At 43.6% G+C, this 72,089-nt stretch overlaps 4 protein-coding genes across 6 annotated transcripts in view; 1 reads left to right on the top strand and 3 right to left on the bottom strand.

Moving 5' to 3' along the window:
- fbxo25 (F-box protein 25) overlaps window positions 1-5,193 on the bottom strand; it is a 13,294-nt gene extending 8,101 nt beyond the window's left edge. For both annotated transcript variants that reach the window (XM_066671303.1, XM_066671304.1), the window contains exons 1-6: window positions 5,051-5,193; window positions 4,612-4,748; window positions 1,796-1,899; window positions 1,173-1,222; window positions 193-285; window positions 3-96 (exon numbers count right to left, since the gene is read on the bottom strand). In XM_066671303.1, the coding sequence (XP_066527400.1) occupies window positions 3-96; window positions 193-285; window positions 1,173-1,222; window positions 1,796-1,899; window positions 4,612-4,739 (469 nt within the window). In that variant the 5' untranslated portion in view covers window positions 4,740-4,748; window positions 5,051-5,193. The remainder of the gene's footprint in view (window positions 1-2; window positions 97-192; window positions 286-1,172; window positions 1,223-1,795; window positions 1,900-4,611; window positions 4,749-5,050) is intronic.
- Window positions 5,194-13,861: 8,668 nt separating this feature from the next.
- fam110c (family with sequence similarity 110 member C) lies at window positions 13,862-15,028 on the bottom strand. Its single transcript, XM_066670309.1, has one exon. The coding sequence runs from the start codon at window positions 15,026-15,028 to the stop codon at window positions 13,862-13,864; it is 1,167 nt and encodes a 388-aa protein (XP_066526406.1).
- Window positions 15,029-32,060: 17,032 nt separating this feature from the next.
- Window positions 32,061-45,548, top strand: acp1 (acid phosphatase 1). Of its 2 annotated transcripts, none has more exons than XM_066671852.1 (6): window positions 32,061-32,175; window positions 33,643-33,716; window positions 35,638-35,751; window positions 37,951-38,012; window positions 39,453-39,558; window positions 45,259-45,548. In XM_066671852.1, exons 1-6 carry the CDS (start codon window positions 32,133-32,135, stop codon window positions 45,334-45,336), a joined length of 477 nt encoding a protein of 158 aa, XP_066527949.1. In that variant the 5' UTR covers window positions 32,061-32,132; the 3' UTR covers window positions 45,337-45,548. The 2 variants fall into 2 exon arrangements, with proteins under 2 accessions (XP_066527949.1, XP_066527950.1); XM_066671853.1 differs by lacking the exon at window positions 35,638-35,751 and adding an exon at window positions 35,456-35,569.
- A 5,128-nt stretch (window positions 45,549-50,676) lies between these two features.
- LOC136697451 (ALK and LTK ligand 2b-like) lies at window positions 50,677-62,132 on the bottom strand. Its single transcript, XM_066672571.1, has 6 exons — window positions 61,945-62,132; window positions 58,407-58,668; window positions 56,263-56,316; window positions 54,999-55,079; window positions 54,320-54,393; window positions 50,677-52,851 (listed from the first exon to the last, which is right to left on the bottom strand). Exons 2-5 carry the CDS (start codon window positions 58,606-58,608, stop codon window positions 54,329-54,331), a joined length of 402 nt encoding a protein of 133 aa, XP_066528668.1. The 5' UTR covers window positions 58,609-58,668; window positions 61,945-62,132; the 3' UTR covers window positions 50,677-52,851; window positions 54,320-54,328.
- Between the last annotated feature and the right edge of the window lie 9,957 nt (window positions 62,133-72,089).

The raw sequence follows: 72,089 nt of genomic DNA, 5'->3' as shown, positions 1-72,089 counted from the left end.
ACCCTTTCTTACAATCTTCTCCAGCACATTAAAGTAGTTCTTCTGAGCAGCGCCGCTCAGAGACGTCAGCTGAGACTTTGCGATAAGATGCAGAAGCTGCACAAACAGAGAGGGGAGAGAGAGAATGTAACTGACTTCTGATATTCACTGAGAAAACCATTTTATTTGTTCAGCAAAACAGAAACATCTTACTTTGACCACGTAGTTGAACCTGCGTATATCCTGAATGGCACTGGAGAAGTCCAACCTGTTAAAGGCCTCGCCCAGCGTGCAGTACCCATGTCTCTGTAAGGATGCACAAAAAGTAGTGTGTGACACAGTGAAAAAACTGATGCCAGTGATTTAGCTGTAAGCATGAGTCAAAGTTGTGTTCAGTAGATCAGCAAATCTGTGATGTCATATGCCTTAGCGCACAACCGTTAGTGTTTTATTGCTTTTATTCAGCAGCTCTTTAAACTGCCACTCCTTTCTACCTAAAACTGTTGTGCTGTTATAAAAAGCCTGTAGTAAAATAAGCAGCACCATTTACGCTGGAGCAGACAATTTGAACAAGCTGCTTCACTTGAAAAAACTCACTTAACAAACTGATTATTATTTGGTTCTGTGTGTAAAATTACTTTGCAGTAAACAGTATGTATGTGCGAAAGCAATTATCTGTAACCCTTATCTAGTTCAGGGTCGCGGTGGGTCCAGAGCCTACCTGGAATCATTGGGCGCAAGGCGGGAATACACCCTGGAGGGGGCGCCAGTCCTTCACAGGGCGACACACACACACACATTCACACCTACGGACACTTTTGAGTCGCCAATTGTGTGGGAGGAAACCGGAGCACCCGGAGGAAACCCACGCAGACACAAGGAGAACACACCACACTCCTCACAGACAGTCACCCGGAGGAAACCCACGCAGACACAGGGAGAACACACCACACTCCTCACAGACAGTCACCCGGAGGAAACCCACGCAGACACAGAGAGAACACACCACACTCCTCACAGACAGTCACCCGGAGCGGGAATCAAACCCACAACCTCCAGGTCCCTAGACTGCGACACTACCTGCTGCACCACCGTGCCACCCTGATTGTAATTAACTGCTGTATAAAACCAAACTAGATGGGTTTATGACAGGTTTATGGCTGCTACAAGTTTTGAATCTCTTGATTTCTCACCTCTCGTGTGCTCTCCTTCTGAACGAAGATCCACTTCTCCTTGTACAGAACTAGGGACACATTTTCATTTTGTGTTTATTATTATAAAGCAAAGCAAATCTTTCATGCAACAACGTGAACACATTGCTAACAGACACTACCTTATAAATGCTACATGATAAAATAAGGCTGCATGGTTCTGACAGGAAGGAAATGGTATAATGCTGAGAGCTGTGATACAGAGCAGACGTTACACTTGAGAACAGCCACTGTGCTTACATTTAGCATTAGTGCTCTAACTTGCTGAAAAACGTCTATGACCAGAAGAACAGTTACAGTCATATGCTAAAGTTTGAACACCCCTGATGGTTCACTAAGTGAAATGAAGTTTAAATTAAGATACATAGATGGCTCCTTTTGTAATCAAACAAAAAACAGTCATGTCATATCTCAGGGTGGGAGTAGAACATTTGAATATGTCTTCATGCCCTTTTAGAGGGAATGGATCACGTACTGCCACCTTAAATGGCAATCCTACCTCCCACTACAGCTATATAAATTTATGGCATGTTCCACATTAGGTTTGGGTTAGTTAGTTCATCATTAACTATGCTGTGTGGAATGTCTTGTAGGACAATATTTACACTGTGACTTGGTGTTGTTGTTGACGTAATCTTTTTTCCTCTTCTTGGCCGCTACTTCACATACATCTCCTGCGTACATGTTCTCTTTGTTTTCATTAACCAGCCTGTAACAGAGAACGCACAAGTTATACACGTGGCAATAGACATATACATGAATGTAAAATAAACCTTATTTTAACTGTGAAATAACCCATAACCCTTCTATGGTTGTATACATCTATCAGCGTAACTCCTCGAAGGGTGTTGAATTATTTGTGATATTTTACGTACGATAGTATACCATTCTGATGGAGCACAATCCAATACCTTTGGGACGAGTTGAATTGAAGCCTGTGATTCAGAAGTAATCATCAAGAATCAGTACCTAACCTCACTAACATTCCAGTGGCTGAATGCCACTAAACCCTCACAGAAATGTTCCAATATCCTGTGTATAGACTTTACATAAGAGTACAAACTTTTTCTGCACAAAGAGAGGCTCACTGTGATATGATATGCTGTGATAAAATATGATATTATGATATTACAGATATGATATCTGTAAGCGCTTATCCAGTTCAGGGTCGCAGTGGGTCCAGGGCCTACTTCGAATCATTGGGCGCAAGGCGGGAATACACCCTGGAGTGGGCGCCAGTCCTTCACAGGGCAAAACAGACACACACACACTCACACCTACGGACACTTTTGAGTCGCCAATCCACCTACCAACCTGTGTTTTTGGACTGTGGGAGGAAACCAGAGCACCCGGAGGAAACCCACACAGACACAGAGAGAACACACCACACTCCTCACAAACAGTCACCCGGAGGAAACCCACGCAGACACAGGGAGAACACACCACACTCCTCACCGAGAGTCACCCGGAGGAAACCCACGAAGACACAGAGAGAACACACCACACTCCTCACAAACAGTCACCCGGAGGAAACCCACGCAGACACAGGGAGAACACACCACACTCCTCACAGAGAGTCACCCGGAGGAAACCCACGCAGACACAGGGAGAACACACCACACTCCTCACAGAGAGTCACCCGGAGGAAACCCACGCAGACACAGAGAGAACACACCACACTCCTCACAGACAGTCACCCGGAGGAAACGCACACAGACACAGGGAGAACACACCACACTCCTCACAGACAGTCACCCAGAGCGGGAATCGAACCCACAACCTCCAGGAATGAAAAATGCACTTGTTTTGACTTGACCAAGACTTGAACATGCAAGGGCAAAAGTGCTAACACGCTTAACACCTGTCTCCTCTACTTCTATTGGCTTTAACCATTAACAGACAGGTCACACAGAAAGGGAAGAGTGCATTTTTATGTAGAAGGAGGAAGTAGAAGAAATAAAAGAAGGTCCAACAGTGCTCTGTGGATGCAGTCACCAATGTGCTCCTCTGTAAAACTTACTTCCTCCATGTGAGCGTGTGTGTGTGTGTGTGTGTGTACACTCCTACTTGTAGCCCAGACCCACTCTTACATCCGTTTCCATGACAGCATGGCCAAAATGAGCTATAATTATGGGGTGTTACTCAAAAGCCTACAGTCTCCATATACATGAAAAACTAGTTTCACTTCTAAATACCCACCCAAACATGTCACCGATGCTTTCGACAATTACAGTATACACGCTTAGGTCAGGAGACAAGTAACTGCAGTTGTTAAGTTACTTCTGAAGTTACAGTCCACATAGAGAGAGACAGGAGGAGTGCCAGAAGAGATAACATAACTGCACAGATTTTTCCAGTTCTCTTCCAGTTAAGGTTTAACCAAGCCCAGTAAACATTTAGCCGTTGATTCAACGTTGAAATAACGTAATGACTGCCGTCTAATCAACGCTCTCTTAAGATTGAAAATGAAAGTTGAAAAGACGTCCAAACACAGACATTGAAAAGACGACTCTTAGACGTATTTTGGACGTCCATTGACGTTATTAATTGGTCCCGAAATAAATTACTTGTATAAAACGTGTTTTGGACGTCCACTGAAGTTATCGATTGTTCACCACTTAACTAACTTATTACGATGGAATTTGGACGTCCATTGACGTTTAAAATATGTCCTTGACGGACAGACTACTTTTAGACCTATTTTGAACGTCCAGGGACGTTCCTTGTTTACTGGGAGTTACCCAGAGAGCACTAGGGTCGGTTCTACAAAGCTGGATTTAAGAGGTGGCTGGATAACTTGTGCAGAGAGCTTAGGACTGTCCAAAAGGAATGTCTCTTACCTGTTTTCCTATTGGATAAATGGGACTTCATTCTTAAGGTATTTGGCTAAACTGAGAAATCCTGCTTTTATCTAAATAGTCCACAAGGAAAGTTTTGTTTTTCTTCAGATGTACTGTATTCCTCCAGAGTTAATGATTTCACTTCACATCTCAGTCTTAGAATTACAGAAATGATGGAAAATATATATATGTTAAGGAATATTAAGAGATATTTCTACACTGTCACTCTAGTGGCACCTGACACTGTTGGTAGCCTACCCTTCAGTGTCACTGTGGTGGCCCCTTTAACCGTCACTATGGTGGTGTCTTTCCCTGTCATTGTGGTGGACTTGCACCCTCACCATTGGTGGTTTAAGTTGCACTGAATTCTTAAATCCCGTCATCCCCAGGTTTTTATACGACTTTTTTCTTTTTTTCAGCCAGCAACTGTAAGGTATTTAAGGTACACAACCGGATTTTAAGACCATTGTTGTATCTTTAAAGGCAGGTCTGTATTCACACGGTGTATAATGAACCTAACAGGACCTTGTTTTCTGAGAGTGTGTAGAGATTTAAAGAAAACACAAAGTTAGAGCCCTTACACTTCCAGCTGGAATTCATTGTTGTTATCCCTCAAATCATTGCCAAAAAACTCAAAAGGTTTCCATCCATCGTCGGTCTTAATCCAGCTCCAACCAGGAGACCTCCAGTCCTGCCCCAAGAATGGCATCTTCTGGATCTTGCGTAGAGAAAAAACAGAGAAAACAAATACAGAGTGACAAAGCTGCTTATGAAAATAAAACTAGGATTAACTAGGAGGCTGTGGAAAAGCAATAGTTTTTGGAGTTTATTCTCAATGACAGTTGAATCTCTTGGTATCTCCAGTGAATTCTGCTTTCTGTCTTTTACTCTTTAATATCTAACACCAGTTCTGCTATGAATCTTTAAAACTGGGCTGCTGTCTGTCGAGCTCCATCACCTTTCCCTGCAAACACAGGCTGTAACCGCTCTACAAGCGAAGACAGGCTGAAAGACCTCTACCTGCAGACGTTCTCCGAGTCCAGGGACGGTCTCCTCTGGTCCAGCTCGGTTCCCCGGGAGTTCTTTGTTGTGCGAAGGAAAAAAAAATTTCTTTAATATTGACGGAAGTAAACAGCCAGTCCAACGGCACGTGTCCCCGCCCCCTCCGCGCTTCGATTGGCTGTCGCGCTAGTGTTTATTTTGTTGCTACCCGAAATCCCGTCGCTAATTGGCTGCCGCGCTTGTCGATCGCTGGCGCTTTTCTCCTGCGTGTTTTACTCTGGCTGCTTCCTACACGTGATGGAGGCGCTGCACATGTTCGTGTTTTGGTTTCGCAGGGAAAAAGATGGGGATGGAAAGTGGAAAGAAGGGAGAACGGGTAAAAGCCGAGGAAATTCTGAATACGTGGGAAAGAAAGCGCTGTTAGTCCCCAGATTTTTGACCTGCTATCAGGAGAGCAGAGAACGCTATTAAGTGAGGACGCGGTTATATAGAGCACCTTCGAGATGAATTAAAGCGTGCGAACGGTTAATTAAAGCATGGAAATTACTTGATAAAGTGGATGAGTAAGACATCAAATGCGTGGGAATCAATTAATAAGACGTGTGCAATATAACGAATGGGATTGCCTTCCCGGTAAACATTTAGCCGTTGATTCAACGTTGAAATAACGTAATGATTGCCGTCTAATCAACGTTCTCTTAAGGTTGAAAATGAAAATTGAAAAGACGTCCAAACACAGACATTGAAAAGACGACTATTAGACGTATTTTGGACGTCCATTGACGTTATTAATTGGTCCCGAAATAAATTACTTGTATAAAACGCATTTTGGACGTCCACTGACGTTATCGATTGGTCACCACTTAACTAACTTATTAAGATGGATTTTGGACGTCTACTGACGTTATCGATTGGTCACCACTTAACTTATTAAGATTTTGGATTTTGGACGTCCATCGACGTGTAAAATATGTCCTTCACGGACAGACTACTTTTAGACCTATTTTGAACGTCCAGGGACGTTCCTTGTTTACTGGGTTAGGACTATGAACGAACTAATTAAGCATGGGAAAAAGGTCATTAAATATCTCGTTCCTAAATATTATTATGTTATTCCCACATCTTATTAAGTCGTTTTATGTGGATTTGATGTCGCCAACAAGGCTTTGTATGCACAAACTATTCTTAAGTTATATTTAGTTGCTGTCCACAGAAAAACATGTCGTCTTTGTGGATTTTTAGTTTACTGCATCATTTGAACACAGCAGCAGTCCTGAACATTGTGTGAACATTTCAAGAAAAATGGCCCAATAGGAATAATTGATATATTCCAATAACTTGGAATATTATTTTTTTGTTTATATTGACTTCCATTGAAAGTAAAGGCTTTTATTTTTCTACTAATTTTTATTTTCTACTTATTTTTCTATTTTTTCTAAGTTACTATTTTGAAGATACACGTTTTTCTTTGGATAGCCGTTATATGTAATAATATATGTTGCTCACATATTCTTATTTTCCTAAAAATGCCTCATTAGCTTAGAGGTTACCTGGAGGTTGTGGGTTCGATTCCCGCTCCAGGTGACTGTCTGTGAGGAGTGTGGTGTGTTCTCCCTGTGTCTGTGTGGGTTTCCTCCGGGTGACTGTCTGTGAGGAGTGTGGTGTGTTCTCCCTGTGTCTGCGTGGGTTTCCTCTGGGTGACTGTCTGTGAGGAGTGTGGTGTGTTCTCCCCGTGTCTGCGTGGGTTTCCTCCGGGTGACTGTCTGTGAGGAGTGTGGTGTGTTCTCCCTGTGTCTGCGTGGGTTTCCTCCGGGTGACTGTCTGTGAGGAGTGTGGTGTGTTCTCCCCGTGTCTGCGTGGGTTTCCTCAGTCCAAAAACACACGTTGGTAGGTGGATTGGCGACACGCCTCCAGGGTGTATTCCCACCTTGCATCCAATGATTCCAGGTAGGCTCTGGACCCACTGTGACACTGAACTAGATAAGGGTTACAGATAATGAATGAATGTTGTGGGTGCATATCCCAAATGAATATTTTTTGGCTCCTTCATCCAAGAATTAGCTATGACTTAATTCCAAAATATTTTTTTCTTTGACATATTCTGCACCATTGTACAAGAGCCTTTATTTTATTCTGTAGTGCCCTGTTTAGAGAGATTTAACCTGTGTGTCCATGCTCCTACTCCAGCTACTAACATGGGATAAAGTCTAAGGGCTGCAGTTTCCGTTTACTCTCACTCTTCCTTGTGACCAGCCTGTTTTCTAACTTGAAGTGGGTTACTGGTTAAATTTTAATACCAATAAGACATTTAGATCCCAGGCTCGTATGATCAGCCTGGTCAAAAGGCACAGAGACGCTGTCAGACCATATGAGGACAGTTGTACTAAAGGGTTGTAAACAGTCAACAGTTGAAAATCTCCATGTATGGAAGTCTCAGTAAATATCTCATTTAACCTTTTGTGCTTCACCTGGTGTGAGGTGATAAGTGTAAGCCTTCAGCAGCAAGACTTGACCTTCACAAGTAGTCTCTATATATGGTCAGATATGTTCTGGTGTGTGTGGTTTGATCATGTGATTTGTGATTTGAAAGATTAGCATCAAGTGTTTAATTTTCCTAAAGCTTTTTGTTTCTCTTTTTTTTTTTTTGAGGTCCACTTATATATGTGCTTTTAATGATATCAAAAAGAGTTGTTAATTTTAACAAACCTGCTTTCCAACCTCAGTTTTTGTTTTAAAAAATTATGTAAGCATGCTATTATGCTAAGCTATTGGGGATAGCTAAGCTAATGTGTGACATGCATATATATTATACAATGTCAATCTTGGTTAGAATCAGTATGTTTGAAATTGTTAGATTTGTACTAAAATAAAATGTAATTAAATATTATTTTAGCGGCACGGTGGCGCAGCAGGAAGTGTCACAATCACACAGCTCCAGGGACCTGGAGGTTGTGGGCTCGATTACCGCTCCGGGTGACTGTCTGTGAGGAGTGTGGTGTGTTCTCTCTGTGTCTGCGTGGGTTTCCTCCGGGTGACTGTCTGTGAGGAGTGTGGTGTGTTCTCCCTGTGTCTGCGTGGGTTTCCTCCAGGTGACTGTCTGTGAGGAGTGTGGCGTGTTCTCCCTGTGTCTGTGTGGGTTTCCTCCGGGTGACTGTCTGTGAGGAGTGTGGTGTGTTCTCCCTGTGTCTGCGTGGGTTTCCTCCGGGTGACTGTCTGTGAGGAGTGTGGTGAGTTCTCCCTGTGTCTGCGTGGGTTTCCTCCTGGTGCTCTGGTTTCCTCCCACAGTCCAAAAACACACGTTGGTAGGTGGATTGGCGACCATAGTGTCCGTAGGTGTGAGTGAATGTGTGTGTGTGTCTCTGTTGCCCTGTGAAGGACTGGAGCCCCCTCCAGGGTGTATTCCCGCCTTGCGCCCAATGATTCCAGGTAGGCTCTGGACCCACCGCGACCCTGAACTGGATAAGGGTTACAGATAATGAATGAATGAATAAATATAATTTCAATATTAAATATATTATTAACTGAATATAATTAATATTAATATAATATGTATAATTAAAAAATAATTGTTGCAATAGTGTGTTTTTTTCATATCGCCAAAAATATCGTTATCTCCAAAATACCCTGAAATATCGTCAAATATCGTGATGTTATTTTAGGGCCATATCACCCACCCCTAGTTTGGAGCTGGGTGGCTACTCACTGGTTTGATAGACGAGGTCCTGCTGCTTGTTCTGTGTGTGGAATATGTTTGTAAATAAATTATGTCCTTAATTTTAATGTCTAATAATCTTAGCTGAATTCTAAACTGTCCTCAAAGATACTGGTTCCGATGTTATTTGTTGTTTTGTGATTGGACAGATGAGGTCCTGAAGATAGTTGTAATACGTGGACCATGTCTGTCAGTTAAAAACGTTCCAGAGCTATACCATCAAACCCGTATTTGCAGGCTTAAGGTTCATTGAGTTAAAAAAAAGGAGCCCAGTTCCTTTCCAGTTTATTATTTGGGAAAATAATATCTCTCCTGCCCTTATCCTCCCCAAGTGAAATGATTATTTCTGCAAACATAGATGGGGCTTTATAACGAGTTATACTCATTTTAAACAAGATGGTGAAATCTCTGAATACAGACGTAAAACATTTAAACACAGCTTTCACTTTTACATAAAAGAAAAGTCAGTCAAAACCAACAGCAGCATAGTAAGGTGAGTTTGCGTTTTAAAAATCAAACAGTATAGTGACAGATTTATCAGTGCATTCCAGAGGAGCTAGTGACCGTTGTACTGACTTTGAGGAACCACATGGGTGTGAACTAATATGAGCCGGTCGGTCTCTCCCTCTTCAGTCGTTACGCAATGAAAAAGCAAACACTGATTGTTCTGGGCCATATTTTTCCATAGCCCAGAGGTAGGCTGGTATGACCCCTTGGATTCCACAGCTGCCAGACACATAGCCCTGTCTGCTGGGCCTCGGTTTGTTAGATGCCCAGCTCTGAACTACAGCTATCATCACAATACAACATGGACTTCATTCTGGTGTATACAGACCAAGATTACAATGTAGGCTCTTGAAAAGGCCTCTATAATACATTACAATACTGAGAGAAACGACATATGGCAGTTACAAACACACTGGAGTACTAACACAGCTCTTCAGATAACAGGAGGTACGTAGTGATGATATGCTTTTGTCTCATTAATGTCCATCTTTTGATTCATGTGTTTTCTAAGATTTTTGTATACAAACAGCTCATGGAACTGGCTTGTAAATCAGTCACTCACGCACCTACCCATTCACTCACTCATACATACACGTTCCTTTCACATAAATGCTCACAGATAGCAATTCGGACACAAGGGGGCACTATTTCTCACATACTCACTCAAACATAAAGCCTGTTCCACAAGGAGGTGCTATTGTGCTTCACATAAATGACATTATTCTGTCCTTATTTCTAAACTGAACAATCCATAGTGAGCTTTTCACAAAACATTCATGACATTAAGTCATTTAATGTGGGATTATGATTTCGAAAAATGGGATTGTAAACAAAAGCATGAAAAATAATTGAAACAAATGAAATGCACAAAATCCAAATCTTTTCTATTAGATTTGACTTCATTCATTCATTCATTGTCTGTAACCGCTTATCCAGTTCAGGGTCGCGATGGTTGCCTACACGGAATCACTGGGCACAAGGTGGGAACACACCCTGGAGGGGGCGCCAGTCCTTCACAAGGCGACACACACTCACACATTCACAATTCACATACCAACGTGTGTTTTTGGACCGTGGGAGGAAACTGGAGCACCCGGAGGAAGCCCACGCAGACATAGAGAGAACACATCACACTCCTCACAGACAGTCACCCGGAGGAAACCCACGCAGACGCAGGGAGAACGCACCACACTCCTCACAGACAGTCACCCGGAGGAAACCCACGCAGACATAGAGAGAACACACCACACTCCTCACAGACAGTCACCCGGAGGAAGCCCACGCAGACACAGGGAGAATACACCACACTCCTCACAGACAGTCACCCAGAGGAAACCCACGCAGACATAGAGAGAACACATCACACTCCTCACAGACAGTCACCCGGAGGAAACCCACGCAGACGCAGGGAAAACGCACCACACTCCTCACAGACAGTCACCCGGAGGAAACCCACGCAGACACAGAGAGAACACACCACACTCCTCACAGACAGTCACCCGGAGGAAACCCATGCAGACACAGGGAGAACACACCACACTCCTCACAGACAGTCACCCGGAGGAAACCCATGCAGTCACAGGGAGAACACACCACACTCCTCACAGACAGTCACCCGGAGGAAACCCACGCAGACACAGGGAGAACACACCACACTCCTCACAGACAGTCACCCGGAGGAAACCCACGCAGACACAGGGAGAACACACCACACTCCTCACAGACAGTCACCCAGAGGAAACCCACGCAGACACAGAGAGAACACACCACACTCCTCACAGACAGTCACCCGGAGGAAACCCACGCAGACACAGAGAGAACACACCACACTCCTCACAGACAGTCACCCGGAGGAAACCCACGCAGACACAGGGAGAACACACCACACTCCTCACAGACAGTCACCCGGAGGAAACCCACGCAGACACAGGGAGAACACACCACACTCCTCACAGACAGTCACCCAGAGGAAACCCACGCAGACACAGAGAGAACACACCACACTCCTCACAGACAGTCACCCGGAGGAAACCCACGCAGACACAGAGAGAACACACCACACTCCTCACAGACAGTCACCCGGAGGAAACCCACGCAGACACAGGGAGAACACACCACACTCCTCACAGGCAGTCACCCGGAGTGGGGCCCAAACCCACAACCTCCAGGTCCCTGGAGCTGTGTGACAGCACAGAGGTATATATATATATATATATGTGTGTGTGTGTGTGTATTTATGTATGTATTTAAAACATTTACATATAAAACCCCAATAAGTTACACATCATTTGAAACTGGGTTGTTCTTTCACTGGATGAGGGGGTGGATATAGAAGAATTTTCTGGCAGACCAAATCAAAAGTCCACACACACACCACACTTTGAGCAGCCCGGCTGTAGATCAATCAGAGCATATCCTGTGGCATTTTTTCTTTTTCACAGGAAATGCAGCTGTGTATATAAATGGATTAATCTGAGAGCTTCTCTCTCATTTCTTTGCCAAGGCATAACAGGCACAGTTTCATCCGTTTTGATCAAGAAGTCAGGGTTTTAGGAACAGCCAATTCTCAAATGACCTGGATCAGAAAACCAGACGCTGTGCAGGAGGTAAAACTGCTGCGAGGTTCATCAGAGCAGACTTGAATAAAATCCAGCAAGTTTGACCTAGCGTATCCCAGAACCCACTGTTTATCCACACATTGCCTTATTTGATATGGTGGTGATGTCATAGATAAAAACAGGCTCTCTGTAGCATGACAATGATGTCAGTAATATATTTCTCTATATTATCTGTGTCTGAAACAGAAAGTAGCAACCTCGATACCTTGCTGCCATATTGTCTCATGAGTCAGTGAAGGCAATGTTTTAACATGCACTTGTCACTAATTCACAATTGAATCAATAGACCACAACATTGCCCATTGCCAAGAACGTGAAACGTTAAGACTTGCTAGCAAAAACAATTAAAAATTTTGGAGGTAACAGACCACAAAGTCTGTGATGATTTTCATCTGACAAGCGCTGTTGACCACCTTCTCACACAGGATTATGGGAAATGTAAGGCAGCGAAGGATACATCTACACTGCTTTTCAGAAATCTGCCAAAGACAGGAACCTCAGCAGGAAACATCTTATAGAGACGTTCAGGTCAGACTCGTTTCAGTGCTTTTCTCCCAAAGAGTAGACAGCATTTAGGACATTTCAGACACTGAGGGTGATGGAATATAGAGAGAACACTTCCTATAACATGACACTGGTATCACAAAGAGGATATCTTCTCTGTAATGACATGATGTTATAGAAAAAAGATATTTTGTTTAAAATAATATCATGAAACCATCTAACATATTCAAAATGGTGTCATAAAAATAAGACACTTTGTATAAAATGGGAACAAACTCTGACAGAAGACACCTCCTGTGAGATAACAGTGATACCAGTGGGTTAAACACAAACACAAACAGAAAATCTAACCATTTCCCTTTCCTATGAATTAGCATGGTAGCATGCTATAAGTTTGCAAATGCTAAGCTAACAAAGTTATTTAAAAACCTTTGTCCTAATCCAAAATAGACCTGTCACTAGTCTTTCTTAAGATCAATATTTTGGCCCTGAAAGAGCGGTAATAAATGATATTATTCTAATTTTAAGACCACTTTATGCCACTTATGTAATGATTAATAGAATAGCATAATGATGCTATTAGCTAAACAAATTTATTAAAACTATTCAGACACCAGAACTGGAAATTAAAAAAACAATGTTTAACTATACGACATAAATAAAACATAAGTAAAGTAAAACCACAGTTTTCAAACAAATTGACATAACACCCAAGAAAACAGACCAGAGAACAGAACAGAGCGAGCAGCTAAAATATTGGTGATGTTAATTCTTATGTAAACAAACACGCCAGTAAACACAGTGGGCCATACGGAGGTCAGCAAAAATGAATGAAGAAATGTCTATGTATTGTACAATAAGTCAAAAATGTCATTAATCCCTGATAGCAAAGAGACGGCGGGCCACTGAGGGCAAAGTTGGAGGTCCACTAGTGTTTTGCACAGCGTTTTCTGGGCGGACCACTGCTAATAAAACAGAATTTTTAGACAAAACGCCACATTTGAGCACTTTTCCATTCACAGTCCAATTTACATTTTTTTCTTTCATTAGGTTCTTTTTGTAATTCTTTATAAATTAGATTAGTAAATAATTTAAATCAGCACAGTGTCAACATTTTTATCATTTAATCATTTTATATCAGGCTTATACTCATTGTTATATCTCTCAGAGCTGTTGGTAATATGTGTGAGGAGATTATAAATGAGTTATATTGTGTACAGGACTGTAATCTGAGTGGTCCGATGGTGGTCTACAGTCAGTGGTGTGCCAGCCTTTTTATGCCAGTGGACCGATAGATGCTCACTGTCAGGGATGTGACAGGCTTAATTTATAAAAATTGATGTGGTAATTCACTACCTAGGAACTAGAGGCTGACTTGAGACACAGGTAAATAAACATGAACAATATAGTAGCACTGGTCTAAAAAAAAATACCATTTGGTCAAAGGTCAGCATATATATTGAAAATCATATTTCATTCCGAGAGTAACTAATCCAGATCCCGTAGAGTTTTTCCCGACTCTGTGGCATTTCTGCAGCTGTACAGCCATTTGATAATCCGAGCGTTACGCTCTATGACCGACAGGCCTTGTCCAGCTTTCTTGTCCGGTAGCTCATCCTCCTGAAGCCCATCACTGCGGTAACTGCTGCCTTGTGAAAAGCCATCGTCCGATGCGATCACACTCACACTCCTGACCTTACCGGAGATGATTGGCTCCTCCTCTGAAGATTCTGAACATGAGCCAAAATGGCCCCGGCCAATCAACTCGATGATGTCATCGTCAAGGCCACAATATGTAAAAAACCTGTCAAAGTTAGCAAAATTTCTGGAGTAGCGTGAGCTACTATCAGAGTGCGAGCGCGATACTCGGTTTCCACGGCTTGAACGCTCACTTCTGATTGTTGCAGTTGGTTGCTTAGCAACGCCTTCTTGAACAAGTGTAGTGACTGTTGTTAGCTTCCCACCAACATTTTCTGCACCGGTTGGATTTGGTTGCTTAGCAACATTGTCTTGATTGTTTGCAACCGCTCTTTTTGGATGCCTAGCACTATCCTCATAATCCATTGTTCTTAGTTTCCTAGCAACATCCTCTCGATTGCTTGTAACTGCTGTTGTTGGTTTCCTAGCAGCAGCATCTTGATTGGTTGTAGTCGGTGTTCTTGGTTGCCTAGGAAAATGCTCAGTGCTGTTAGCCTCCTCTGTTAGCCGTTGGCTGTTATTAGCCTCAGAGTCTGAGTCCTCCAGCTCTTGACGATGAAAAAGACTCTTTTTGTCTTTGAGCGAATCCAGTAATGTCCGTTTGGTCAGTTTCTTACCACTGACAGCTGGCGAGCCTCTCTGGAGCTCCCCCTTGTGGCGGTACAGTAAAAGCGAATCGGGCCGTTTCTTGCTGCTATTCCTCTTCACCACATTCACCTCATGTGGTGAGTCTCCTCCAGTGAGTTCAGCTGGGCTGTTGGGAGCTGGCGTACTCTGTTCAGGAGATCCACAATCACTACCCGGCTCTGAGGCTTGTGGCCTCTGGTTACGGATATACTCAGGTTTGGTTGCAGCTAGGCGCTCAGCAGCACTACGGCCAGTGGCCTCCCGCTCCCGCTCCATCTGCTTCCTCAGGTACTCCGGCCCTTTCTGCAGAATGCGGGAAGTGTCCAGCATTTTTAGCAGATTCTGTAGTGGCAAAGTCTACAAAAAACACGTGTTATCTTGATGATTTAAAAAGCAGCGTTTAGCTCTGTGCGCCGTAGCCTGGAGTAGTGAAGAACTCATAGAGGGAAAGGCATTCCTGTTGCAGCATGTTATAACCCAGAGCACACACACATATTGCTCTGAACCACACCTGTGCGCTTACCTTACACACACACTACAACTCCTCCTACGAAGAAAAAAAAAAACGGAAACTTGATATTTTCTCAAGGCATTTCGGCACATGACTGAGTCCTGACCCCCAGGGAGGCAAATATGAATTACATAACAATAATGCCTTTCACTTTGCAGCTTTAATGTCTTGAACTCTACCTTCCAAAGAGTCCCAGGGATAGTGGTTTGTAAATAGGATTTGAAGGAATGAAGCAAAAAGAAACCACAGCGGTAAATATTTACTGGAAGGGGTGTAAGTCATTGTGAAATGACATGGGGCAATCACAGAGGCCTGGTCCATAGTTACAGAGCAGTCACAAAGAGCAATAAACACTTCCTTAATTTGTTCTGAGATTAGTATTAGTATTAGTAGGGATTTCACCTCCCCTAGCCCCCCACCCCCACCCCACCACTTCCTTCCCTGTAGGAACTGTGGAATATGGAGTGCATTTTGATTAAAAGATATCAGGAAAATCAAGAAACAATGTGTGTGGGGGCTGTTTTAACTACAACAACATGGAACAGACCCAGACGCTAAATTTATAGCTTACCCGCTAAGTGAAGTGCATAAATGGACCAGCAGATGGCAGTATGTGTGCGTGTGTGTGTACATTCCACGGCCGTCACCAGAGATTAAATATTAGTGGAGCTAAATTTTAACCAGGGGGTCTGGGGTAATTGCCTCATAGCAGCAAATTTCTTTGATGAGGAACAGATTAAGCAAAGTCACACATATATATAGTTGAATATCCATCTAGTTTTCAAAACTAAACTGAGCTGTGAACAGCTATTAACTCATTATATACAGGCATTTGTAAAATATACAGTCACAACGTCAGGAAAGAACAGTCTGACCCATATACCGCAGATTTTAACTGACTATTTCAGCAGGTTTACTTTGCATTCATCAATAATCAGGTCTCCTCTGGTTAGCTTAATGCTATTTCAACATACACCGTGTTTAGTGTCGCCAACTTTCTGAAATCAAAATAAGGAACGCTGAGGCGGGGGACCAGTATGCTGTTGTAAATCCTGCCATCAGGACTTTTTGAACAATGGCAAAGCAGAATCTGTCCATGTATTTTTCAAATATTGTATTACCAATTTAAAATAACTATTATTTTAAATTGTTCATTAATTACAATAAGATCTGAAGTGAACGAGTGTAAATCGTCATTACATACGTCCAGGCTAAACGTCTTAGAATTAATTTAGGGCTTATATTTGTCTTAGACTCTGATAATAGCTTGTATGTTATTGTTAATCGTACAAAATTATTTAGTCCCTAGTGTACTAGTGTGTGTGTGTGTGTGTTTTCACTGCCACCCCAACAAACTAGGAACGTCCCTGGGTGTTCAAAATAGGTCAGTCCGTCAAGAACATATTTTAAACATCTAAAGGACATTTTAGAAGGGGATACGGCCCCGTAAAACAGGTCTAACAACGTCCCTGACGTGCACCAAGACTATATCACATTGTGACCAAAATCTGTTTACACACTCACATTGTGGGGACATGTCTTCCCCATGGGACCACCAGCTGGTCCCCACAATGTATACAATGAATATCACTACACTTTAATGTAAAGACAAGTTTTAAAGCTGGCTTAGGGTTAATCTAGTAGTGTCTGTGGAATATTTACGGGTAAGTCTCCACAAAATGAATGGAAGCCTATGTAATGTACCCACAGTGCCACAGTTTAAAGATACGCTGTGTGTCTGTGTCTACTCGCTGCATGCAACTGTATTCTAATATGGGGTCAGCCCTGTATTTGAGTGGCTTGTGGCCTGTTTTTATGACGCAAACCATAATTGCTTCCTGCTGAGTCTGAGCGATGTATTTGAAGATAAGTATCTTCCTGTAACCCATTCTTTTATCACCTGAAGAGATTCCCTCCCACAAACACCACTATAATCTCCTATTGCTGCAGAGGACTTGATTATCAGTTCATTCAGGAGAGCCTCTGTGATTATGGTAATAATATTAATCAGAAACACAACCTCTGCCAGGCCCTGAGCTCTCAGACATAAACTTAGTATCCTCCGGAGTAAAAGCCTACAGAGGACCACACTTATGTGCATCCCTCACATAGCTTTATTACAGATGTTACAGAGTTGTAACCACTGTAATTGTTACGTATTGTATAGAATATAGTTTATTTTAATTCCTGTGTCATCACTATCCTTAAAATATTTCAGTAAGTTTATGGGAGAAAGCAAAAAAATGAATGTAGTAAGATTTATCCAGATTTTTTGGCACATTTCTGGGTGTTCAAATGTTGGAGAGAAGACATGTTTCTGCATAAAAAGTGCTATACAGTCAAGCTGTTGCTCTGCATACCGCATGCAGCAGCAACAATATGGTGCTGGTGTAGAGTGGATCAGACACAGCAGTGCCGCTGGAGTTTTTAAACCCTGTGTCCACTCTCTGTCCACTCTGTGAGACACTCCTCCCTCTGTTGGTCCACCTTGTAGATGTAGAGTCAGAGACAGTAGCTCATCTGTTGCTCCACAGTGTGTGTTGAGCATTGTCTAGTCCTTCGTCAGTGGACACAGGACACTGCCCACAAGATGCCTTTGCCTGGATGTTTTTGGTGAGTGGACTATCATTAGTCCAGCAGTGATCAGTTTGGTCATGTTGTTTATGTCATGTTTAAAAGTAGTGCCTAGTATTGTGAGTCTACAACTCATCTTAGTCTTACTCCCCCCCACACACTCTCTCTCTCTCTCTCTCTCTCTCTCTCTCTTTCTCACTCTTTCTCACTCTCTCTCTCTTACTCTCTCCCTCTCGTTCTCTGTCGCTGTCTGTCTTTCTCATCGATGTTGTACTAATGTCTTTCCAGAACAAATAATAATAATAATAATAATAATAATAATCGACTGGTTCTCGGCCATGACCTCATAAACAATGTCCTGAGATTTGGTGAAGGGATGAATTGTTGCAGTCTGTGGTGAAATATGGCTTCATATTAATTCGGGAAATGGCTGAGATGTGATGAGTTCAGTTTTGGCTCCAAGGTGAGTTTCCCCTGGTGTTTTTTATTATTTCTTCTTTGGGATGATTTTATTACATTTGTGTTTGTTTGAAGGATCTGTTCCACTCTGCTTGAAGAAGAGCCCTGCTGTGTGGACATGCTGTTGCACAACACACTCACACTCATGATGAAGCTCTACAAAGCTGATGAAGAGAAGCTGCATGATGTATTAGGTGAAGCAGAATTAATTGCATAGTTGGGTGAAAAATACATATTTACACATTGAAACTCTTCCATAACCCTAGCTGTAGTCAATCAGCAAAAACATGTTTTGGGGCCTAAACTGAAGTGTGCTTCTTTAATTTTGCACTGGAGCTACAAGGGTGACTGTAAATAACAAATAACAGATGATTACATGTCACACTTCGTGAATACATTCAATGTCTCTGATGAAATGAAGGCTTTTAAAATTCAGAGAAAGTTTACTCACCATCTGCTGGCTCTTCTGTCTTTTTCCCCCTATTTGCACGTGGGAAAATCCACAGCCCTGCCTTGGTAAATGGGGAAAAAACTAAGTATCTCAATTAGAAATGGCTCAGGTGTGGTCCCTACTCGGCTCTGGTGCTAAAAAAGGATATATCAGGGACCAGATTTGCCTAATAATGGACAAGAAAAGAATCAGAGCCTAGTCGAGTTGAGTAAGGACCATGCAGTGGAAAAGCGCTGGTAGTGTCGCTGTCACACATCTCCCAGTGATTCCTGGTAGGCTCCGGCCCACCGCAACCCGGAACGGATAAACAGTTACAGGCAGTGAATGAATAAATAAACATTTTCTATGTTTCATTGAGGGTAGGGGCTGCAAGAGAGCAGTAAAACTCAAATGTGACTTGAGTTTCCATGTTATAAATCCAGATGTGAGAAGCAGATGCTGACAGACTGAGTCTGCACACACACACACACACACACACACACACACACACACACACACACATGACCACAAAGCCTCGCATACAGCTAAAGAGTTTATGGTTTACTCAAGGCTTAAGTCCAAAAATTGTTAATTTATCTGTCCCAATTATCACATCAGACCAGGGAGAGCACAATGCACACACACACACACACAGACTACACCAAAAACCCCAGTCAAAAATGATACTGCCACACAGCTTCAGGGTCCCAGGGTCCTCGATTTGATCCTGCTTTGGGTCAATGTTTGTGAGGAGCTTGCTGTGTTCTCCATGTGTCTGTGTGGGTTTCCTCCAGGTGCTCCAGTTTCCTTACGCAATCCAAAACAATATGCCTTTAGGCCGACTAGGAAATGGTCCAAAGCTGTGAATGTGTGACATTGTGCATGTGTGTGTTCACAGTTGTGTGTGATTGGTTGAAATTTTCCATAGGTGTGAGTGTGTGAAATTGTCCGTAAGTGTGAGTGTGTGTGTGTGTGTGTACCCTCATGCCCTGTGACTCTACAACCATTAAGGATGAAGTGCTTATAGAATGCATTAACTGAATTTAAAAAACTGGAGACAAATGATTGGACTGTATAAAACAAAAACAGTTAAATCCTGACACTGTTGCGTGTCCAGAACGAAAACATGTTTCTGCTCTCATATGGGTGTTTCAACATGAATAGAGTAAGAATCAGCCCCTCAGCCTTTGGCTTTATAACAGTAAATCTCTATGGAAAAGCAGCAGTGATGATGCATTCTGCTTTTGGTGTGTGTTTGTGTGTGTGTGTGTGTGTGAGAGAGAGAGAGAAATCTCAGGGTGGGATGACCGAACAAACACAGCTCCTATTGAATAAAATCCATCACACACCTCCTTAGAATGACACATCTCTCACAGAAAGAAAGAAGAAGGAATTGAAAAAAGAGTTCATCATAGTAACTCCACCATCCAGCTGGAAATGTGAAATCTGATCAGCTGCCATCAAGTGTCTGAACATTGTGTATAAAAAGCAGAACCGAATTACTGACTTTGAGTGTTCCCAACATTTGTAGGTGTGCACCTCAGTCTCACATCCAAATTACAGCCTGTCCCAGAGAAATGATGGATTTCAGCAACACGCTGGGAATTGAATTCAAAGCGTCAAAGTGTACTGTCCACTCTGGAGTTTATACAGCTCACATATCATCGCTGTCTTGTTTGCTTTATTGTTTTTTACATTTTGACATATTTTGAAAACACCAGACTCAGCCAAACGTTCTTGATTTATGGATCAATCGAAATTAGAATGTTTTTCCTTCTTCCTCTTACTATTAAAAATACTGTGGCTATTTTTGTGTTGCGTTGGTATGAAAAGTTCTGTCGCAGGTCCAAACCAAAAGACCTCGTTTAATAAAGAAACCACAAGCACGATTCATTTGTTCAGGATCTGAATGAGAATGTATATACTATTTTAGATCTCCGTAATCCTGCATATTGTTTCCATAACAGTACTTATAAAGTGATACAGAAATAGTGACTGGCGCATAGGTTCAACATGACTTTAAAATTACCTTTACTTTTGGCATGTCTCATAGTTAGAATTAAATTGTGCAACTGACCACAGTATGCACTGAGTGGTACCATATTTCACAGACAGATTCCCTCACCTCTCATGCATGTGCTGTGCTACACGCCAAGAAAAATTTAAATTGCATGCCATTTCTGCAGCACAAGATTCAGGAATAAAACACTTAAACACATAATCATGTTTCATAACAACTGAGAAAGCAAAGTTAAGGGGATCAGGCAGCCAAGTGGCAAAAGCATTCCCTTCTTATATGGACAGTACTTTCCCATGAGCAAAGGGAACAACAGATAAAGCCATATTTTTAGGAGATAGTCTGCCTTTAAATAGAATCAAATCAGTAACACTACAAATGACTAATCCAGAGAGAACGGTCTGTTTACATCTGAAAATTAGGCAAAGCTATCTGTGATTTTTAACAGGTCATATAATTTTGTTGTGCCCAATTGGATTAGTCATAATTTCACCACATTAAATATATACACACCACGGATATGAAACATAACATATATGAATATGAATGAAGGTACACTCACAGAAAAAAAGGTACGGTAGAGGAACATTGGTCACTAAAGGTACAAACTGTGTAAATGTTCTTTTAAAGGTACAACAGTGTTTAAAAGTCCAGTTTTGCTCCTTAAAGGTATATTATATTCTCTTCTACAGAAGGAGAGATACCTGTTTGTAATCTTTCAGTATAGAACTGTGTCATAATAAAAATCAATAAATAAATAAATAAAATAAAAGTCCTGGAGATTAAATGGAGTGTATGAAATCAACACAATTTTAGAATCTATAATTATAATAAAATAAGGTACAATTATGTTCCCTAATTAAAGGTACACTGTAAAAAATGTCTGTGAATTCTACGGTGGAAAACTGTAAAACCATGAGAGTAAATGACTGCAAACTCTCAAAAGGTTTCTGTAACAGTGAAATACCTGTGACGGGGGCGCACGCTCCAGGGGCTACTACTATGCACCCTCTATAAAATAAAAGAGCTTACCGCCACATACAATAACCACGACTACGCCACCCCAATTGTCTAAAGGGTATGGGGACCCCTGTCAGGTTTCTCAAATAAATGAGGGATAAGGCTGCTTAACAAAAGGCACTTTATTCAGTCAACACAGTATAAAAATCAATTCACATTAACACGAGTCTTGAATTCAATAGTGAACACCAGGAACACTCCCATTCAGCCCAATACCTCTGGCAAAGCCTAAAAAGGTTAATAGTAAGATGCCCACAGAGTAATAAAGGAGTTCCAGTTAATTACCCCCAGGAAACAAAACAAAGAAAACACCTCTAAACATAAACCACTCACAAAAAGAAGGAAACCAAAAGTACTCAAACTTAAGCCTTGGGGCAGAACACTAATAATTACTCTAGGGTCATCACGATTAAGACTTATTCAAACGTGTTAAACACTAAATGGGCATAACGGGCAACCCCTAGTAACACTGAGTAAAAATAGTGGTCCTATGGTCCACTAAGAGAAGAAAACTAAAAGACAACAGTACAGATGGCTCAATAAAACAATACAATACTACTAAAATTTGGCATGAGAGGCAAGCAAGTAATATAAAAAAGAAGGGAGAGGAAAAAAAAAGAAACAAAAGAAAAATGGCCTACAGGCAACCAGGCCTGGCCCCACTGAAACATAAAACACAGGATCAGTCTACATTTCAGTACACTCCTGTCATTAAAACATATCAAAAACGCTAAGATGAGATACACTAAAAAAAATAAACACCCACCTAGAGGCTGCAAAGCACGATCAACTGGCACAGGAAGTGTGACATTCAGGCCACCGCGGTCAATTACTATATTGGAGTTAAAACATAAATCGACATTAACCGCATTGCTCCCCATATCACAATTCCTAATCCACCAAGATAAGATGCACTAATATAAAAAAAAAAGAGAAACACCAACCTAGCTGCTGCAAAGTGCGATCAACCAGCACCGGAACAATGACGTTCAGGCAACTGCAATCAAGTGTAAAGCCTTAACGGCGAAGTCAGTTATCCGTGGCCTCAAACCACCATCTACACTATAGATCGCTGGGTAGTCAAGCAAGGCTAGAAACCTGCTTAAACCTCGGACACTTGGTTTCCGATTCAGCCAGAGAAATACGACTCAGCTTCCACCGCCGCGACGACGCTGCACGCCCACACACACCACCTTGGTTGATCGAAAGCGGAAGTGAAAATTATTGGTGATCCTGGGGCTTTTATCGTCCTATCCAACCCACCAGGTGGCGACAATAATACCCTCTTTAGCGCTCCCTGTCAACCATACCACATTCACCCCCTCTTTCAAAGTTCACCGTCCCGGTGAACTAGTTACCCCACCAGAACACTACTGCCATGGCCGAAAAATGGTAAGAACGGGGCCAGATGTGACTAAACCAGTAACACCATTTGCTGTAGCTGCACGAGGGAGGTGGAAAGGGTTTGGATGCTGGCCTGCAGTGCTACGAGCCGAACGCCGCAACATAGGAACAGGTAAAAACTCCGGCCCTTGATGTTCAGGTATCAACGGCACCTGAGGAGCTAAGGGGATAGCAGGTGCGCTAACTGTACACCCCTGCTGCTCTTGGATAGGTTCCACTACCTGACCTAAACGAGGCTCAGTCACCCTCCCAACCACATCAACTACTGGGGGCCCTACACCCACCAATACCTCTCCCGATACACTCTCTTCTTCTAAATCATCTAAACCTACCTCCTGATGACAAGCTAACCCGGGTTCTACAATAACCTTTTCGGCTGGTGTTAATGAATTTGTTGCCGTGGTCACAACCTTTAATTCTGACCGATGCACTGTTTTGCAACCTTCCTCAGTCCCTGTTGGCCTAATCTTATACAGAGTCCCCACATGATCTAAGCACTCCACTATATCAAAAACAGTAGAACTCCAGAGATCCTGTACCTTATGCCTACCTTGAAAATGATTCCTACAACGAACCCGTGTGCCTGGAGAAAGTAGGGGTGCTGGTGCATTATAATTACGCCTCCGATATGCTGCTGCCTCCTCTAAATGTTCTTTTGCTCTAACGTACACCTCAGCCAAATGCTCCCTATGTTGGGCTACCCAATCAGAAAGATCACTGTTCCCCTCCCCTTCCTCACAACCATTCCCCAACAACCTATCAATGGGCAGCTGTGGTTTCTGCCCAAACATTAATTCATATGGGGAGTAATGGGTAGACTGGTGCACCGTGGTGTTATAAGCAAACACTAACTGTGGTAACAGTTGCGGCCACTTCCTTTTCTTTTCAGGAGGCAAAGTTCTAAGCAAATCATGCAGAGTTCTATTAAAACGCTCACATTGCCCATTGCCTTCCGGATGGTAAGGTGTAGTCCGACTCTTCTCTATGCCGTAGAGTTCACAAAGGCGTCGCAACAACTCCCCCTCAAAGCTACGACCCTGATCTGAATGGATCCTTTGAGGTACCCCATACACATAGAACCACCTTTCGGTTAACACCCTCACCACCGTACTGGCTTTTTGGTCAGGCACTGGATATGCTTGAGTAAATTTTGAAAATACATCTGTAATTACCAACACATTCTCTTGTCCGCTACTAGCCCGCTCCAAAAGGGTAAAATCGATGGCCACAATTTCTAAAGGTCGAGTGGCCAATAAACTACCCATAAAGGTTCTTACTTTAGGGCGTGTGGCCTTAGCCACGGAACATCGGTCACACTGAAGGCACCAATCCCTCACATCTTGCCACATCTTAGGCCAATAACACCTCTGCCGCACAAGGTCCGTAGTGCGCTCTATACCCTGGTGACCGTGATGGTCATGTAGCCCGGTGAGCACCTCACCCTGCAGTGCCTTAGGCAACAACAACTGAAAGACTGGGTTGGTTGCTGATGGAAATTTAACTTGTCTGTACAAAACACCCTCATTCTCTATAATCCTAGGCCATTGCCTAACCAACTCCCTCAACCCCTCTGTCTCCCTTCTTAGCTCTAGTACCGTAGGCTTCCGTCCTTGCTTCCAATACCGCAAGAATGCGGCAATACATGGGTCAGCCGCTTGCAACACCTTAAGGTCAGCCCTACTGCGACTAGGGACTGCATCTACTGTCTGACACAACAGGTCGCGTCTCTCTAAGCCACGTACCTGATGAGCTACCTCGAGGGGAATGGAAACCCCTCCTACCAACCCCCCCGGAAAAGCTTCAGAAGGGACAGGCAATCGAGACAAGGCATCTGCATTGCGATTGGCCACACCTGGGCGATACTTGATCTCATAATCAAACAATGCTAACTGGGATGCCCACCGCTGTTCTACTGCCCCCAGTTTTGCAGACTGTAAATAACTCAACGGATTGTTATCCGTATAAACGATACATTTATTGCCCAAAAGATACTCCCTAAATTTTTCAGTTAAAGCCCACTTTAAAGCCAACAGCTCTAACTTCATAGTGCTGTAGTTTGACATATTTCGCTCCGATGGTCGCAACCCACGACTGGCATATGCAATTGGCCGTCGCTGCCCATCTACATCCTGGGACAACACTGCCCCTAACCCAGCATGACTCGCATCAATTTCTACATGGAAAGGGCGAGTGAAGTCAGCATATCCCAGCACAGGTGCACTTACAAGTCGCTCTTTAAGACCTAAAAAGCTCCTCTCACAGGCTTCATCCCAATGTTGCCCAAGGGGATCCTGCACTCTAGGCCTGGGTCGTTTTTTAGAGCCCTGTATGGCACTCACAAGTCGATGCAGGGGAGCCGCCAAATGAGCAAACCCCTCCACAAACCGTCTATAATATGAGGCAAAACCTAAAAAGGACCGCAACTCTTTAATCGTTGACGGTCTTTTCCAGTCCTCTACTACCCGGATCTTCTCCGGGTCAGTGGACACACCTGCAGCGGAAATGACATGCCCCAAATAACCGACCTCCGTCTGAAAGAACTTACATTTCTGTAACTTCAGTTTTAGGTTATGCTGTTGCAACCTGCCCAGTACCATATCCAAACGTTGGAGATGCTGCTCGACAGTTGGAGAGAAAATGACCACATCATCTAGATACAACAACAGGGAATGGAAACTTTGGTCGCCAAAAATCCGTTCCATCAATCGCTGAAACGTACTCGGCGCATTGCATAGACCAAATGGCATCCTGTTAAATTCGAACAGGCCAAAAGGTGTACAGAAGGCAGTTTTCTCTCTATCCTGTTTAGCTACTGACACCTGGTTATACCCACTGGCCAAATCTAATGTACTAAACCACTTAGCACCACTCAAAGCATCTAGGGATTCTTCGATCCTAGGCAAAGGAAAAGCATCTTTGCGCGTCTTAGCATTAAGTTGACGATAATCGACACACAAACGGATGGACCCATCCTTCTTCTGCACAACCACTATGGGCGATGCATAAGGGCTTGTACTAGGGCTCGCTACTTTACGATCTACCAGTTCTTGTATATGGGCTTTCACTAGATCATACTGCGAAGGTGCAAGGCGCCGATACCTCTGCCTCACTGGAATAGGATCCACGAGAGGGATGGTATGCTGAACCAGTGTAGTACATCCCAAATCACCATCATGTTGACTAAAGGTGTCACGATACTTCTCCAAAACCGCTCGAGCTTGTTCCTGTTCTTGATCAGAAAGAGAGGGCCAAGTACATTGGGAAAAATCAATGCCAAACCCATCATCCCTTTGAACAGACTGAATTGTCACCACTTGCTGCTGCTCATCTCTCTGGACTTGCACGGTACTACCACTAGAAAAACATTTAGGTACATAAAGCTCCCCCAGCACCACCTTGGGCTGAAGCCACCTATCTTGATAACTCACATTCACCACAGGCACATGCATCACTCCCTGTTCCACAGTCAAAAAGGCTGAAGGGATGAGAAGGTCACCGGGCAAATGGCCATCCACAAAGGATGCTGGCTCCAACATCCCAGAAGAAAGAGCACGCCCCAGACCACCATGGCACAAGGCAGGCACAAACTTCATAGTGCCAGCTGGTACTCGAACAGCAGGGCCACGCTGCATTCTAACCAGGCCTACCCTACCCCCATGACAAGTACGCTCCAAATGCTGACATTGTGAAAATGCTCTTTGCCAGACCCTACCAGCCTGCTGGACCTCTGGGGAACGGAACAGTGCCGGCCCATGTTGTAAAAACAGCTCATTATAACACTGACTAATTATATTCATCCCCAGCAACCCGGGAATAGCGTTCTTAGAGAGAAGAGTATTAGACTCACTAGAACCTTTAGTGACCAAAATACCCATACGGGGTAAAACCTTGCCAAAAACGCACACGTCCACTTCCAGATACCCCAAGTATGGAATATCTAGTCCATTAGCAGCCTTTAACTGCAACCATGGACATGACTGCAAGGATGGCTGCAAGTGACCTCGTAAATACTCATTAAAAAACTGATCTGTAACTGTGCTTACCATCGACCCGGTATCTAATAAGCAAGGCACTACCACTCCCCCAATCTCAATCTCCACTGTAGGGCATTCACCAACTAACCTTGTTGCTCCTGAAAGTCCAAAGCCCTGTTCCTCCCCTCCCGACACCTGGGCTATTGTATCGGGGGGTACTAGTTTTCCTGTTGCTGAACGGTAGCCCGGTCTACTGCTCCCCCCACTCTTAGTCCAACACTGGCCCCTGCTTTACAAAAACGAACAATGTGCCCCGGCTGACCACAACGTAGGCATATTGGCTTACCGTCGGCCTGAAACCGATACCGTGAATGGCGGTTAATCTGGTGACCTTGGGGCCTAGGGACTAAAGGGGCAGACTCGAGACGCTGCATGATAGCATCCAACTGGACTTGTTGCTTCCGTATGTTCTCCTTTAGGTCTGTCAGTTCGCCTGAACGGTTAACCAAAACAGCATTTACATCTCCCTCGCGCTCAGCTACTAAATGGGTGTGACAAGAGTGTACTCGGGGGCGATGGCTGAAAGATTCGCCTTCCTCCGCCCAACGAATTGCTTCGCTACGAATATCCAAAAAGGTCACCTCGGAGTCTACACGGACCTGGCGCCGTAACTCCCTTCGCAGTGAACTATCACGTATATGTTCAATAAACTGATCGCGCAAGGTAATGTCAGGACTGGCAAAACATAAAGGATCCCTACGCTTCACAGCCTCCATTAGTGACATTAAGGCATGGGAATAAACTCTTAATGACTCGCCCTCACGTTGTCGCCGCTGAAAAAACTGAGTTTGCAGACTAACGCATGACTGCGAACACCCATACACACTACTTAAAATACTAAAAATCCCTTCTGGTCCTTCCCTCTCAGAGTCAGGACGAAACTTAACTTCTGCCTTTGCTTCGCCATCCAACAGGTCAAGTACGCTCAAAGCCTGCTCACCCCTAGACCCAGGACGTAATATCAAATACCGCCGAACCTCTTCTATCCATTCCTCCACCTTAAGGGAATCTACTGCCGGGTTTCCAGAAAACCTGGGACATTTTCTGTCCCTAGGCACATAAACATAACGTTCTACTACTCCACCCACAATCGAAGAGTTCCCCTGGACAGAACTAGAAGTATATGATTGCCTGGAAGTACCTTCAACCGCGTTATCTACCCTTGCGGCTACAGGTCTCTGAGTTACCTCCTCTCTGAGTCTATTATTTTCTGTCCTGAGCTGCTGAACTAGCTCGGTAAGGGCCTTAAGCTGATCTGCCAAATTCTCATCTGCCATTATTATTATATATATATATATATATATTTTTTTTTAAAAGAAATATACTCTCTCAAAAAAAGAAAAAAACTCTATATCTAAAATCTATAACCAAATACCCAAAAGAAAAGAGAAAAAAACAAAGGAGAGAGAAATGGAAGGAAAAAAAAAAATCTGTAGGTGTAAGTGGCTTCAGCTCCAATCCCCAGGTCCTCAGGCTCCTTCTGGATGGCAAAAGTCTTCTGTTGGCATCAACGCTTCAGTCCAGCCGTGACCACCGCTCTCTCCGTCCCTCCTCCTTCTCCCTTCTCCTCTCCCTCCAAACACCTACTTGCCAAGCCAAATACTGAGCCACCATATACTATTGACCACACACCTGTCAAACAGCCTTAATCTAATCACGATCCTGCCGACTACGCCAAGAATGTGACGGGGGCGCACGCTCCAGGGGCTACTACTATGCACCCTCTATAAAATAAAAGAGCTTACCGCCACATACAATAACCACGACTACGCCACCCCAATTGTCTAAAGGGTATGGGGACCCCTGTCAGGTTTCTCAAATAAATGAGGGATAAGGCTGCTTAACAAAAGGCACTTTATTCAGTCAACACAGTATAAAAATCAATTCACATTAACACGAGTCTTGAATTCAATAGTGAACACCAGGAACACTCCCATTCAGCCCAATACCTCTGGCAAAGCCTAAAAAGGTTAATAGTAAGATGCCCACAGAGTAATAAAGGAGTTCCAGTTAATTACCCCCAGGAAACAAAACAAAGAAAACACCTCTAAACATAAACCACTCACAAAAAGAAGGAAACCAAAAGTACTCAAACTTAAGCCTTGGGGCAGAACACTAATAATTACTCTAGGGTCATCACGATTAAGACTTATTCAAACGTGTTAAACACTAAATGGGCATAACGGGCAACCCCTAGTAACACTGAGTAAAAATAGTGGTCCTATGGTCCACTAAGAGAAGAAAACTAAAAGACAACAGTACAGATGGCTCAATAAAACAATACAATACTACTAAAATTTGGCATGAGAGGCAAGCAAGTAATATAAAAAAGAAGGGAGAGGAAAAAAAAAGAAACAAAAGAAAAATGGCCTACAGGCAACCAGGCCTGGCCCCACTGAAACATAAAACACAGGATCAGTCTACATTTCAGTACACTCCTGTCATTAAAACATATCAAAAACGCTAAGATGAGATACACTAAAAAAAATAAACACCCACCTAGAGGCTGCAAAGCACGATCAACTGGCACAGGAAGTGTGACATTCAGGCCACCGCGGTCAATTACTATATTGGAGTTAAAACATAAATCGACATTAACCGCATTGCTCCCCATATCACAATTCCTAATCCACCAAGATAAGATGCACTAATATAAAAAAAAAAGAGAAACACCAACCTAGCTGCTGCAAAGTGCGATCAACCAGCACCGGAACAATGACGTTCAGGCAACTGCAATCAAGTGTAAAGCCTTAACGGCGAAGTCAGTTATCCGTGGCCTCAAACCACCATCTACACTATAGATCGCTGGGTAGTCAAGCAAGGCTAGAAACCTGCTTAAACCTCGGACACTTGGTTTCCGATTCAGCCAGAGAAATACGACTCAGCTTCCACCGCCGCGACGACGCTGCACGCCCACACACACCACCTTGGTTGATCGAAAGCGGAAGTGAAAATTATTGGTGATCCTGGGGCTTTTATCGTCCTATCCAACCCACCAGGTGGCGACAATAATACCCTCTTTAGCGCTCCCTGTCAACCATACCACATACCGTAAATACTTTTATCAGCCAAAATACAATTTTTTACATCTCTTTACTGTAAAATATACATTATTTAACTGTTAAACACACAAACCATTAGGGATGGTACAAGTGTCCAAGGACTGGGAGGAGCTGAGACTCATTAAGGAGCTCCCAGCATGCTTTGCTTCTCCATATTTTCTGTGACTTTCAGAGTTTCTTTGTTTTTTTCTGTCTTTAAGGCTTACTGATTGTGGGTTGCGTTGGGGTGATCACTGTGTGTGTTTGTGTTTCTGTGCATATTATATCAAGATGTGTGTTGGTCAGGAAAGTTCATCATCAGCCTGTGTTCCGCGTGTGGCACCCAGATACCGAACATTTGTTTAGTCCTTTCAGCAATATTTCGTTTTAAGTGCTGAATACAGGATGCAGTTTGGATCTAAATACGGCTATATCTCAGTCTCCTTTCTCTAATTTGTCACAGAATTTACATGTTCATTTTATAGCAAAACAATGTTTCTTTGTTATTTTTATGTAAATACCATAATTTTTACAGTGTATATCTTTTTTTTAACAGAAATGTACTGTAAACAAAACAGTCCTTAAATGTAAAATTTATGATTGCCAAAAACGTGACTGTATATTTTACAGTGAAATTCTGGCAACCACAGTATTTTACCGTATATTTTACGGATTATTTTTTACAGTGTACAAGTATGTACCCTTGAGGGTACCACTACAGAGACAGCAAAAGGTACCACCACAGTGACAAATTTTCTGACAGTGTATAAAACTTTCCTACAACATAATATCAGGGGTGTGCAGAATGTCCTAAACTCCTACTCAATTACAAATGGATTGTTAATTGGATAAAATAATGACCCCCCCAAAAAAAATAATATATATATATATATATATATATATATATATATATATATATATATATATATCTTCCCAAAAATATGTGAGTAGAAGTACCATAGCAGAAGTTCAGAAAAGGTGGTGAAGCATTACTCAACTTATAGAAGCAAGAATATCAAGCATCTGGAAACTACTTAAAAGGTTTATCCTATTATGATGTCACACTTGAAAAACCTGCAATAAAAACATTGGAAATTATTACTGTATCACAGCCTAAAATAAATTAATTTGCATTAACTGTAGCTTTAAAAGAGAAATAAATTATGTGGTGATGTAGCCATGTGAATACAAATTAGCAAGACTTGCAAACATACAGCATTTTGCAATACAGGAAAATGAGCTCACGTTCACATAACCGTGTATGAAACTGCCCATCACGTTTATTTAATTAATGATAGAAGGTGCTCGCACACTGTTCCAGATTGTTCCAGCCCACTTTCACCCCTGCCCTTTACTGGCACAGAATCCAGCATGTGTTTTTTTGGCAGGAACACCAGGCACAGAGAGCAAACCCACACAGACAAAGGGAAGACACATTCTCACACAGTCCCAAAACTCCTCAGAGACAGTGACCTGAGGTGGAGTTTGAACCCACTACTCCAGAACCCTGGAGACGTTTGACACAGACACCTACAGCACTTGTCAATTGCCTTTCAATGCAAACAGTAGGACCTAATCTGTTTGTCCTAATTTCTGGAAGATTCCTACTTGAAATCCAACTCCGTAGGCCATATTATGCTTATATTTTTGAAAAACCAAGGGTAGAATGTCTTGTGAATCATTTGTTGTTTGTGGGAAAGTTTTGATAAATATATATATATATATATATATATATATATATATATATATATATATATATATATATATATATATAAACATAAACTCAGCCTAAATCGACTTGAATCAAATTAGATCCAATTTTTCTTAGTTACTTTAAATCACTCAGTGTTACGAAAAGAAGCAGAAGAAGAAATTCGGTTTAAAGTTTTTGTTCAGGCAGCGCGAGGGGCAGCCCTCAGCCGTTTGTGGACCAGAGTCAGTAAGATGGCGGGCGGCAGCGGGAAATCAGTTCTGTTCGTGTGTTTGGGTAAGAAACAGCCCTTAAACTCATTCACACGGCTTTAAAACACACGTATATCACATCCTCGGCGACCAGAGCGATTCGGACACTAGCTGTCTGCGGAGGTGTTTCTGAGGTTAATGGCTGTTAAAGACGCTTTCATTCATTCCCCGAGAGTCGTCTGAGCCGGGTGCTGTACATTAGCTGTCTCACCTTCTCTACAGTGTTTAACTTTAACGGCCATGTGAAAAGGCAGGGCTCGCCTGTATTCACTCCTGGGAAGCTTACTGTTTCCCATTAATTAATTAAGTACCTCTTAGACCCCAGGTTTGAACTTTTGCCAGAAGATTCACGTATACCTAGGATTAAACCTGTTTTTGCACTTAAACATGATGTGTTTTCACAACTCTATTGAATACTAAATAAACTCAGTCTCAGGCTTTAGAGGTGTTCACAGTTTTGTGAGAAACAGTCCTTAAGTCATGTCAAAAAAAGAGGTTTTGTTCTGTTTCCTATTATAGTTCTCATACTTTTAAGCTGTGTCATAAACATACAATTCGTTTCTAAGATATGTTCTCAGTCAAACATCCATGTAACTGTCACAAATTCCTGGTGCCAGCTAAGTCTAAATGACTTGGGGAACTATCTAATTCATTATCAATTTAAATTATGTTGTCTGACATAAATTAGTGTTTAGGCCTGTTTTTCTATCTAAGACCAACAAGAGCTGGCTATAGTTTTGAACACTGAACTGAGGTTTCAGTATAAGCACAGTTAATCTTTAAGCCCTACTGGAGCCTGGAATATGATTGGATCTTGGATTACTCAATTACAAAGTCATAAAGGAGCCAAACTGCAAATAAACTGGCAACGTCACTGGAAACACATAAAAATCACAACACATCTGCCAGAGCTGTGTTGAGCTGCTCTGAAATAAGAACGTTAAGGAGTTTTTGATGTTGGTCTTTTAGGTATAGCTGTTTCAGGAGTTGCCCTTACACACTCCAGATGTGTGAGGTGTGTTTAATTGTACAGCAACATCATCTATTAAGAAAACAATGATTAAAAAAATATAAGGAAACTATGGAACCTCGATAAGGCTTGTGTTTTATGGGAAAAGTCCCTTTCGTCAATTTAAGGACCCAGTCAGACTGTAAGTGGAGTAAACCTGCTTGTTGTGGAGAGAAGCAGAACAACCCAGATACACACTTTTATATTGGATGATTTCAGCTGCAGCACTTTATGTGGTTTGGGTTATGCATTTTCAGTGATTTCAAATATTTGTAAACATTATTGGCTTTTCATTTCAAGTTTATGAGTAGTTCACAGAGTCTGATTCTGCATTCTGCAGTATACCAGCCTGGAGGAACTGAAAATGTGTTCATGGAATATATAGTCTTATCCTATAGGTACTGTATGTATTGTCCAGACCTGTGTGAGATTAAAGAGAACTTCTCAAGTTTATGAAAATGTTTTTGTATTTCTGTCACGTAGGGAACATCTGCAGGTCCCCCATCGCTGAAGCTGTCTTTAGGAAGATGGCGACAGACAGTGGTGTGGTGGACAAGGTGAGATGCTGAGTGATATTTACATTTCCCATATTTTGCTTTCCTTTGATTATATTTACCTGATTAATTAATCATTAGTTTTATTTTTACAAACCTAATTTCCAGAAGTGTATATTGATAAGTTGCTTGAACTTTTGATTAACGGAAAAGGACAAAAGTATTTTCACAGACAATCCTAATTGTACTTTGTGCAAGGAGGGAATACACCCTGGAGGGGGCGTCAGTCCTTTACAGGGCAACACAAACACACACACATTCACTCACACCTACGGACACACCACTACAGAGTCGCCAATCCACCTACCAATGTGTGTTTTTGGACTGTGGGAGGAAACCGGAGCACCCGAAGGAAACCCACGCAGACACAGGGAGAACACACCACACTCCTCACAGACAGTCACCCGGAGGAAACCCACGCAGACACAGGGAGAACACTCCACACTCCTCACAGACAGTCACCCGCAGGAAACCCACGCAGACACAGGGAGAACACACCACACTCCTCACAGACAGTCACCCGCAGGAAACCCACGCAGACACAGGGAGAACACACCACAGTCCTCACAGACAGTCACCCGGAGCGGGAATCGATCCCACAACCTCCAAGTCCCTGGAGCTGTTTGACTGCGACACCTACTTTCTGCGCCACCGTGCCGCCCTCTAATACATTCAGCTAGTCACTAAGATAGAAGAACACAACATAATATTCTTCTTGAAGATGAAGTTCATGATTGTAATCAAAAAGTGCGTTTTAAAATTTATTTACATACAATTTACTAACTCTTTTTGCATGCTCAAAACTAGTCTAATATATTTACAAAGTCCCAGTGTCAGAAGATGGTTAAAAAATATAAATAAACAGTGTCTCGGTCCGAAATGCTAGGCTTTCCCTCTTTCTCTCTCTCTCTCTCTCTCTCTCTCTCTTGCCATGGCAGCTTTTTAGACAACAGAGAGAACCCCAAACGTTGAAAAGCATGAACCCAGATATGTATATTGCTCTATTCCTGCTCCATAGGTGGGTAACATTGACTTATTTTTGCTGTTTCAGATCATTTAAGGTGAAAATGTCTCCAAATTCAGAAGGCTAACTCAAACAGTGATTTAAAACTTACAGACAAGTCAAACTTCAGCCACGCTGAACGTAAACAAATCAGAGGGGACAAAATCGTAGACATTCCCTTTAAGTAAACAGGGTATAATTGCCGGATTCATGCTCCTTTAAGTGTAGAAATGTTTTAAAGTATTCCATAGTACTTGAATAATGTAAAGGAATACATTATGAAATATATTTTAGGGTGTGTATTTTATATTCTGTAATGCAATGAATTTAAAAAAATAACCCTCCAAACTGTTCGTGGTTCACCACTTTGTGCCAAATTTAGCTCTTTCACTGTCTCGAGTTCTCATTCAGTTGATCTGCATTTGTAAAGGGACCATTAAGTGTGATCATTTTTAACAAAAAGCATTAACCATTGCTTTGTCTTTTTATCTTTTATAAAAAGGTTCAATTAAAATGACAGATTTTAGTTTTTATTGCATGTTTATCAATAAATTTACCCTATTGTCATGCCATGATGCAAAGAATTAAGACGCCTAACTTTGTTAAAAACAGCTCAGTATCTAACCATCCACAGCCTGGTTTCTTCTCTGTCACACCATTATTGGGAGCCTCTGGTTTAGAGCTGTGATGTCTCTGTTGTCACCAGTTTCTCTCTTGCTCTGTGTATGTGTGTGTTTAGTGGAGGATAGACAGCGCAGCCACCTCTACGTATGAGATCGGAAACCCCCCTGACCACCGCGGCCAGGCCTGCATGAAGAGGCACGGCGTGTCCATGCGGCATGTGGCTCGCCAGGTACGGTGGGGTCCTGCTTAGCCTTAGCACTCAGCCCTAGCTGTGTGTTCTCTGTGTGTTTGTTGCAGTGGGTTATAGACTCTGGTGCTACCTCGGACTGGAATATAGGCAGCTTCCCGGACGCCCGTGGTCTGGCCTGCCTCAGGAGACATGGCATTGACTCAGATCACAGGGCTCGACAGGTACTGCGACCCCTTCTGTGCCGTGTGTGTCTGTTTTTGTTTGTGTATTAGGGTGTGTGATATTCTGTTTTAAAATGTAAATGACTTGAAACGGTGCTATACATGGTTCTAATTGAAACGTAGGTTCTGGTGGAATGTAATCCAGTTTACTTGAGATCACCGAGTGGAAATAAGACACAGGCTAACGCACACAACACAGGCACAGGTTTTAGAATCTTTTTTCCAATCACCGCTTCTGCTCTGCAGTTTCTTTGTTCTCTCTCAAACAAACCCATCCTCTGCGTGTAGCTTCTTTCTCTTTTTCCCTAAATTAACTTTGACAGACGTCTGGTTCTTCCCTACCTCTGCCCTCTCACCCTTGACATCTCGCTGTCTCCCTTTGTGTGTCCAGCCATTGTTGATCTCTCCAGTGTACTTCCTCAGGAAATATTCCGTGCTTGTTTTTTTTGGCCGACTTTCTGATTTAGATTGGGTCAAGCATATTTAGAGGAGCAAAGGAATCAGTCGCTTCGTAGACCGTAATAGCAGTTGCATTGTATGTTAAATAATACACATGATGTCACATATACGTTCACATCGCACGTATGATTAATAGTGAATCAGCTGAGGGCTCAGCGTTAGATATTTAATTAATTTCAACAAATCCCTGATAAGAACAACCCAACAATAATGCATTAGATCCAGCAGTAACGACGGTTCCTTGCAGTGACTTCACAGCAGCCTATACGCAGGTCAGGACTCATTCTCAATTCACACACACTCCACCCTTCCACTGTCACTCAGAACAGTCTCCAGTCTCCAGAGAGCTGGGTCATCTCAGGCCACAGAGAGCTGAACCTTTCCTGAACTTTTCTATGCAGTAGATATATAGCTGAACCCAGGAGGATGATCTTTAAAATAAAGGTCCAAACGAGGGTTTACTAGTGCAGTGCCGTTGGAGAATTTCTTTATTTATTTATTTGTAAACAAGACCCGAGTGTTAATAACCATTTCCTTAAATCTTAAAATAAACCCCAGTAATCTGAAGGTTCAGTACCAACCAAGTCTCTTCCTGGAACTGCACATCCAAACCATTCTGAAGTCTTTTAGTGTGGGAAACACTGTCAGATTCGTTTGAGATTGAAGTCGGCGACTGTTCTCTTTTTCTGGAGATGCTGTGAATGTTTGTACACACTGAGTCTGTCCCCCTTATGTGTGTTCTTTTATCACCGCTCATTTTGCTCCTGATCTGTCTTTATTCCCCACCCTGTTTCTCAGTGGAATGAAGCATTCCCATCATGGCTGACCCTTTGCTTGGCTGTCTCGTGTGAATCATGTTCACTGTTGCTCAACTTAAGCGCATGTATACACACACACACACGCGTGTACACAGCCACAGATGTGCTTTGATCCATTTCATAACTCCTTATGTGAGTGGTGAGGGGAGTGAGCGCTCAAAGAGACAGAGACAGATTCCATTTTTCTCCTCCCCTTTGCTAAAGTCTTACGGGATCAAAGCCAAATGCTGCGAGCTCGGTGTCAGCGAGAAGCCTATGTTTGAATAATTCGAATTCTAATTAAGAAAAGGCCTTGGTTATTGACATCCAAGTTTTTTTTCCCCCTGCTCTGACTGTGCAAAAGTGTAGCTGATATTCTTAATAAAATAAAACTAAACATTTATAACAATGTAACACAGGAAATGTAACTGTTTCACAGTCTTTTATGAAAGTTTGTCTGCGTGAGTGGCTTTCGTTTGCTGTGTGCAGTGAGCAACCACAGACTGTCAGACTGTAGCAACAATGGAGAGAGTTGGGAAACTAATAAAAAGCATGCATGATGAAATGTTTTCTTGTGAGGATTATTTACAGCCACAAACAATAATTTACACATGGTTACGGTATAAAATGTTTTTCTCTGTCGTTTGACGGAGCCAAATTGGTGAGTTTTATCAAAACTTGAGCTGAATAGATTTATACGCTTCAGAGTTTTATGCTTGTTAACTGTGTGGGTTCGCCTGTTTATCACCCTCTGAAATTTACAAGATGTAGTGCGGATAATGTGCTGTAGAAGTGTCATATAAACCAGTGTATAACCTTTATTTTCCAGGATAATGTAAACATACTTTCACTCTCGTGGATGCCTTTAAATGACGTCCCTTTGCCTTTTTAGGTCACTGTGTGTCAATGTGAGTGGATTGAAGTGTGTTTACCTTTCTTTTAGGTGACAAAGGAGGACTTTACGAAGTTTGATTACATTCTGTGTATGGATGAAAGCAACTTGAGGTATGTGTCATTTTGGGGATGGGGTTGGGGATGTTTTTTTCTCTCTCCTTCCTTTAGTATTTGTTTTGACTCACTACACAGAAGTAGTATGTTTTTTAAGAGTGTTTATCTTAAAGTTCTTAAATGGGGATTGCGTACTTAAGCAAACATCTGCCAGCCATTTGAGCAAGCTTGGACGAGGCTGTGCTTTGCATGCCGCGCCCCTTTCATGCGCATTATTATCCTCATTATCAAAGCGAGTAAGGCCTGACTGCAGAGCTTAGAAGTGTAGAGAGCACCTGGGTTAAACTGGTTGTTTTGGCTGCTGGAAAATGAATCAGCACGTTAATATCCAATCTGTAACAGGGCAGGGGTATTCCACCCTCCTCTCCACTCCTGTTTTTAAAATGAATAGCTGATGTTGAATCATGAGGGCTGAAAGGAATATAATGTGACTGATCCCAGGTGAAGGACTTTGTAGCTGTGGCCTCCAGTATCTCGTTCTTCCTTCAAAGGGTCATGTACAGGGAACAGAATCGTAGAATACAGCTAATCCCTTCCCCTTCCCAACTCCCTCATACTTGCCTCCAAGTCGATCAGGGGTATTCCTATACATGCATTTGCCTGCCCACTGGTCGCTATTGAGGGTCAAGCATACCTATAGGTCAGCACCTACATATAGCATTGTCTGAGATCATTCGTGGCCAGAAGAGAAGAACGGTTGTTTTTTCAGTAATGGGGCAGTTAGCGGGGATAATGTCAGAATCACATGTTCCTCACAGATCTGCTGCTTCTTAAGCAGCTTACTGAGTTCTTTAGATTCCTAACCTTGGACGTGTAGATGGAGCTTTCTTCTCTTCTGCAGATCTTCAACTTTTCCATCCGCAGCCACCCAGGAGCACTTCTCCCAAAGGACCCTTTTTTGGTCATTGGTCAAATGTGATGTCAAAAGTTTTTTTAAAAAGCTGAATTTATTGGTTACACCATTGGTTATCTCTGACACACTCCACCCAACGTCCATCTTGTGACAGTAATTGGGTCTACCGCAGAGGGAACTGATAAGAACAGGGACTTTCCTGCTAGTCCAACTCCACTATGTGTGAAACAGTCACTGATCAGTGCAAAGGCAAGGTTTAAGCCATGTTTGGGGCAAACTGGAACTGCTTTTTTACTGCTACGGGACCGGCCTAAGCAAACGTCTCTTATACAGTGGTTGCTTCCAACCACAGTCTCGTTATTTGATATAGTTCATGGTATGTGACATGAGAATTATCTGCTTAAAATCAGTTGTGAAACCGTGAGAGTCCCTTAACACTACACTGCTACTTTCCATTGCTGTACGTTTTCCAGGAGGAATGAGCAATATCAAAAACATATATTTGAAACCGTGTGCAGGACTTTCTTGCACCGCACATCAATTATCCTGTACACTGTTAAACTGAATGACTCGTGTTTTTGCAGGGATCTGAACAGAAAAGCGAATTCGGTAAAGAGCGCTCAGGCGAAGATTGAGCTGCTCGGCTCGTACGACCCTGAAGAACAGCTGATTATTCAAGACCCCTACTATGTAAGTCTTTAAACATACACACTTACCCTCTCTCCCTTTTATCTCTCTTACTCTCAGCTACACTCAATGGCCTCTTTACCAGATAAGCCTGTGTTTAGAAAGGGTTTACAAAGGAAGTTAAAGATGATGTGGCAAGTAAAATGTAGCAATTGTTTTTTCTCAATTATTATTATTTTATTTATACATTTATTTTATTAGGGCGGCACGGTGGGGCAGCAGGTAGTGTCGCAGTCACACAGCTCCAGGGACCTGGAGGTTGTGGGTTCGATTCACGCTCCGGGTGACTGTCTGTGAGGAGTGTGGTGTGTTCTCCCTGTGTCTGCGTGGGTTTCCTCCGGGTGACTGTCTGTGAGGAGTGTGGTGTGTTCTCCCTGTGTCTGCGTGGGTTTCCTCCGGGTGACTGTCTGTGAGGAGTGTGGTGTGTTCTCCCTGTGTCTGCATGGGTTTCCTACGGGTGACTGTCTGTGAGGAGTGTGGTGTGTTCTCTCTGTGTCTGCGTGGGTTTCCTCCGGGTGACTGTCTGTGAGGAGTGTGGTGTGTTCTCTCTGTGTCTGCGTGGGTTTCCTCCGGGTGCTCCGGTTTCCTCCCACTGTCCAAAAAAAACACACGTTGGTAGGTGGATTGGCGATTCAAAAGTGTCCGTAGGTGTGAGTGTGTCCTTTCCCAAGATATTTATTATTAGCCTTAAGACCAAATTATGGTGAGCTTCTGAAGAGCCACTTGTGACTGCGACCCATACTGGGCTTTTTGAAAAAAAAGTTGTTCAAGTAATTTACCACAGAATCTACATGAAATGGAATGTAAAGCTGAAATAAATTCTGGCTCAATGTACCGCCCCAGTCTTTGCCCTTCACTTCTATAATGAGTGAATATTGTGAATCATGTAACTCAGGCCCAAATGATCATGTCCCTCTGTGTTTATTGGACATGTTTATTGCACATTTAATGCTCAGGAATGTGTTGAAGGGTTTAAGAGAGCTGCTTGTTTGGTTTCAAACATGGTGATAACGACTTACAATAACTATTATCTTCTGTCCAGAGAAGGGGAACCAAATGGTTTGTGTTTGTTGTACCAAATAAGAGTTCTTTGGCTATAACTGGGGCAGTCGTATACGTCGGAGTATAGTTTAGATCAGTTTTAAATTGGGACTCAGATTGTAAACACCCAAGTGCTGTGACAGTGCAACTCATCAGTTCCAGTACTGGTCAGAAACACTAAAATTAGACGTTTTAAAGTTTAAATAAATACTCATAAATAACGTGGAACATTGCAAACAAATCTTCTGAATGAGCCAAAACTGTAACAAAGAGCCACATATCAGAGAGGGTTCCTGATCCTGATCGCATGAAGGAATCCTGAGTGTGTGTAAGTGGTTGAGTCTAAAACGGTGGAGAGTGTGTGTTTTTTGCCTTGTCACAGCTCAGCGCACTACGTTTTGTTTTCTTAGTTTTGGTGGTTGATGGATGTGTGGGTTGTGGACTCCTGCCTGGGGATATGTAGAATTAATGCTTTAAAAAGGTTAAAAGGCTCATAAATTGAGTCTGGCTGGGTGTGTCACAGCAAAAAGACAGGGCATTGAAAACACATACACACACACACATTTGGTTTCCTTAACCCATGTCTTCACCTTAACCTGTTGTAGTTAACAATGTGGGAAGTCCGTATCATATGAATGTGTAGAGGTTTTGGTCCACACAAGTGTATTTCAGGCTGGTACACACACACACACACACTGTTTTTCCACACGCACACACCGTTAACTCCAGACAACATTTTCTAAATATTACTCATTGCCTAAAATCCCAAAACGTAGTTTTTTTTCCTGTTTTTTCAAACACCCAAAACACCACTTTTGTTCTGTGCTTCTCTGCACATTATGTGCTACAGTAAACAAAAGCTGTTGTGACGTTCATTATTAATTATCCTGAAACGAGTGATGATTAACCACTTAAATCCAAAATGATGCAGCAAAGGCCATGTTACACATGCTGGTCATTTATGGTCAAACAAAAGATGCAATCCTCAGTAACTGTGGTGAACAGCTTATTGTTGTGAAGATAGTAGGGTTTACATCATGTTGTTTGTAGTGGTAAATGAGTACCTTTCATAAAAATACAGTAAAATCCCTGTCATTACCAACAATATATTGATAAATCATCCATTCAATCCAAAACCATCCATTATCTGCAAGCGCTTATCCAATTCAGGGTCGTGGTGGGTCCAGAGCCTACCTGGAATCATTGGGCGCAAGGCAGGAATACACCCTGGAGGGGGCGCCAGTCCTTCACAGGGCAACACACACACACACATTCACACATTCGCACCTACGGTCACTTTTGAGTCGCCTATCAACCTACCAACATGTGTTTTTGGACTGTGGGAGGAAACCGGAGCACCTGGAGGAAACCCACGCAGACACAGGGAGAACACACTACACTCCTCACAGTCAGTCACCCGGAGGAAACCCACACAGACGCAGGGAGAACACACCACACTCCTCACAGACACAGGGAGAACACACCACACTCCTCACAGACAGTCACCCGGAGGAAACCCACGCAGACACAGGGAGAACACACCACACTCCTCACAGACAGTCACCTGGAGGAAACCCACGCAGACACAGGGAGAACACACCACACTCCTCACAGACAGTCACCCGGAGGAAACCCAAGCAGACACAGAGAGAACACACCACACTCCTCACAGACAGTCACCCGGAGGAAACCCACGCAGACGCAGGGAGAACACACCACACTCCTCACAGACAGTCACCCGGAGGAAACCCACGCAGACGCAGGGAGAACACACCACACTCCTCACAGACAGTCACCCGGAGGAAACCCACGCAGACGCAGGGAGAACACACCACACTCCTCACAGACAGTCGCCCGGAGGAAACCCACGCAGACGCAGGGAGAACACACCACACTCCTCACAGACAGTCACCCGGAGGAAACCCACGCAGACACAGGGAGAACACACCACACTCCTCACAGACAGTCACCCGGAGGAAACCCACGCAGACGCAGGGAGAACACACCACACTCCTCACAGACAGTCGCCCGGAGGAAGCCCACGCAGACACAGGGAGAACACACCACACTCCTCACAGACAGTCGCCCGGAGGAAACCCACGCAGACACAGGGAGAACACACCACACTCCTCACAGACAGTCGCCCGGAGGAAACCCACGCAGACACAGGGAGAACACACCACACTCCTCACAGACAGTGACCCGGAGCAGAAATCGAACCCACAACCTCCAGGTCCCTGGAGCTGTGTGACTGTGACACTACCTGCTGCGCCACGGTGCCACCTTTGATAAATCATGATATATTCCAAATATTTGTACCACAGTATATTGGTAGCTAGTGTTATTTCAGTATTCGCCCTGAGTTCTGGCTGCCTATGCAAAGTAATCATACAGAAAAACGCACAACTTTATATATCCCCTATTGAAATTGCTTCAAATTAAAGTGGCCCAGAAAGACAAAGCCCAAAAACAGCTCTTAAAGTAGCTATTTCAACCCCATTTTCCACAAGTTAACACAACTCTGTGGTTTTAATAAAATATCTGTGAAATGCTTTGGTCAAAATACCACAAGGAAAAACAACACAGCACCGCTCTCCCCCTGTCTAAACAGCCCTGTTCAGTGCTTGTTTCTTTAAATGATGATAAGCCACACAAAGCAGGTCCAGTACTATGACTGGGGAGATGGTGCAATTCTAATGATTCCCCTTATTATGGCAGAAGGGGAATAATAACAGACCTGCTCAGTTAGCTCACTGAACTCTTTGTTTTCTGATCAGGGAAGCCAAAGAAGAACTGAAGACTGGGAAGGTCTTGTTTCACAGTTTGGGAGTAACCCCAGATTAATGTGCACATACATTGAATTTTTTCATTGTAATATGTTCCCTTTAAACAAACAAAAAGACAAGCGAGCGTCTAAAGGTCGGCTAAAAGAATTAGGGCATGTTTTTACATTTTTGAGTATTCTTTTAATATTTCAGTCTCTGTTCTCTCATAATTTGCATTTACAGCATTTGGCAGACCCCAGAGTTTTTAATCACAGTTATAGCAGCAGTGCACTTCAACTATCTCCAAGGAAATGACCCTGTTCACCTTAAGCAAAACAACATGGACAAGCTTAAGTAGATTTGTTAGGGCAAAGGTATGGCAAAGTGGTCCAAGCACATCCCATTAGAGTCCCAGCTGATGAAAGAGCTGCTGAAAAATCTGTATTGGCTGAGGAGGACATCTGAAAACTCATGCAGATGTGATATCTGAGGGTTTTTGTCGTGACAATGATCTCATGTTTTGAGTTCATCTGCTTACAGTTTGTGTGAAGTTCATACATCAAAATAATTGTTTTAAAACTGTGGGGTTCTTTTGGAGGTTGTGCCTTTTAAAAGTTTCTGAAATGAAATGGTGACTTAAACAAGAGAGAGATGTACATTTAGAGTGAGGTTCAGATTTAAAAAAAAATCTCCAAAGATTAAAGTCTTTAATCTTTGGAGATAATGGTCACATAGGAGAGAGATTTTGCTCCTATGACTCCCAAGGTCAGTGCTCAGAAGTAGCCCAATCAACCTTAAGAGAATGAGCTTTTTCTCTCGAGAAAAGCAGTGATGAACTACACTTACGGCTGATGTTTTCTTTATTGATAACCCTTCCACTTTAAATGTCATTTTAAGAGGCAGATATTTGCTTTTTATTCTTAATTTTTGTGTTTAAACGTTTATTTTTACCTTACACATATCAATTTACAAGGCTAGTATTGAATTTATACCAAAATATCTGAATTTTCTGTTCCATCTTAAAAAGGCGACTATGTGAGGCTGAAGTTAGCTTTTGAAAAACAAGTCTCATTCATTCATTATCTGTAAGTGCTTATCCAGTTCAGGGTCGTGGTGGGTCCAGAGCCTATGTGGAATCACCCGGAGGAAACCCATGCAGACACAGAAAGAACACACCACACTCCTCACAGACAGTCACCCGGAGGAAACCCATGCAGACACAGGGAGAACACACCACACACCTCACAGACAGTCACCCGGAGGAAACCCACGCAGACACAGGGAGAACACACCACACTCCTCACAGACAGTCACCCGGATGAAACCCACACAGACACAGGGAGAACACACCACACTCCTCACAGACAGTCACCCGGAGGATACCCACACAGACACAGGGAGAACACACCACATTCCTCACAGACAGTCACACGGAGCGGGAATCGAACCAAAAACAAGTCTCCTTACTCTAATTCTGTTTAAAACGCACAAAGCACACATCATACCCTCAACACAGCTGTTATTCCACTCTTCCTCATTTAAATCACACCAAACACAGACCTTACGTCTTTAATCCACACGTCTGGGTTTGTACTTAAAAGGTGGAAGAAACAATCTGTTCAAACAGAGTGTGGGGGAAAAGATGAATAGACCGTTTCAAAGTGAAGCTTAGCTACAGTCCTAGTATTTCCCACATGGTCCTGTTTTGAGAGTTTTAAATCTTTTGTCTCTAATGGTAAAAGCTTTCCAGGGATCACATAATAAATGTGCAAGGGTTTAGTCATATTGTGGATAACCCAGTTCGATTATAATGTGAGCGTGCATGAGGAATGCCTGTAAGCAAAAGAAGAGGGAGAGCTATTTTCCAATTGATTTTTCTCTATCTTTTTTATTTCAGGGGAGCGATAAGGACTTTGAGAAGGTTTATGAACAGTGTGTCAGATGCTGCAAAGCCTTCCTGGAGAAAAACTCTTAACACACACACACCCAGGCTCCAGGCCTCTTCCCTCCTCATTGTGTGGAGTCCGACTACATACTGCTCTGTGAGACCCTACATCTTAATTGTAAGATAAACTGTAGTCCCATGTCACTGAATCTGCTCTCGACATGCTGACCTCTCTCTCTCTGTTGGACTATGGGGGGAAAACTTAATGTCAATACAATAAAAAAACACCAATAAATGTTAATCAACACATAAATAAGTTCCATTGTGTGTGTTTTATTTTTTATATTAATGAGATCCTGTGATTTAAATGTAGTTTCATGTTATTGTAGTTTTTATTATAACAGCTGACCCTACCCTCTGAAGTAAGAGGAATTCAACTGATTCTGCAAGGTTTCTGTTTAAGTCGGTGGTTAAGGTATCACCACAGACCGAAGGGAGACTTGAAATTCTTCCCAGATGTATTCCAGCTGTGATTCAGCATATATTCTCCTTTATGGTTCGTATGTTTTGGGCACTATAAAATTTCAATTCTTTAAAAATGGAAATTGGATCACCTGACCCCACCTGACCTGGGCGCATAGCAACACAAGCAGAATGCCCCTGACAAAGAACATGGATACATTTGTAAGATTCAAGTGTGCGCTAGCAGCAGGTAGGTGTCGCAGTCACACAGCTCCAGGGGCCTGGAAGTTGTGGGTTCGAGTCCCACTTCGGGTGACTGTCTGTGAGGAATGTGGTGTGTTCTCCCTGTGTCTGCGTGGGTTTCCTCCGGGTGACTGTCTGTGAGGAGTGTGGTGTGTTCTCTCTGTGTCTGCGTGGGTTTCCTCCGGGTGACGGTCTGTGAGGAGTTTGGTGTGTTCTCCCTGAGTCTGCGTGGGTTTCCTCCGGGTGACTGTCTGTGAGGAGTGTGGTGTGTTCTCCCTGTGTCTGCGTGGGTTTCCTCCGGGTGACTGTGAGGAGTGTGGTGTGTTCTCCCTGTGTCTGTGGTTTTCCTCCGGGTGACTGTCTGTGAGGAGTGTGGTGTGTTCTCCTTGTGTCTGCGTGGGTTTCCTCCGGGTGACTGTCTGTGAGGTGTGTGGTGTGTTCTCCTTGTGTCTGCGTGGGTTTCCTCCGGGTGACTGTCTGTGAGGAGTGTGGTGTGTTCTCCCTGTGTCTGTGTGGGTTTTCTCCGGGTGACTGTCTGTGAGGAGTGTGGTATGTTCTCCTTGTGTCTGCGTGGGTTTCCTCCGGGTGACTGTCTGTGAGGAGTGTGGTGTGTTCTCTCTGTGTCTGCGTGGGTTTCCTCCGGGTGATCCGGTTTCCTCCCACAGTCCAAAAACACATGTTGGTAGGTTAATTGGCGACTCAAAAGTGTCCGTAGGTGTGAGTGAATGTGTGTTTGTGTGTGTGTGTGTGTGTGTTGCCCTGTGAAGGACTGGCGCCCCCTCCAGGGTGTATTCCTGCCTTGCGCCCAATGATTCCAGGTAGGCTCTGGACCCACTGTGACCCTGAACTGGATAAGGGTTACAGATAATGAAGGAATGAAGTGTGCGCTAGAAGTAACAAAACAACTAGATGCTTTAACCTCCTGAAATGCCTTTTCATTAACAATAAGGGCTACAAATTCTTGTGAGGAACCTGTGTCGTCTTCAGCAAATTGTGTACACTATGGAAGTCTTGTAGGAGGAAGGGAGTATATGAGGTGTTTGTGAATCACCCTGTATATGTTTATATAGTTTCAAATTATGAAACATTTGAAATGCCTTTTTAAGAGGGATTTTTTATCATTATTAGAATACCCTTTTAAAGGACCTGAGACCTAGAAAGAAGCCACTACAAATCAAGCAATAAATGAGAAACAGGACATGAATATGCTCCAGTGTTTCTCTCGTGGTCTACAAACTGTCTCTCTGTTTAATTGCTCTTTGGAATTCCTTTGATTAATAACACGTTGTGACAGTTATGGACTTTAGACAAAATTAAAATCTCTCCCCGTCACTCCCTTTCCTCCCTTTCCAAGAGCGCTTCAATTCCTGTTATGGATTCATCCCCATAATAACAAACTCTTGATTGTCCACGTTTCCGGCGCACGCTTGCGGTTGAGCTGTTGCTTTTAATTTGAAAGCGGATGGGCAGGAACTGGCACAAATCAGATCCGAACTGGACAAGAGGAAGGAGGGATGGCACTGGGTTTAATTCCTTTCTCTTTTCATCTCCTGTGTTATTTTTCCCCTTTCACTTTTGTGTTCCCTTCATGTTTCTTCTGCTCAGTTCCTTCCCTTGTTCTTGTCATCTGTGATAATTTAATATTAGTCCGAGCTGCCAGAGCTCAGGGCAGTGAATCACTGTTAGACACCTAAATGTTTTGTAAGAAAACATGTCTTTTGCTTTATGTGCCATAGTCGAAGGTGGATTCCAGCCTTTTTTCACACACGTCTTTAACTGCTGTATCTGTAGCATCCAGCCAATTACCACGGACAGTAATTTTCGTGTTTGGCAGGAAACATTGGCTCAAAATGTACTTAGAAGTCAGTGGATTGATACCAAATGTAATGTTCTTACAGGAATATGAGGCATCCAAAATTAATACTTGAATACTACAATAACATTAGTATAAATACATTCCTTCATTTTTTGAAACCGCTTTATCCTGTGCTGGGTCGCAGTGGGTTGGAAGCCTTCGCGGAATCATAGCGTAAGGCAGGAACACACCCTGGACAGGGCACCGGTCCATCAGCGTATCACCCACTAACACAAGTGGATGTTTTAAAACAGTCAAGCCGCATGGAGGACACCCAAGCAGACACAGGGACAACGCACCAAGTGACCTGAGGCAGGGACTGAACCCACAACCCTGGACCTTGAAGCTGGGACAGTGACACCACCTGATAATATGCAGCAGCATAGATACAGTGTACTCACATCCTGTGGTTGCCTATGACCAGTAATACACTCATTCTGTCCTGATATGTAGCTTTAAATATAAGAGAAGCAACGATGCTGGCACATTATATTGTGAGGTAAATACATACTTAAAGGAACACTAGGTAAGATTTGATATTTTGACTCCTGGGTTCCCCCTACAGTTGCAGATTGTAAATCACATTTATAGCACTGTCCTGAAATGAAGAGCAGGGGGTTTGTCTCCAACCCTCCTCCTAAAGTTACATAGTGCAGTTTCTGGAGTACTGAGCCCAGAGTAGCACAGATCAAGTCTCTGTCATTTTAAGGTAAAAAAAATATTACCTAGTGTTCCTTTAAATGTTCACTTAACCCCTTGTGTGAAATGCAAATGTTAAGATCACAACCTGGGCAGCACGGTGGCGCAGCAGGTAGTGTCGCAGTCACACAGCTCCGGGTGACTGTCTGTGAGGAGTGTTGTGTGTTCTCCCTGTGTCTGCGTGGGTTTCCTCCGGGTGACTGTCTGTGAGGAGTGTGGTGTGTTCTCCCTGTAGCTGCGTGGGTTTCCTCCGGGTGACTGTCTGTGAGAAGTGTGGTGTGTTCTCCCTGTAGCTGCGTGGGTTTCCTCCGGGTGACTGTCTTTGTGGAGTGTGGTGTGTTCTCCCTGTGTCTGCGTGGGTTTCCTCTGGGTGACTGTCTGTGAGGAGTGTGGTGTGTTCTCCCTGTGTCTACCTGGGTTTCCTCCGGGTGCTCCGGTTTCCTCCCACAGTCCAAAAACACACGTTGGTAGGTGGATTGGCGACTCAAAAGTGTCCGTAGGTGTGAGTGAATGTGTGAGTGTGTGTGTTGCCCTATGAAGGACTGGCGCCCCCTCCAGGGTGTGTTCCCGCCTTGCGCCCAATGATTCCACGTAGGCTCTGACCCACTGTGAACCTGAATTGGATAAGGGTTACAGATAATGGATGGATGGAGGATCACAACCTCCAGGAATAACCAAATAACTCAAGCCCACAACAGGTAACAATAATATAATTTATTTAAATATACTTTCTTTTAAATATCTGTATCTCAACACTTCATTGATATATCAGACACATATATCATATGCTCATTACTGTGATTTTATGCCTCCTCTTCTTTGTTTTGTACAGTATTTACATATTGACCTCTGGTTTGCACCGCTATACATCATGTACATTAAAATATATGGACTATAATATATTTACCTATCCACAGTCATACACATTCTCCCAGACGTCATCACGGCAACCATGTACCTGCTTGACAGGCATTTGCGGGGTAAACAAGACGGCGAAACAGAAAACATGCAGAACAAATAAGTTAAGGATAGCTCTCGAGTGAAAGCCATGAATGAAATACATTTTGGTTTTTCTTTTGGCCACAGTGTGAAATACAGTCTCACCAAGGGATGTCACAGAAAGCAGAACAATGACAAAAGACAAAGTCGAGGCGGTCCCTTTTCTTGTGGGCTCGCTTGTTTTTAAAAGGAACCCTTACTGTGGAGAGTTGTAGGCCTTAAAATAGTGTAGTGGACATATCCAATGCTACATAAATATGCTGCATGGACCAAAGTCTCGTTGACCAAATAAAAATGCATCTACAAAAATGGGCGGCACGGTGGTGCAGCAGGTTAGTGTCGCATTCACACAGCGGTTGTGGGTTCGATTCCCGCTCCGGGTGACTGTCTGTGAAGAGTGTGGTGTGTTCTCTCTGTGTCTGTGTGGGTTTCCTCCGGGTGACTGTCTGTGAGGTGTGTGGTGTGTTCTCCCTGTGTCTGCGTGGGTTTCCTCCGGGTGACTGTCTGTGAGAGTGTGGTGTGTTCTCTCTCTGTCTGTGTGGGTTTCCTCCGGGTGACTGTCTGTGAGGTGTGTGGTGTGTTCTCCCTGTGTCTGCGTGGGTTTCCTCCGGGTGACTGTCTGTGAGAGTGTGGTGTGTTCTCTCTCTGTCTGTGTGGGTTTCCTCCGGGTGACTGTCTGTGAGGTGTGTGGTGTGTTCTCCCTGTGTCTGCGTGGGTTTCCTCCGGGTGACTGTCTGTGAGAGTGTGGTGTGTTCTCCCTGTGTCTGTGTGGGTTTCCTCCGGGTGACTGTCTGTTTGGAGTGTGGTGTGTTCTCCCTGTGTCTGTGTGGGTTTCCTCCGGGTGACTGTCTGTGAGGAGTGTGGTGTGTTCTCCCTGTGTCTGCGTGGGTTTCCTCCGGGTGACTGTCTGTGAGGTGTGTGGTGTGTTCTCCCTGTGTCTGTGTGGGTTTCCTCCGGGTGCTCCGGTTTCCTCCCACAGTCCAGAAACACACGTTGGTAGGTGAATTGGCGACTCAAATATGTCCGTAGGTGTGAGTGAATGTGTGTGTGCTGCCCTGTGAAGGACGGGCGCCCCCTCCAGGGTGTATTCCCGCCTTGCGCCCAATGATTCCAGGTAGGCTCTGGACCCACTGCGACCCTGAACTGGATAAGGGTTACAGATAATGAATGAATGAATCTCCAAAAATGTGTAACTTTATAGAAGGAAAAAACCTTTATAATATTCAGAGGATGTTATTGTGAAAAGATTTTTATTCCGAGTCATTCTGGAGCATTTCTATTGGCCCATTCACCATGAATGTTTTTTTGTTTTTTTACAAAATGTGAAAGACGACTGCTGTTTTCAAATGATGTAGCAAACTAACAATCGACAAAAATGGACATAACGTATTTCTTTGGACACCGAATGTATGCAGAATCCCTCTAGCAGTGAGTTGCGCTGTGATGTCCTATGGTTCTGATCGATTCGGTCCTACGGGAAAATAAAACAATTGTGTGGTAAGGCTCACTGATGTGTTTCAGTTCTGTTGGAATAAGCTGACAGTTCCTGGCTCTGTCGACAAGCAGTCTGTTTTTAATACGAAATAAATGGAGGGTTGCAGAGGGGTGTAAATGTTAGCCCAATCACAAGTTCTGTCACTGTAAAGTACATCTATCTGTGTCCGGGACAGCAGGGTTGGCCTTGCTCTCTCTGGGTGGGTAGGATGGCCCTCACTCTCAACTATTATTCAGCAGGATACTAGCAAAACATGTGTCTATTGGCATGCTAATCAGAGCATGCTGAGATGGAGGCAGTTGGAAAACAACCACTTCCTGGCTTCACATGTCAGAGCAACATGTGTCAGATCTCCACCTCCCCCAGTTCATTTCAGTTGACTGGTGTCTTAGCTGACAGGTGGAATTTACTGTGACTAAATCTGGGTTAAAACATAAATAAATAATAAGAATTATATATATATTTTCATGGTTTAAACAACATCAATGCTTTTCCACTGCATGGTACCTACTCAACTTGACTGTACACAGCTCTACTTGCTTTGTTACCTGGTACCTGGTCGGTTTTCCACTACAACAGCTCCAACCCGAAATGGGACTAATCATGTAATCACACGTTTTTTGGGACGGACCACAGCTCCACACACCAGTTTTTTTGTTACTTCTTGCATCGTCCATCTCTTGCTAGAGTCCTTCCTCAGCCACAGATCCAAGGAACATTTCAAGCTTTTCAAAAGTCCATGGCATAATTTTACAAGCTGCTCTCTGCTGTAGTTTGGAGATTTTCCAAATGTTTAGTTGGTGCTGGATGTCTGCATTTCATCATAATTGACATGTAGCTCTAGCCAATCAGTGGTCTGCAAGGTTTTCAAGTCACGGTTTAGTAGGGTGACCAGATCTGAGGACACGTCTTTATTTCCTACACAAAACATGGGAGTTTCTTTTTTAATTCATCCAAGAACTTAAATTTACGTTTCGGCATTGCTGCTCGAGATGAGGGTAGGTACGTGAGCTTTGCCTGACGTAAACAAGGACTACTGACGTGCAGACTGACCAATTAAATGTTTACAGAGAAGGTTATTGACCAATAATGGTAGCTCTACAGTCAGACCGTCCAATCAGAAGATTTTAGGCTACTTAACCACGCCCCCTTCTCACTCAAGCGAACCAATCGGAGTAGGGGAGGGCGGGACTAGTTTGTGAACGAAGATTCTCGAAGTTCTATGTAAGCTCTAGAAAACCAAAATGCCGGACGTTTGTGAAATTCCGCCCGGGAACAAAGAGGACATGTCCGGGTAAAAGAGGACATCTGGTCACCCTAGGTTCAGTCTCTACTTGGCGCTCACATGGAACCATCAGGGAGCTGGTACTAAAAAAGTACTAGGTTCCAGGCACTGGAATGTGGCTAATGGAACAGCAAGAGTACAGCCAAGTTGAGTAGAGTAAGGACCACACAGTGGAAATGTGCCAATATTTTAACAGCACTGGGTATGAACACCTTACTCATTTTGACATGTCCTCACAGTCAGAGTTCCCTTAAAGCCAGAGACCTAGGCCCACATATATTCAATGCATATTTTAATGCTTATATTAAATGTGCATCTTCACACAGTTCCTTTCAGGCTCTGGAGCTGAGGATGTGCAGGCCTTTAATCCACCGTCCACTTCCCTCCGCCACTGTCCGCTCATTAATTCTGTCCCCGGAAGCTGCAGAGTCCGTGTTTTGGCCATGTTTAGCTGATAGGATGGAATGCTGAGTGTTGGTTTGGATCCTCCGCTCATATCCAAAAGGCACTTGACATTTTCCCCCCGTTCTTTCCTCCTCTGCGTCGCTCTGGTTTGGCTTGAACCTGCTGGAGAAAGGAAGTGAAATTGTGTTGTCTCTGACTTGGCTGTACAGATCTGTTTGTGCGCATTTGGATGCATGTGAGAATTCTTTCTTTTCCAGTGAAGCGTGAAAAAACTGGACAAAGAGCAGGGGTTTGATACAGGAGACTCCCAATGTGCTGAGCTAGAAGATGAATATGACGGATGCGGTGTGGTGCTGGTTGAGCTGTACCTGCTTAGATAAGTACAATACATCTGTGGCAGGTCTAATCCTGGTTTTTGTCTTACGTAGAAGGTTTAAATGCTCAGATCCATGGCAAATAAGATGTGGTAGGTACGGTCTAGAAACCTCAAGTCTGTAGTTAAACAAGCGCTGATGTGAAATGCTCCATACTTAAGAAATGTACAGTATCCGATTTGTTTTCTAATGCTGCTGAAAGAACACTAGGTAGTATTTGTACCATTAAAACAGCTTCACAATCGTTGTGAGGCTTCACTGACTTGTAATATACAGCATAGAGGCTCTGTCCCTCCCCTTTGATCTCAGAACAATAGTGTAAAAGTGAATAAGACACTGCAACTGTAGAGGGAGCCCATGAGCAAAAACACCAAATCCTACCAAGTGTTCCTTTAATGCGTCTAAAAAAAATCCCACAAAATGGTTATCAACTTGTGTGACGCCTCAACCCTTTCCCTTTAAGTGATGAGAATATCCTCAGTATGTTCACAAAGGCAAATCGTGGCATACTTAACCATGATTAATCGTTTTGTCATGTCGCCTACACACGTTCAACAACATCACAAGCCCCAATTATATTCTTATGTTTGTTTTATGGCTTCGTTACAATAGGTAATGAAGCTGCTAGCAATAGCAGCTGACCACTGTGACTGAGTCATGTACCATTCTGTTTCCCACTGTAAATCTAGTGCTCTTCAAGAGACAAAAAGCAAGCATCACTTCTTTTGTAGTGCTTATGAATCCTCTTGCCTTAATAGCAGCATCAATCCTGTTATATAAAAATAATATCTCTCTCCTGGGTTCTTCTAAATCTTATCCTACTCTTCCACAGTGAAGTTCCAATGTATGTGCTTCCTGCAGTTGTCATTTTGGTGTGTTCAGTGCTGTGTTCTGGTTGGACAGAAAACACATTACTGAAAGAGCGAGCTAGAATGGACCGGAGATGTCGAGAGACTGGTGTAATCTTTACCTGAGAGGGCTCATTGTTTAAAGCATAACCTTAGCAAAGGAATGATTAATGTGACTAATTGATTGTTAAGTGAACTAAGAGCTAGTGCCTAACATTCGGACTAAATGTACTATCCCTACACCTTTGACCTCCATTTTGTGTTTCTGCCCATTGCATATGTTGCATTTGTCATGCTTCAATGCTTGGTTTACCGCCAGTTAATGATCAAGCTAATCATGAGCTGTGTCAGGTATGTTGTGGCCATGTCCAAGACTCTCATTCAACATTACTCCTTAGAAGAAATTACCTGGTGGTGTTAGCTCTCTAGGCACCTCGGACTTCCTGCCAGTCGCGTGAGAAGTCGCGCACATCTTTTATAATCTACAAATGAAAAGGCATCAAACACAAGACTCCGTTCAGGGAGGGTCTGTTTTCTGTGTTAAACATCTGGAGTTACACTTTCAGCACGAATGTGAAAAGTGCAGAGTGAGCAACGGGCATCAAAACCAAGTGGGAAAAACACAGCAGCTGCTTAGTCAGTCTAAGACCTGCATGTACTTATTTGTGATGGAAAAATCCTTTGCTGTGTGTGTGAAGGAAGTCTGACAGACAGATGCAAACCCAAAACCTGGCCTAAATCACTTGGAATTGTGAGACTGATATCCATCTAGTGATGCGTGAAAGCAGAGTGAGAAGTCAGGCCATGCTCTTTATTGTTAGTGGTGTCTGTATGGGTGGGTTATATCCCTGTGATTCGTGGACTTTTTCCTACCTGACACTAACTTGACATTTACATTAATGCACTCAGAATGATGTAAAAGTGTGTCCCTGCCACTACAACGTTGGTCAGTGTTGTGGAAGTACTAATTATTCTCACAGTATGCTCAGAAAATATTGGCATGATATTATATGAGATCACATTGTAATGTTAAATTGCTCACCCTGCTCCAACACATGACACCCTCTGTTCCCTCTTTAATACTCACATGCAGGAATGGTGCAGTCTCTGGTGTTGTGGTAGAGCCTGTAGACATGCTTTCTGCATTTTGGACTGAAGTATAGGGGCCCTGCAGACAAAGAAACCTGGTCAGAAATGAGCCTGTCTGATTTGCAGTGAAGCCACAGATGATTTTACAGATGCCTAAAGGTGAAATCCCTTTTCCCTAAAGGTACATTATTTTCTCTACTCTAGAAGGAGAAGGCGATATTTCTAAGGTTTGAGTACAGAATTGTGTAAAATAAAATAAGTCTTAGAGATTAATTCATTCATTCATTCTCATTCATTATCTGTAACCGCTTCAGTTCCAGTTCAGGGTCACGGTCGGTCTGGAGTCTACCCGGAAACACTGGGCGCAAGGAGGGAACACACACCCTGGAGCGGGCGCCAGTCTTTTGCAAGGCAACACACACACTCATACATTCACTCACACACATGGACCCTTTTGAGTCACCAATCCACCTCCCAACGTGTGTTTTTGGACTGTGGAAGGAAACCGGAGCACCCGGAGTAAACCCACACAGACACAGGGAGAACACACCACACTCCTCACAGACAGTCACCCGGAGGAAACCCACGCAGACACAGGGAGAACACACCACACTCCTCACAGACAGTCACCCGGAGGAAACCCACGCGGACACAGGGATAACACACCACACTCCTCACAAACAGTCACCCGGAGGAAACCCACACGGACACAGGGAGAACACACCACACTCCTCACAGACAGTCACCCGGAGGAAACCCACGCAGACACAGGGAGAACACACCACACTCCTCACAGACAGTCACCCAGAGGAAACCCACGCAGGCACAGGGAGAACACACCACACTCCTCACAGACAGTCACCCGGAGGAAACCCACGCAGACACAGGGAGAACACACCACACTCCTCACAGACAGTCACCCGGAGGAAACCCACACGGACACAGAGAGAACACACCACACTCCTCACAGACAGTCACCCGGAGGAAACCCACGCAGACACAGAGAGAACACACCACACTCCTCACAGACAGTCACCCGGAGCGGGACTGTGACACTGTAACACTACCTGCTGCACCACTGTGCTGCCTGTTCCCTAATTAAAGATACAAAAATGAGTATATTTAAACAGTTTAACTGCTATATAGGTGACTGTGTGCTCTTGGTGTGTGGACACACACCTTAGGACATAGGGAACATATAAAGGAAACCTATATCCCACTAGAACACACCACCACAAATGCCCATCTGTCTCTCTACTCACCTGTTAAGTGTTTTAAAAACTTCTCCTTCTTTCTGAGGTCCCTGGGGAAGATTTCTGCAAGGAGACACAAATAGTGGGTCAAAGGACAAATCCTAGATTCGCTGACCTCAGTGAGGGAGCACTGACCCTAAACGCTAGAACTCATGACATTCCCTGGCAGGATCACACCCTGAACATAGAGCTGAGCTTATCCAATACTGACGTAATCAAGCAACATCAGTGGCTGACCTGATTTGTTGAAAGAATTACACAAGTAAAGGTCAAGTTTATGAGCTAACTTCTAGAACTGTGAATAACTGACAAGATCCAGCATCAACCAACATAGCTTACACTTGTCACAATGCTACAAATATGCTGTCAGAAATATAACATCAGGAAATCACACATAAACAAATTAGGAAGCTAAATGCTAATTATTAAAATGTAATAGAGCAAATGCTCAGTTTTGCTTCAGATTTTGCTTGATAAATCTACTAGAAATACTAAGAAAATTAAAAATATATCTGTAAAAACATTGGTAAATGTAACTAGTATCTTTTCACCTCTTAAGATTGTATTCAACTCATTACCAAAATTTGAATTAGCATGCTAATTCATAAAGTTTAAGCATATCGCTCCTGGGTTATATACTGTAAACATTGTCATTTATAAACCTGAGGATTTTCTAATATCAGTCATAGGGGATAAGCTTTTATCCTCTAAAACATCCTGTAGAAGTTTCAAGCTAAAGTCCCAGTCACACTGGGTTTTTGCATTTTGCTTCACCTTGCAAAATGAGCAGGGCCATGAAAACAGCACCGTAAACAGCCCTCCATTTTGACTCAGCAGTTTCAAATCTGAAGAGGGCTGGTATTCTAACCGCTTGTTTTGTATGTTGAAGAATTACGTCGCTAGAGCTCTATATGGCGCTAAATATTAGCATTAGCTTTTGAAACAGCTTACATGAGGAATCTAAAGTATCAAGCTAGGCTAACCTGACTTAGCAAAACCTCAGAAATGTGTCTCCGATTTAGTCATGTTTACTTTTTATTATTTAATTAATTCACAATATCTGATTAATTTTCAGAAGCTGATAGGTGGACGATGTACACTGTGTCCGAACGTATTCAGACCCCACCTCTCATTAGGAGCACTTGCTGACATACGTTAATTTGCGGACACCATGAGATGCTATGGAGCAGTTCCATGTGAGCTTAAGGTCACCATAGTCAATGCCAAGAATGGGCTAGAGTGGTAATAAAAAAGACCACTAAGCCGGATAGCGGAGAACTAGAATGGTGTTCTCTGGATCATCATTAGAAGGGAAAGCATCCAGGATCACCACAAAATGTTTGTAACTCTTGCTAATTTAAGAATAAGTTTGTGGATACCTGCTGCAGTAAACCTTTACATAAGGGGCACTGGGGCATTTCAGTGAGGGTTTGTTTGTGTTCAGACTGAAGAGTGAGCTCAGATTCTGATGTTACTTAATGAAGTATTGGATGGAGCACTGTCACTCCAGAGAACACTGTTCAGTTGCTGCATACTCTAATGCTGTGGTGGATGAAGGGTGTTTTCCCAACATTTTACATTGGTATACTGACCTGAGGTCTGTGTGCAGTGCTTGCAAAGTGTCCCATTTTGTTTTATGTTTGGTATAAGTGGATCAGACACGGCAGGGCTGCTAGAGTTTTCAAAAACTGTGTTCACTCTCTGTCCGTGCCATTAGACATATACCTTGATGGTCCATTTTGTAGATGTGAAGTCAGAGACCGTAGCTCTTCTGTTGCTGAGCAGTTTGAGCTGGTTGCAGGACTCTGTTGGATGGATATTTTTGTTTGATGGACTATTCTCAGTCCAGCAGTGCTAGTGATGTGGTGTTTCAAAACTTCGACAGCACCGCTGTGTCTGATCCACTCATCCCAGTACAACATACACTAACACACCACCACGTCAGTGTCACTGCAGCCTGACCCTCAAAATACAGGTTGAAAGGGGGCTAGCAAAGTGTGCAGAGCAACAGATGGACTGCAGGATGTGATTGTAGAACTACAAAACTAATATTTGAAGTTATCTGTGCAGTGCATGTTCACTTTGACCAGGCTGACCGTGCCACTGCTGTGTCAATACTGTCCACACATCTGTCCACTCAGCGGTCCTCTTACCGAGTACTTGTTCCCCGTTCTCCGTCTTCTGCGCGTGCTCCAGCACGTGCTCATTCTCTACGGCGTTTTGCGTGATCCGCGCCAGCAGCGTGCGGGTCCGCGCGCTCTCCTCGCCAGTCTCCTCCGTCGGCCGCGCGCTCACGCGTTGAGACAGAAGAAGCAGCGCGAGCGCCACGATGACAGGAGCACGCAGCACGTGCATGTCTGGGCGGAAGGTGTCGCGGGGGCAAAAACACACGGTGTCACGGAGATCTCGCGCACTCTGCAAGGAGAGAGACATGGTTACCACAGCTGAAGGATCATTGGATAAAAATGTGGTCAGTACTTATTAAATCGTGGGAACGAGATCGTTCAGCCAGCTCCACCTCCTGGTACAAACTAGAGAACGAGATGATTAAGTTCAATTAAGTTCTGCCCAGTAGTTAGTACTAACCCTAGCGTGAGAACAAGTTAATTGATTCGCAGCCACTGCTTAGCCAGGCAAAGGTGACAAGATAATTAAAGTAACGCTAGGTAGTATTTTTACCGTAAAATTACAGCTTCAAAATAATTGTGATGCTTCACCAACCTGTAATAGGGAGAAACAGAGCCTTTGTTGTTGCTACTCCAGGCTTAGCTCTGCAGATAATGCACCATGTACGTTTTGGAGGAGGGTAGGAAACCACCCCACTTCCCTCACCCTTGATTACATGACAGTTTGCTTTAAAATCCTGACCTCTACTAATAAGGCATGGGAATGAGATAACTGTGCCATGGTCAGTATTTAGTTAAATGTGCAAGGAAACAAGACAGTCGAGTAATTATAGTTAAGTTGTGGCCATGATTTAGTAAGGCGTGGGAACAAGATTCTTAATCTATGGCCAAACGTGAGAATGAGATCCTTTGAGTCACCATCACTTAGTAAGATATAACAGAATCATTTAATGAAGCATTGCCGCTACTTAAAAAGGCGTGGGAACAAAATAAATAAATTGTGCCCACTATTTAGTAAAAATGAAACAAAATTAATGGGATATTTAGACTCACTGAAAAGATGTTGAGGAACCCTAGGCATCTCTCTAAGTTTATATTTGTCTGAAAAAGGACAGGGGGCTTGGGCTAATTGTGGACCAAATCAGTCGGACCAAACACAGCCTCAATTTCCGAGTCTAAAACATCATCCATATGACGTCTGGTGTTCGGAGAGATAACTTACAATGTGGCTTCACTAAGACTTTTTCATTGCTGTACCTTTAAGGGACGCAAATGATCATTCAAAAGCAGCTCCGCCTGAATCACTCCATCTGAGACATCACAAAACCACTGAATTCAAAATGAACTGAGTTTTGCAGCTTAGTTTCCAGGGATTGTGTCTTGAATTTTCAGCACTCCTTGAGAAACATGAGAGGGTGGTAACTTCACTGAAGTCAGGATACATACTTTTAGCAGCGTCGGCTGCTTGGCGTGTTCTCTTTCTAAATGAAGGGGATGACTGTAAATGCTCCGTGATAACACTAGAGTAAACTGGAGTGGGAAATGCAATAACAGCATGGATTTATCCGTCTTAATACGAGAAACTTTCCGTTTGTGGCATTTCTGCTGCTCTTCCAGTGGATTCTGACTCAATGAGTGACAGGAAGTAGTGCAAATAGCCTCATTCCAAAAGTCCTTTTTAGAGGGAAATTGAATAGATGGGTTTATCATTAAGACTCCCATGTGACCTATAACACACTGACCCATATCAGCTGAAATGACACTGGCTCGCTGCCACACATTTGATTCAACAGAGCTTTAAGACGCCGTGCATAAAAACCACAGGGAAAAAAATGTATGAGCATTATCAGTGCTTTCCATATATTCTCATAGAAATGAAAAGGGACATTCTGAGCAACATCACAAGTCAATGCCAAAGGTCTGTGTCCTATCACCACCATCACCATTAGTCTGTAAGCTATAGATCAACAACATATTTCAAGTATAAAACGGGTGGACTTTCCCTTACACTGAAGTTTACTGCTGTATTTATTTCTATGGATAATGTTTATAGGTTTTTTTTTTTACTGAGGGCTCCATGCAGCTTGCTCCAGCACTGATTTTTCACTCAGAATCATTTCGAATATCATTTTCCTCGTCTAGAAATCTGCTTTTACAAAATATACATTTATATCCATTGTTATTATAATGTGACTATATTACACTTGAATCCACCACCAGTGAAAAATCCACATGGAAGTGAATGGCAGTGGGATTTGTTTGTGACATCACAACTCAAGGCACATCATCCATATTTTATTTTAAAGGGGAATTCCACAATTTCTGACATGTTTACATTTGAAACGCTGCGCTGTAGAGAATCATATCATACCCAAGCTTATATTTATACAGTGACAGAAACAAGGGGTCACCACCGGCTGCAGACTCGACAAACACACGACGTGTTGCAGTGAAATTACATTTATCTTTAGAGTTTGTATTGGTTATTAATGGTTGGATTTGGGAGCAAAGTAACTGTTTTTGCCGTGCTACACCAGTGCCATGTCTTCTGCCTCAGGCCTCCATTCAGAACGCATTCAGAACGCATTAAACTCTTACAGACGCTTGGTTCCTATCATCGCCACTGTGCACGATTCTGGAGAATTTCAAACGAAACCACTCGGGATAAATGCGCTTACATTTCAGCCAATCGATGAAGAAGCATGAGTTATGAAATTTTGATAGAGGGGTGGAACTCCCCTTAAAGCATTCAAAGGCCCTGACACAGAAGAATGTGCGTAGTGTTCTCTGATTGGTTGAAATGTTCAAGGTTTAATGCTGAGCCTTGCAGGTCACAGAGGTCAGGTGTTCTGGTTATAATGAGACAGTGTGGTGTGCAGTACAAAGCCCTGAATGATAAAAGAACTTAGATTTAGACTGAAAAAAAAAACTCCTCTAGTGTCATTTACATTTGTAGATACACAGTAAAAGCCAAAACATTACAACCACCTCAGTGTTTCTGCACTGTGTCCATTCTCTCCGCTCCACTGACCACACAGCAGCACTTTGTAGTTCCACTCGTACAGAGTGTAGTCCACCTGTTGCTCTGCATACTTTGTTCACCCACAATCACCCTGTTCTTCAATGGTCCGGGCTCCCATAGGGTAGTGGTTGTTGCTGGTGCGAGTGGATCAGACACAGCAGTGCTGCTGGAGTTTTTAAATCACTGTGTCACAGCTGGACACCGGCCAAAAACATCCAGCCCACAGCTTTCTGTGATCATTGATGAAGGACTAGAGGACGACCAACTGATGAACCACTGTCTACTGGTGCATCTTCAACAGGGTAAAAGTGGACAGGGTTAACAAAGTGTGCAGAGCAACAGGTGGACTACAGCTTGTACCTGTGTGCTCAGTAGAGCTGATATAATGGACAGAGTAATGGACAGATCCTAGTGTAGCTCACAGAGTTGGCAGCAGAAGCAGTGCGCGTTACCTGAGGACCACCTGGACACGTACATCTTCAGGGGTCATTCTTGGATAATAATAAGCATCTGTTAATAAGTAAGAAGTGTCAATAAACTCACCGGTCTGAGTTAAATCCCTGATAAGTCTCAGTCCTGTGGTCTCCTCTGTGCTCTTCTGTCTGTTTGAAACTCGGATAAAAGCCTCCAAGGCGCGTGTCCGGTGTAGCGCGCGCTTCCGAGCGAGTCCATCCGACTCCTTCAGTCTCCCGCGCTTTATTACCGCACACACGCGCACGAGGATGATGATGATGGTGATGATGATGATGATGATGATGATGACGATACCCCCTCGGGTTTAGTCTACATGGCGCGAGGCTTAAATTAGAAACACGTTCACTGCGCGGACGCTTTTACGTTCCCGTTCATCGCGTGCCGTGAAGAGTGTCTTATCCTCTTGATTGTTCTCGTGAGTGTGTGTGTGTGTGTGTGTGTGTGTGTGTGTGTGTTAGAGATAGAGAGAGAGCGCTGTCCAGACTGATACTCTCAAAACAGCAGCCTCGCATCACACACAAATCCCGAGAAACAGCGTTCAGAGCTGTGACTGGAAAACTGCAGCTGATCTCATTACAGCGGCGAGAAACACACACACACACACACACACACACCAGAGTCTGTCAAACACACAAATAACAAACACGCACCAAAGACCCCCCCCCCCCCCCAGAAACTCAAAAAAACCTATGAAACAAAACTCAAAAAACTAAAAAACATGAAACTCAATGACTCAGTAACTCAAAACATGCAAAACGTCATTTCAAATACACTCCAAATTTGTACAAAACAAAGCTCAAATGCTCTAGTGTTCTGAACTCAAAGAAACAGACAGTTCAAATAATTACGTATTCAAAACTCGGATAAACAGAAACGTAACGTCGATGATAAAAATGCTCTAATAATCTGAGAAAAACAGCCAGTGAAACAAAACAAACACCGACGAATCAGGAGATAACACAACTCCAAAATAATCAAAACACAACAGAACGAAAACTGTTCAAAACTCGGAGAAACAGGAGATGTAAACACTCATCAGTCACTCTGAGCGTCAGAGACACAAACACCCAAACCTGGGATAAACCAGGGCTAAATACTCAGAGAACACCCACAACTCTGGGCTGAGAAAGTGAGGGAAAGAACTCAGAAAGCAGAAAGAGAGAGAGAGAGAGAGAGAGCACCGAGCCTCTGGTCTTCTCTTCCTCTGTTTCTGTTTGTCTTCACCACTCCCTCATATCCGAGGAGTACGGAGACCTGTTGGCTCTGAAGCTCTGGCTCTCGTCCCTCTGTTTGTCTCTAAACTTGCCAAGCTCAACTCAACTCAGACACGGCAAGACTTTAAGAGGGAGATGGGGCACTATCACAAGAGTGTCAGCGGCCACAGATCCCAAAGACCTAACATCTAACGTATGTCCAGGTCTAGTAAGGTCTTAGACAAGACGTTGGAGCATTGCTGTGATGATTTGATGGCGTGCAGTCATGCAGTGGGGTCAGTTTCTGATTGTTGTGCTGGATCATAAACTCCATCCCAAAAAAGTACTGGACTGGACACCATCACTTCAAACAACACAGTTCCATGGCCCTACACCAGACCATGGCCGGTCCCTGGTCACAGAAAGTTCTTGCCTGTTTCTGTGTCATTTGTTTACCTGGAAACTATTTTAATGTGATGTCTGGTAGATACAGAGCACTTGAATAAAAGCTTGAGGGCTTGGACATTGAGCGCAGCAATCTAGCTTTCATAGTAACGCACAGCATCACTTTAAAGGACCCATATCATGGAAAACTTCATTTGTTTTTGCCTTATTGACTGTCTTGATTGGTCTTAGTGTCCTGTATTTATGACTCTGCGATCCAGTGTTAGAGAAAGACACTAGGCACCATTTTCTAGCTTCTCTTCGTTTATTTGTTGTTCGAGGTAATTAAGTCTTAGTGTAAGGGAACTCGCTGAACCAAATCAAATTGTAGCGGTAATTATGGTCAGCTGTTCGGTCAGAGTGAATTTGCTAGAATACAGGCACAAAGGAAGAAAAGAATTTTATCCAGGCCTCTAAAAATTTCCCCTCTGTTGACTCCAGATTTTCAAATTGGCTTAACCAATTATCTCTGGGACTGTCCAGCATCACTGAGCCACGGTATTGTCGAAACAAAGTCTGGAACATGTGCCTGTCCAACAAAGAGAGTCAGATACAGCAAATATGGTGTTGTTCATAGGGGAGACATTAACAAAAAAACTATTTTTTGTGATTTGCCAAGTTTGCAAACATTGGTTCAATCGAGTCATTCTGATTTTGCTTTGCTTCTTACAGAAAAGACAGGCACTGGAGAGTCCGAGTCCTTGTCCAAATCTCTCCAATCATAGCCCTGGATCCACCATCAAGTGAGCACTAGATTCTATCATGCTCACTTGATGCATAATTAGTTAAGGCTTTAGAGGTCTCTTAAAAGTACCTTGTGTGCACTTGGCGCTGAGTGCTCATTGAATAGCATTTGGGTCTTACTTGATAGTAACTTGAGTTCACCAAACACCAACAATGATAAACACACCTTCAGAATTCAGGAGGCATACAGAAAGTAGCTTATAGAAGCTAATAATAAAAGCTGGATGAGAATTTCCACTGCATTTCTACAGAACAAGGGTCGAGGGGTAGACCCACCGCAGCTGTGTTCTTTGTGGACTGGCCAAGCACTTTCCACTGCAGCCCAAGCCCTTGTGGTGGCAGCATGGTGTTAGAAGTGTTGTGGTCTGAGGCCTGCATTAGAGCCTGGCCTAATTACCACAACTGAAAATATGACCAGTATCTTACAGTTTCACATGTATGAGTCCAAATCAGCACAACTGATCATGTGTCTCATTGGTATGTAAGTATTGGTATGTATGTCAGTGTTTCATAAAGATGCCAACATTTAGATTTTAACCTTCTGGGATTGACAAATTCAATGTTTTCAATGGTTTTTGTTTATATCTTTGTGGTTATACAGCACAGATATACAGTTCAACAGTTCCCGTTTCTGTAGACCCTACTCTTTCCAATTAAACATACTGCAAAATCATAACTGACTCGCATTAAGAATTATGAGGCTATGACGAAGGGCTGAGATACCTGAGATACACATCATCTGCCTCTGCCTCCAACCTCAGTCATTGTGAAACTGACCAGCAGGAAATCACTAAGGTCTAAGCCATTATCTGAAATATCTTCATTCATTTCTGCTAAAGGACTCAATGATCTCTTTTCACAATGCACTAAGTCAAACAGGGTCTAATGGAAGAGAGAGCTGAGATTGTTCTGAATGTTTTGTTATGAAACATAACGGTATATATATCGCTATTTGCTAGCTCTCCAGCTTGTTTGTGCACTGGAAAAAGCTCTGGTGTTTGTATGCAGCCCAGACTCAGCATATGGGAAAAAACAGTTTGTGTCAGTTCGAAAGGGTCAGAAGCACTTTCCCTCCATTGCCCACTCAGGCACGGCTAGGAAATGGCATCTGGAGTCAATGGGATGATGGTGAGACCTCTGAAGGGCAAAAAGCATGAAAAGTGATGAGGATGTTGGTCTATTTCTGCTACAAAGGTGTGTAACGTTGGTTTATTTTTGCTGTTACAGTTACATTACTTAAGGAGGAACTAATTCCATTCCGGAGGAAACCCACACAGACACAGGGAGAACACACCACACTCCTCACAGACAGTCACCTGGAGGAAACCCACAGACACAGGGAGAACACACCACACTCCTCACAGACAGTCACCTGGAGAAAACCCATGCAGACACAGAGAGAACACACCACACTCCTCACAGACAGTCACCCGGAGGAAACCCACACAGACACAGGGAGAACACACCACACTCCTCACAGACAGTCACCCAGAGGAAACCCACACAGACACAGGGAGAACACACCACACTCCTCACAGACAGTCACCCAGAGGAAACCCACACAGATACCGGGAGAACACACCACACTCCTCACAGACAGTCACCCGGAGGAAAACCATGCAGACACAGGGAGAACACACCACACTCCTCACAGACAGTCACCCGGAGGAAAACCATGCAGACACAGGGAGAACACACCACACTCCTCACAGACAGTCACCCGGAGGAAACCCACACAGACACAGGGAGAACACACCACACTCCTCACAGACAGTCACCCAGAGGAAACCCACGCAGACACAGGGAGAACACACCACACTCCTCACAGACAGTCACCCGGAGGAAACCCACACAGACACAGGGAGAACACACCACACTCCTCACAGACAGTCACCCGGAGGAAACCCACACAGACACAGGGAGAACACACCACACTCCTCACAGACAGTCACCCAGAGGAAACCCACACAGATACCGGGAGAACACACCACACTCCTCACAGACAGTCACCCGGAGGAAACCCATACGGACACAGGGGAACACACCACACTCCTCACAGACAGTCACCCGGAGGAAAACCATGCAGACACAGGGAGAACACACCACACTCCTCACAGACAGTCACCCGGAGGAAACCCACGCAGACACAGGGAGAACACACCACACTCCTCACAGACAGTCACCCGGAGGAAAACCACGCAGACACAGGGAGAACACACCACACTCCTCACAGACAGTCACCCGGAGGAAACCCACGCAGACACAGGGAGAACACACCACACTCCTCACAGACAGTCACCCGGAGGAAACCCACGCAGACACAGGGAGAACACACCACACTCCTCACAGACAGTCACCCGGAGCAGGAATCAAACCCACAACCCCCAGGTCCCTGGGGCTGTGTGACTGCGACACCTACCTGCTGCGCCACCTTGCCGCCTTGAGGTAATTCAAATAGTGAATAAAAACTTACAGACAAGTTAAACATCACCCACAAACAAACTACAATCATTCAGTAATCAGTTATCACATGTGAAATACAGTATTCAGTTACTGACAGTGAAATTCATTTTATCATCTTACAGTTGTTGTAATATAAATAAATACTTTTCCTGGCCTCCCACTGTGCCTAATAATTGATTTCATCCATAAAAGTGCAGGAAATACTGTCAAATCAATCACCTTTAGTAAACTACACTGTACCATGCCTGCATGGGAGAAATCAATGAGCAACAAACTGACAAAAACAAAAGTGAAAGTGAAATCACTTGATACTTATGTTGGGGTTCATGCAAGCCTTGCATTCACATGACAGTGCTAGTGTAAAACAATATATACAGACAAGAAAAACTGTGATTAATCCTGATCTCATACGCAAAACAATGTGATCAATCAGGATTAACTGTCTGACAGGCTCAGCAGACTTATTACACAGAATCAGTAACCACCCTACCGAATCATGAATTAATTAGGCATGGTTTATAAGTGTGGAAACATTGTTCAGTTTCCTAACATTCTGAGAAAAGTGGTCCAGCCAAAAGGCTGCTGTCAATTTGCAGGAGAATGTTTGGTTGGATGCAGACGTTTTTATTGCTGGACTGCCGTGTTTGTAAGCTAATGATCCTGAAACGGAGGCGCAGAGGAAGCGTACCAGGAACTGTGTATTAGCTTAATTAATACTGCATGTTCAGGAAGGGCCACTGCTGGCAGAGCTGACTCACCGGCTGGGTTGAACCGGCCGCCTGGAGTCTCCGTCTGCACCGGTGTCACAGCTGAATGTGGGGCGCATTGCTGCACATATTCCCCCGAGCCAACACAATTCAAAAGAGCTTTGGTTCTTATGGCAAGTCTTACTCTTATAACATAATGTTCATTATTTGAGATAACTAGAGATGCTGTCAGTGATACCACAACACTGTATCACAAATGGAAAACAGGTGCAAGGTTCATAGCACTGTGGTTCCCAGAACAATTCTCTTCATACAAGTATGGATGGCTCAACCAAATGGAGATATTAACTTGTCTTTCACTTTGACCAACAACCCATCTGACCAAACAGTTCCATATCTGTCTGGATCACTGACATCACAAAACCTCATGCCATCATTTTGTCTTTTTGCATTTTTTCATTTGATTTGTAAAGTCTTGCTGCTCTTTGCACCACTGTGTACCAAATTTGCGAAAAAAAAAAGGACAAACTGAAAATTTTCAAAATTACTTGTAACAAAAAATTATTCCCTTAAAGGGGGGATGTAAAGAAGCAGCCATTTTCTCGACAGGTTCATCTTCATGTTATGAAACAGCCATCACACTGCCCCCTCATGGCCTGGATGTATCAGATATTAAACTGATATTATCTGAACTAACCTTTTTCAGATTCAGATTTAAAACTTTATTGTCTGTCATTACATGATTGAAATTTGTCTTTGACACATGTAAAATACCACTTTCATACAACTTATAAAACTTATTTAAACCTTCTGACAAAGAACATAGATCATATAAACTAAAACATAGTAAAATCCATCATTAAAATCCCTCCAAGCATGATAATTCATAAACGATTGAACAGTTATTAGCAACAAGATCAAATGACCTTTTAAAAAAAAAGTGGCCTCCATCTAGGTGACCCACTCTATGGAACATAAACTTTCAAGGATTATTATTATTTGAAGGATTACAAAGCAATATGATTCTTTGTCTCATCTGAGGTGCACTTAATAACAAACAATGAAAATTTGAAAATAATAACATAAGTATTTTTGCAACAGTTTGGTGGTGAACTATTTATTGCACCTTTAACACTAATAAAAATTTGGCAAGGTGTTTATAAATATTGCTGACAACTGTTTAGTCAGGACAGCACGGTGGCACAGCAGGTTTCCTCCGGGTGACTGTCTGTGAGGAGTGTGGTGTGTTCTCCCTGTGTCCGGACTGGCGCCCCCTCCAGGGTGTATTCCTGACTTGTGTACAATGATTCCAGGTAGGCTCTGGACCCACCGCGACCCTGAACTGGATTAGTGCTTACAGATAATGAATGAATGAATACATGTAATGTATAGAGAGTATACTAGTCATGTTATTTTGGCCATACTTCTAATTCAATTGAAATATGTTTCTATGAGCTACCTTTATTAATAAAATCTAAAATATAGAATTTGTAATAAGAAGGTGTAATTCTTGAATTATGTGTAATTTTCATGATTCTATTTTAACTCCCCTCAGGTCCTAATAACAACACAAGCTGGAATAATTAAGCAAAAATATATACTTTTTATTCTGGGTTTAATTGATTTGTGTTCAGTAAACAGAAACATAGAACAGGTCAAAATCACATAAGAACATTAGGAGCATGAAGTAATACGAAGACATTTCAGTTTAATTCTAACTTATATTACATGCTCTCAGTCTTGTTAATCATCAGATCATTAACACCAGCTGCATGTAGGCACTGAGAGGCAGTGAAACAGCAGTGTTTTATACTTGACCCAAATTAGTTTTTTTCTAAAATGAATGACTGTGGTCAGGTGTTTTATGAGCTAAAAACCTCAAACACCTCTCCCTGCATGCTTTGAACAAAAGGACTTTAATTTTCTTATAAATGAAACTCGCCTGTGGAAAAAGCAAAGGAACATACTTGGAGTAACTGCATGCCATGAGTTGCACAAGAACGCAGAAGTGTATACTCTGAGCATAGCCTCTGAGCTTTAAAGAAAAAGAAGCAAAAATTATTTTCCCCATAATCATCATAGCGACTAAACAGTTCATTCATTCATCCGTTCATTCTTTGTCTGTTACCCTTATCCAGTTCAGGGTCGCAAGGGTCCAGAGTCTACCTGGAATCATTGGGCGCAAGGCAGGAATACACCCTGGAGGGGGCACTAGTCCTTCACTGGGAAACACACACACATACACATGTACGGACACATTTGAGTCAACAATTCACCTACCAATGTGTGTTTTTGGACGGTGGGAGGAAACCAGAGCACCCGGAGGAAACCCACACGGACCCAGGGAGAACACACCACACTCCTCACAGACAGTCACCCGGAGGAAACCCACGCAGACACAGGGAGAACACACCACACTCCTCACAGGCAGTCACCCGGAGGAAACCCACGCAGACACAGGGAGAACACACCACACTCCTCACAGGCAGTCACCCGGAGGAAACCCACGCAGACACAGGGAGAACACACCACACTCCTCACAGACAGTCACCCGGAGGAAACCCATGCAGACACAGGGAGAACACACCACACTCCTCACAGGCAGTCACCCGGAGGAAACCCACGCAGACACAGGGAGAACACACCACACTCCTCACAGACAGTCACCCGGAGGAAACCCATGCAGACACAGGGAGAACACACCACACTCCTCACAGACAGTCACCCGGAGGAAACCCACGCAGACACAGGGAGAACACACCACACTCCTCACAGACAGTCACCCGGAGGAAACCCACGCAGACACAGGGAGAACACACCACACTCCTCACAGACAGTCACCCGGAGGAAACCCACGCAGACACAGGGAGAACACACCACACTCCTCACAGACAGTCACCCGGAGGAAACCCACGCAGACACAGGGAGAACACACCACACTCCTCACAGGCAGTCACCCGGAGGAAACCCACGCAGACACAGGGAGAACACACCACACTCCTCACAGGCAGTCACCCGGAGGAAACCCACGCAGACACAGGGAGAACACACCACACTCCTCACAGACAGTCACCCGGAGGAAACCCATGCAGACACAGGGAGAACACACCACACTCCTCACAGGCAGTCACCCGGAGGAAACCCACGCAGACACAGGGAGAACACACCACACTCCTCACAGGCAGTCACCCGGAGGAAACCCACGCAGACACAGGGAGAACACACCACACTCCTCACAGGCAGTCACCCGGAGGAAACCCACGCAGACACAGGGAGAACACACCACACTCCTCACAGACAGTCACCCGGAGGAAACCCATGCAGACACAGGGAGAACACACCACACTCCTCACAGGCAGTCACCCGGAGGAAACCCACGCAGACACAGGGAGAACACACCACACTCCTCACAGACAGTCACCCGGAGGAAACCCATGCAGACACAGGGAGAACACACCACACTCCTCACAGACAGTCACCCGGAGGAAACCCACGCAGACACAGGGAGAACACACCACACTCCTCACAGACAGTCACCCGGAGGAAACCCACGCAGACACAGGGAGAACACACCACACTCCTCACAGACAGTCACCCGGAGGAAACCCATGCAGACACAGGGAGAACACACCACACTCCTCACAGACAGTCACCCGGAGGAAACCCACGCAGACACAGGGAGAACACACCACACTCCTCACAGGCAGTCACCCGGAGGAAACCCACGCAGACACAGGGAGAACACACCACACTCCTCACAGGCAGTCACCCGGAGGAAACCCACGCAGACACAGGGAGAACACACCACACTCCTCACAGACAGTCACCTGGAGGAAACCCATGCAGACACAGGGAGAACACACCACACTCCTCACAGGCAGTCACCCGGAGGAAACCCACGCAGACACAGGGAGAACACACCACACTCCTCACAGACAGTCACCCGGAGGAAACCCACGCAGACACAGAGAGAACACACCACACTCCTTACAGACAGTCACCCGGAGGAAACCCACGCAGACACAGGGAGAACACACCACACTCCTCACAGACAGTCACCCGGAGGAAACCCACGCAGACACAGAGAGAACACACCACACTCCTCACAGACAGTCACCCGGAGGAAACCCACGCAGACACAGAGAGAACACGCCACACTCCTTACAGACAGTCACCCGGAGGAAACCCACGCAGACACAGAGAGAACACACCACACCTCCTTTCTGGGTCTTGGTACCTCTCAGTGGTTTTTCCTTAAGGTTGTGAGGAAGACTTTTTTTTTTTGTTTGCCACTGTGGTCTAAGACCTGAATGTCTTGTAAGATGGCGCGGGCACCTGCTGCCGTCGCGTCTGTGGCACACACCTAACCTCTGTTTATGTGAGTGGACAGACAGAAAATAATTTCGCTGCAATGTTGCACTTGTATATCTTTGTATGTGACAAATAAATTGAATCTGAATCTGAATCTCAATATTCAAGCTTGCCTTGTCCTTCAGACCTTGTGTCTGTATTCTTACCCTGCCATCCTTTACTTCTATCCTGAAGTCAGTTTTGTCCAGCTGTCCACTAGAGCAACTGCACTGTAGGTAGTGTTTCTTCCACACAGCTCTAGGATCTCAGGAGTGTTGGGACCAAGCCCCCTGTAATAGACTGGCACCCTGTC

This window comes from Hoplias malabaricus, chromosome 5 (genome assembly GCF_029633855.1).
Source record: "Hoplias malabaricus isolate fHopMal1 chromosome 5, fHopMal1.hap1, whole genome shotgun sequence".
NCBI classification, from domain to species: Eukaryota; Metazoa; Chordata; class Actinopteri; order Characiformes; family Erythrinidae; genus Hoplias; species Hoplias malabaricus.
The sequence above is the reverse complement of the archived record's forward strand: the minus strand, read 5'-3'. Positions and strand labels throughout refer to the sequence as shown.

Excerpts from the sequence above, each read along its gene's own strand:
- fam110c (XM_066670309.1), bottom strand. The coding sequence starts at position 15,028 with ATGCTGGACACTTCCCGCATTCTGCAGAAAGGGCCGGAGTACCTGAGG.
- acp1 (XM_066671852.1), top strand. The coding sequence starts at position 32,133 with ATGGCGGGCGGCAGCGGGAAATCAGTTCTGTTCGTGTGTTTGG. Across the intron at positions 32,176-33,642 it reads AGTTCTGTTCGTGTGTTTGG|GGAACATCTGCAGGTCCCCC; the intron begins GTAAGAAACAGC and ends TCTGTCACGTAG. Across the intron at positions 35,752-37,950 it reads CAGATCACAGGGCTCGACAG|GTGACAAAGGAGGACTTTAC; the intron begins GTACTGCGACCC and ends CCTTTCTTTTAG.
- LOC136697451 (XM_066672571.1), bottom strand. The coding sequence starts at position 58,608 with ATGCACGTGCTGCGTGCTCCTGTCATCGTGGCGCTCGCGCTGCTTCTT. Across the intron at positions 56,317-58,406 it reads GAACGGGGAACAAGTACTCG|AAATCTTCCCCAGGGACCTC; the intron begins GTAAGAGGACCG and ends GTCTCCTTGCAG. Across the intron at positions 55,080-56,262 it reads GTTTTTAAAACACTTAACAG|GGCCCCTATACTTCAGTCCA; the intron begins GTGAGTAGAGAG and ends CTTTGTCTGCAG.